The sequence below is a fragment of the Gossypium arboreum genome, chromosome 9 (assembly GCF_025698485.1).
Source record: "Gossypium arboreum isolate Shixiya-1 chromosome 9, ASM2569848v2, whole genome shotgun sequence".
Classification (NCBI taxonomy): domain Eukaryota; kingdom Viridiplantae; phylum Streptophyta; class Magnoliopsida; order Malvales; family Malvaceae; genus Gossypium; species Gossypium arboreum.
In genome coordinates this window covers 10,511,265-10,583,353 of record NC_069078.1, presented here as the reverse complement: position 1 = coordinate 10,583,353, position 72,089 = coordinate 10,511,265, and the positions used below count along the sequence as shown (strand labels likewise).

The following is a 72,089-nucleotide window of genomic DNA, read 5'->3' as shown; positions in this document are numbered from 1 at the left end:
GTATATGAAATGTATAATCTATACAGGTACATTTGTATCATACTAAATCTCTGAATATGAAAAACTCTGACTCTGTGAAATATGTATGTGATCGTGTGATTTCGTGATAGGTTTTAAATATTTATAATTACTCACTCTTGAAACTAACTATTATCGCGATGTAGGCAAGTGTACCTATCGAACAGAAGTATAGTTTTAGCAAGACCGGATTTGTTGAACCCAAAGCAGCTAAAATTTAGTAATGACTATCTTTTTATTATCTAGCCTAAGAATAAAGAGGTTTTGTTTTAATTAACTAATTATCTAAACTAAGAACGCACAGAAAAAAGAATTGGGGAATTGCTTCTGGAAAAAATCGATTGACTTAAGACAATACCTGAGGACAAATCCACCTAGATTGTACTTATTATTCTGGCTATTTATTCATTTAACTTGTTCCGTAGAGATCCCTAAGTTATGTTATTATCCCTATTCAAGACTAATAATGTCTAATCCCTAGATTGAATACCCAAGACTTTTTCTCTAATTAACACTCTAGGGTTGCATTAACTCGATCTATGGATCTCCTTATTAGGTTTCACCCTAATGTGGCAAAATCTTGTCACCCTATATCTAGGCGTGCAATCAACTCCACTTAATTATGATAATTATACTCTTAGATAGGGTTTATTCCTCCTCTGAATAAGAGCTTATCTTGAATCACTATCCTAGGATATCAAAACAAGAATTAAGAACATATAATTAAGAACAAGTTAAATATTTATCATACAATTCAGAAAATAATACCAAGATTCGTCTTAGGTTTCATTCCCCTTAGGTATTTAGGGGATTTAGTTCATAACTAAATAAGAAAACATCTCAAAATAATAAAGAATACAAAACATAAAGAAAACCCAAAACTCCTGAAGGGGAATTGAGGAGAGATCTTCAGTCTTGATACCTAAAACTCCTGAAGGGGAATTGAGGAGAGATCTTCAGTCTTGATGATGAATCCGGCTTCTTGATGAATCAATCGGCTTCCTTGGAGTATTTATAGGCTTTGGAATGCCTAGAAGCCCTCAAAATTAGCCTTTTCTGAACTCAACTTGGGCTCGGTAGGGACATGTCCGTGTTCTATTATTTCAGGCCGTGCTCGAGCCTACCAAATTGACACGGCCGTGTGGTCTGCCCGTGTGAGGAGGTCCAGGCCGTGTTGATTTCTTACTCTGGCCCATTTTCTCCGTTTTTGGCCCGTTTCTCGTTCCTTTCGCTCTCCTATGCTCTCCTAAGTATAAAACATGAAATTAAAGCATTAGGAGCATTGAATTCACCAATTCTAATGAGAAATCATCCATAAAATGCATTAAAGATGGGGTAAAAATATGTATAATTTATGGTTTATCAAATACCCCCACACTTAAGCATTTGCTTGTCCTCAAGCAAAATTCTCAACTCATAATCAAAATAAATTCTTCTCAACTTATAATTTCTATCGATAATATCTCACATTAATCTATAAGTAATCATACATTGAGAATTCAACTAAAAGAACTTAAAAGTTTCAAACATTCAAAGTTGAGCATTTTAATCATGCAAACATAGGTGTCTCTCCTTATTTAAGTAATTACCTTTTGATTCAGAATATCACAGAGTTCCACATCCTCACTAAAGATTCACTCAAATCATTCGAGGTGTTTAAGGATAATAAATGAAGCACTCAATAGTCAATAATGAAAAGTCATTACCATAGGCTTGCATGAAAATCAAATCTCCACCACTATAATTTAAGATGATACATCAATCAAAAGGTCTTTAGAGGGTTGTAATGTGGCTTGGTTAGGGGGTGTGGTCACAAGCTGAAAGAAAGGGTTAGAATCGAGATTGAATTGAAGAGTTACCTAACTAGAAAAAGAAACAGTGCTTCTTCTCAGACTATGGAATTTAACTTCTGAAGTTTACAAACAGAAGATCACTACTAATATATATACATTTTTTAAAGAACAAGTTAAATAAAATGGACTAACTGTTAAGAACAAAACAAAGCTAAGCAATCCATTCAACTCAAATCTCGACAAAAATAGGGATTAATTTAGGGGATTTCAACAATAATGGGTTAAAGATTAATATTAAGGGTAATACAAGAAATGGCTTGTTAGGTTCAAGGGGGTTTACTAGGGGTTAATCATGAAGGTAGGCTTTTCATGGCATGAGTGGGTTAATCCTAAGTGCCTTAATCATTTTGACATATCAAATCAAATGGTGTGGTCTCGACATGCACAATCAAGCAAGTTCTAGAATAACAGTTCAATACTGACACACTCAAAGAAATAATAAAAGTGAGCATGAAAGGATTAATAGATGCTCAAAAGGCTCAATAATCTCACAAAAATCATGGCTTTTTGATGTTTAGACTCGTGAATTCCAATTCAAAGTAATACCTAGAGTTGGGGAAACAACCTATAATTTTAAATTGTTAAAAATCAACTTATTATGCTTGATTCTCTAATGCCTTAAAGTTTAAACAATCAATGCATAAATCCATATGTTTTAATTCAAGATATATCAATCAAAATCATAAATCAATTAAAATTTATCCTAAATATGATATGAGAGCTTTTCAAGAGAACAAGGTAATCATTCAGGGATTTTTCTGATAATGACATAATGCCCCCTCCACTTAAGATGTACATTGCCCTCAATGTACAAAGATAGGTATTATAGAATATAAAAATAAGATAGGGAGAGAAGTGAGACTTCATGTATGATGAATTCCTCGAACTAGAGTTTTGGAGAGTAATCAGTTCGAGAGTGGAGGAGGATACTCCGGTGGTTGTAGAGGTTCATTAGCCCATAAGTCCTGCACCAAAAGAATATTATATCTAGTGGTAGCTATGGTCATGGTCGATCAGGACATGGCAGTCGGGGAGAACCTTTCCCGGTGGAGTTTTAGTTCTATGTGACGATAAGCTTAAGAGCTCTATATAAGCGTGATAAAATCAGAACTTTTAGGGATATTAGGAAGAATAATTACTCAAAAAGAAATAACCGAAATTAATAATTAAAAAATAAAATTTCTAAAATCTAATAAAAATAAAAAGTAGTTTCAATAAAAATTAAAAACATAAAATAATAAATAAATATTTTTAAACATCTTCATCGCTAGATGGTTCGCGAGGTGGGACTGGCGATGAGGTGTGAAGGTGCTGACAAATCTGCTGTAGAGTAGCATCAATGTTGTCAAATCGTTGAAAACACTGCTGCTCGAATCGATTGAGGTGTTCAGAGATGTCAGCACATGAAGCCGCCGCATGAACTGGACGAGAGGGTGGTGGTGGCTGGGTCGGTCGGTCCTCGTGTTGTGGGGGGACATCATTAAGAATGTCCTTGTAGGCCTCCTCCTCGGTAGATTGGGTGAGACGATACTGGGGAGGGTAGGTTCCTCGGCGCCTCTCGATCATCCTTATGCTAAGCATGCTCGAGATACCTTGTGGAGACATCTGGCCGATGAGGGTGAGGGATGATTCTTGGGCCGCGGTGTTGAGGAGCCCGAAGTGTCACGCCAGTCGAGTCACGTAAGGGCCAATAGAGATGACCCCCTTTCGATGCCGCTCCGTCTGGTGCTGAATCACAAGGGTGATGAAATAGGCAAGGTCGATGACGTGCCCTTGTGACATACACCATAAGAAGTAGGCATCATGAATGTTGGCGATGCTCGTGCTCTCTCGCCTCCCTATAATCGTGTGAACCAAAATGGTGTGTAGGTACCTCAGGGATGGTGGGAAAACTGATGCCTTGGAGTGGCTAGGATTGTAGGAGGCCGCGCTAGGGGCGAAAGTGTGCCAGCACTTCGAGGGAGAGAAATGTATGTGGCGACTGAGAGCATGTAGTTCATTCTCCTCCTTGAACTCCTCCATATGTAAGCCTAGTATAGCACCAAACTCTGGGATGCTTAGCTGGTGGATTAATCTGCCTAGGTGAAATTGAACCATGCTGGGATCATCGTAGTTTGTCATTACGGTATGAAGATGGAACGTTGAGCATAGTTCCATCGTGACCTCAAGGTATGTGGGCTCGATAATCCCAAAGAATAGCTCCCAAGGATCGGTGGTTAGGAGTGCTCGAATCGAATTAGCCAATCGAACTCGTTTCTACTGACCTAGTCGATCTGACTGACTGCAATTAAAGGTCAGGCCCGAAGTATTTGGAACAGTTCTTTCTGGGGCCTTCAGGGGAACTGTAGGAGAGGGTGACGAATATTCGCGGTTGGACCCGAGGAAGAGGACGCTCCCTTCCTCTTCTTTGAAGCGGATACGACGGTTTTCTTTCCTCGTGAATGCGACATCAAAAGCCTGTAATATAAAGAATAATAATAATAGGTAAACGAATTCGAAAAAGTAAAAGGCATGAATTTGGAACTAATTATTTTAGCCAATACTATTAATATGAAGCAAACTCAACCACAATAACAGTGAGAATGAGAATAGAAATGTAATGGGTATGAGGTGTTCCTAATAACTTGAGTTAGCACAAAATGTATGATAGCTAACCTAAGAATGCAAATTAAATGATAGAAAAATGAAAAATAGTTTAAACGATATGAAGATCATGTTGATAATAAGCATTAGAAATAAGTAAAATAGAAGTGAAAGGAGTAAACAAACGCTAAGGGAAAGAGATTGAGCGTTAAAAATAAAGTGGGAAGTGACGCATGGGCGTGGCAGGGAGGCCGTGTGAAGTTGCAGCGGCTAGGGTTAGGGTTTTTGAATGGGGAAGAAAGTGAATAGTGCAGGGTATTTATAGATTTTGGGCTACACGGCCAGGGCACACGCCCGTGTTCCCTAATTTTAGCCCGTGTGATCCGCGAATTTCAAATTTGGGTGCGTCTGACATTTAGTACATGCCCATGTTCCTCGGGCGTGCGGGTTCACACGGCTGTATCGCACGACCGTGTCTAGCTTCGTTCGCTTCTCCCAAGCCTGTGTGTACAAGCCCCACGCCCGTTTCAATCTAACAGGTTCGACCACGGGTGGGCGTGTCACACGCCCGTGCTATTTTAACAGGTTCAACCACAAGTCTTCCACACGGACATGTCGCGCGCCCGTGTTGTTTTGGCAGGCTTGACCACGGCCGTGGCGTTTTATCGTAGCCCATGTTGGGGAAATCCTTGCCCTGTTTTCACACGGCCTTAAGCATGCCTGTATGCTTGGCCGTGTCTCTGTGAAAACACCTGTATTCAAGATTTCTATTCGTGAGTTAGAAGTTAAATACCAAAATTTAAAGAAATTAATATTTTTAGTGCTCAGGTTACCTCCCGAGAAGCACTTATTTATAGTCTAAACTCGACTTACCTCTCCAGTGAATGGTCATGGTGGTTTGAGGAGTTTATACTCCTCATTCCTGCTATCAATCTCATCAAAATAAGGTTTTAATCAGGTGTTGTTTACCTTAAAAGTGCCGAGCTTGGGATGACTCACCTCCATCGTACCGAATGGAAAAATACTGAGTACCGTAGGAGAGATTTCCTCATTTGGTGTGGTAGTGACAATGTGGGGATCTGCGGCATCTAATAAGACTTTATCACCAACCTTAAGTTGATTTGGAAGGTATCGGGCTCGTTCTGGTGTAGTTTTTGTTTATTGTGTGTTCTCGATTTATGTGTACGCCATTCATCTAGCTTATCTATTTGCAGCATTCATTCTTCATGAATAGAACCTCTACTATTATTTGAGAGTGGCTCATGTACTTCCTTCAAACTTAGCTCCTGCAAAGTGGGTTGTATCATGTGGCCAGTTTTAATAGGATGGTTTAGACGATCACCTTCAACTTCCGATGTGTTGTCAGAATTGCGAGCTTGAAGGGTGAGTGTTTCGTCCCCTATGCGAAGCGTGAGTTCACCTGTGCCAGCATCAATAATTGTTTTAGTAGTTACTAAAAAGGGCCTTCCTAGGATTAAAGGAGTATTGCTATCCTCCTCTATGTCTAAAACAATAAAGTCAACGAGAAAAATAAATTTATCGATTTTGGCTAGCACATCTTCAATAATACCCCTAGGAAATCTTATAGTTTTATTTGCTAATTGAATGCCCATCCTAGTCTATTGGGGTTTCTTGAGACCTAGTTGCTTGAACATTTTAAAAGGCATGACGTTGATACTAGCCCCTAAACCAGCTAATGCATTATTAACATCTAAACTACCAATTAAGCAAGGAATCGTAAAACTCCCTGGATCTCTAGTTTCTACGGTAGCTTATTTTTCAGAATAGCTGAGCACACTGCGTTTAGCTCTACATGCGATGCCTCGTCCAACTTCCGCTTATTTGCTAAAAGCTCTTTTAAGAATTTCATTACGTTTGGCATCTACGATAGAGCTTCAATAAATGGTAAGTTAATATGTAATTTTTTTAAGAGTTTAAGGAATTTACCAAATTATTCATCTGAGCAGTGTTTCCTTGTCGCGTTGGGGTATGGTACATGAGGTTTATATTTGACATTTACTAATTTGTTTGTATTTTGATCTACCTCACCTTGACCTGTACTTACCACAGTTTCTTGCCACGGTTCTGGTTTAGGCTCCACAAATCCTTCTTCATTTTGAATATTAATTGTGTTGAGCTGTTCCATTAGGTTGGGTTCAGTATTACTTGGGAAACTACCTTATGGTCGTTCAGAGATTAGTTTGGAAAGCTAGCCTATCTGAGTTTCGAGTCCTTGGATCGACGCTTGTTGATTCTTAAATGCTGTCTCGGTGTTCTGGAAATGAGTTTCTGACACCGATATAAACTTTGAGAGCATCTCTTCTAGGTTCGGCTCCTTTTCCTGTTGGTAGGGAGGTTGCTGAAAACCCGAAGGATGTTGTGGTCTTTGATTTCCTTGGCCTCCCCATGAAAAGTTGGGATGGTTCCTCCAACCTGCATTGTAAATGTTACTAAATGGATTGTTTTGAGGTTGAGGATTATTACCCATGTAGTTTAGTTGCTCGTTATCCATGTTATGGGCATAAGGTTGATATTCCGGATGGTTTGTTCCACCGCTACTTACTTCGCACTGCATTACTGGGTGAACCTGTGAAGAAATAAGAAAACCATCAATCTTTTTATTTAAGAGTTCTACCTGATTAGAGAGCATGGTGACCGGATTGATGTTATAAACACCGGCTGTTTTTGTTGGCTTTGTCCTCATGACTTGCCACTGATAGTTATTCAGTGACATCTCCTTAATAAACTCATAGGCATCTTCAGGTGTTTTATTATTGATGGTTCCGCCAGCAGCTGCGTCAACCATTTGTCGAGTCGAAGGATTCAGACCATTGTGGAATGTTTGAACTTGGAGCCAAAACGGTAACCCATGGTGAGGGCACCTTCGTAGTAAGTCCTTGTATCTCTCTCATGCATCGTAGAGGGTTTCTAAATCCATCTGCACAAAAGAAGAGATATCATTACGTAATTTAGCCGTTTTAGCCGGTGAAAAATATTTTAGTAAGAATTTTTCGATCATTTGTTCCCAAGTAGTGATTGACCCTCGTGTTAACAAGTTCAACCACTGTTTAGCTTTGTTCCTCAATGAAAAGGGAAACAACCGAAGACGTATGGCATCATCAGAAATGCCATTAATTTTAAATGTATCGCATAGTTCTAAGACGTATGACATCATCCTGCAAACCATCAAACTGAACAAATTGTTGTATCATTTGAATAGTGTTAGGTTTTAATTCAAAAGTATTTGCAGCTACAGCAGGTCTAACTATGCTCGATTCAGTTCCTGTTAAAGAAGGTTTAGCATAATCATACATAGTGCGTGGAGCAGGATTTGATTAACCGCAATTGCAGGAGGTAGCTAATTGCCTTGGTTTTCAGCCATCTCTTCTGTTGGGGGTTGAGTATTGTCTTCTTGCTTGTTCTCAGTGTATCTTAAGCTTTGCGTTATTTCTATTTGGTTTCTACGAACTGTACGATCGATTTCTTCGTAAAAAAGTAATGGTCCTGACGGATTCATCATCAAGACTGAAGATCTCTTTGGTTTCTTCCTAGACTTGTTATTTTGGCTCCGAATCGGACGATTTATTCATTCAACTTGTTCTGTATAGATCTCTAAGTTATGTTATTATTCCTATTCAAGACTAATAATGTCTAATCCCTAGATTGAATAACCGAGACTTTTCTCTAATTAACACTCTAGGGTTGCATTAACTCGATCTATGGATCCCCTTATTAGGTTTCACCCTAAGTCGGCAAAATCTTGTCACCCTATATCTAGGCGCGTAATTAACTCCACTTAATTATGATAAATGTACTCTTAGATAGGGTCTATTCCTCCTCTGAATAAGAGCTTATCTTGAATCAGTATCCTGGGATATCAAAACAAGAATTAAGAACACATAATTAAGAACAAGTTAAATATTTATCATATAATTCAAAAAATAATAACAAGATTCATCTTAAGTTTCATTCCCCTTAGGTATTTAGGGGATTTGGTTCATAACTAAATAAGAAAACATCTCAGAATAATAAAGAATACAAAACATAAAGAAAACTCAGAACTCCTGAAGGGGAATTGAGGAGAGATCTTCAGTCTTGATGATAAATTCAGTTTCTGAGATGAATCAATCGGCTTCCTTGGAGTAATTCCTTACTCCCTATTCTATGTGTCCCCCTTTTCTTCCTTCTCTGGGGTATATTTATAGGCTTTGGAATGCCTAGAAGCCCTCAAAATTAGCCTTTTCGGAATTGAACTCAACTTGGGCTCGGCAGGGACACGCCCGTGGCACACGCCCGTGTTCGATTACTTCAGGCTATGCTCGAGCCTGCCAAATTGACATGGCTGTGTGGTCTGCCCGTGTGAGGAGGTCCAGGCCGTGTTGATTTCGTACTTTGGCCTATTTTCTCTATTTTTGGCCCGTTTCTCATTCCTTTCGCTCTCCTATGCTCTCCTAAGTATAAAACATGAAATTAAAGCATTAGGAGCATCGAATTCACCAATTCTAATGAGAAATCATCCATAAAATGCATTAAACATGGGGTAAAAATATGTATAATTTATGGTTTATCAGTATGGAAGTGTAAATGAAGCATGACATATATGCAACAAAGGAGCATGGTTAAGTATGAATTATTCTATGAAATGGTTATGAATCTTATGGTTGAATTATACTTATACGCTTTAGTAGTTAGACCAATTGTATTTGGCTTACTAAGCTCTTTGTAGCTTATTCTGTGTGATTACTATCTGTTTTACAGTTGTCGTAGCTACTGAAGGCTCGGGGATAGTCAAGGATCGTCACCACACTATCGATCTCATTTTGGTATTTTTGAAGGTGTAAATATTTTAAAGTATGGCATGTATAGGCTAGAATATCCATGTATTAAGTTTTGAATTGTATATATGTTAAGCTATGAGAGTTGGTTAGAAAATGGTATGTTTGTGTTAAGATTTGGTATAATTTTGAATGGGTTGTTGAATGATGATGAAATAGTTGTAATAAAGCATGTTTTGAGTATGAAATTGGCTAAAAATTTGTTGTATGAATGTTGCTTAGCATTGCTTGTAGGATTGACCCTTAAATGGGTGGCAAATTGGCTTAAATCAAGCTTGCATTATGCCACACGGTCAGAGGCCACGGGTGTGCCTGGTGGCCGTGTTAGTTTGGCAGTAACCTCTTAAAATTTGCACGGTTAGGGACCACGGGCGTGCCTTATGGCCGTGGGCTTAAGTCAGTAGCTAGCTATGTATCACACGGTCATGGCACACGGCCGTGTCTGTTGGCCGTGTGAAAAAGTCAGTAGAGGACCTCTTTTTGGCATGGTTGGATCATATGGGCGTGGCTTATGCCCGTGTAAGTCACACGACCTAGTCACACGGGCGTGTGGCTTTGATAGCTTTGAAATATTTGATTAAGTTCTAAAAATTTTGAATGAGTTTAGTTTAATCCCGATCTTTCCTAAATGTATATTTTAGGTCTCGTAGACTATATTAAAGGTTGAATTGTGAATGAATATCTATGTATTGATATTATATGATATCAGTGATTCTGTATTGTTCTGTAATGTTCTGTTTGTCCGATAACGCCCCTTACCTATTCCAGAGACGGTTATAGGATAGGGGTGTTACATTTTATTGGTATTAGAGCTATGGTTTAGTCGATTCTAGGACTGCCATAGCATATGTAAGTCTAGCTATACATTCCATATATATGAATCTATGATAGTGTGATGACTCCTGACATTGAAATGTGCTTTTGTATAGTAAATGGATCCCAATAGAGCCATAGCTGATGATGTTGAAAGCAATGCACATGTCCCCACGCAAGGGACAGTGCAAGATGATTCACAACCGACTATGAGTAGCTGTGATAGCGAGGCTAAGCAAGCCTTTTATCAGATGATGAATAAATGGTTTACCCAATACATTAGAACCAATTTGACTGTACAACAACCTCCACCCCTAGTTAATCCTTCTTAAATTCCTGTTATGACTTTCGTGAATCCAGTTCAGTCAAGTAGACCACCAGCTGGTAAGATTAGAAAGTATGGGGCTGAAAAGTTCCTAGTTTCCTCGAATGATGATGCTGAAAGAGCAGAATTCTGGTTGGAAAATACAATAAGAGTGTTTGATGAAATGTCTCTGTGTCCTAAGGAGTGTGTAAAATGTACCGTTTCACTTCTAAGAGATACGGGATACCGTTGGTGGAAAACTTTAATATCTGTGGTTCCGAGTGAGCGGATTACTTGGAATTTCTTCCAAGCTGAATTTCAGAAGAAATATATCAATCAGAGATTCATTGATCGGAAACGCAAAGAGTTTCTCGAGCTTAAACAGGGTCGTATGTAAACACTGTGGTAAAACACTGTGTTGGAAATATTCGATCTGAGAAACCTGAATGTAAACACTATGGTAAAAGACATCCGGGAAATTGTAGATTGAATGACCGAGCCTGTTTCTGATGTGGATCCCTGGATCATTTTGTAAGAGATTGTTCTGAACCCACTGAGCAAGAAAATGTATAGAATCCGAGATCGAGTAACACCTCAGCTAGAGGTAGACCTTCCAGAAATGCAAGAAATGCAAGTAGTGGTCAAAGAGCTACAGGGGATAGCATTGTTAGATCTGAGGCTAGAACACCTGCCAGAGCCTATGCTATTAGAGCTCGTGAGGAAGCCTCGTCTCCAAATGTGATTATTGGTACTTTTACTCTCTATGATACTTCTGTGATTGCATTGATAGACCCTGGATCAACACATTCTTATATTTGTATAAATTTAGTGTAGAGTAAGACTTTGCCTGTAGAGTCTACTGAATTCGTAATTAGAGTATCGAACCCCTTAGGCAAAAGTGTCTTGGTTGAAGAAGTTTGTAAGAATTGTCCGTTAATGATTCGAGGTATCTGTTTTCCTGCTGATCTGATGCTTTTACTTTTCGATTAATTTGACATAATTCTGGGAATGGATTGGTTAACTCTGCATGATGCTATTGTGAATTGCAAACGAAAAGTCATTGATTTAAGGTGTAAGAATGATGAAATAATCCAAATTGAGTCTAGTGATCAGAATGGACTATCAGCTGTGGTATCTGTAATGAAAATACAAAAATATGTGAAGAAAGGTTGTGAATCTTACTTATCTTATGTGTTAGATTCGAAAGTGAATGATATGAAAGTTGAATCAGTGCCTGTTGTCTGTGAATTCTCTGATGTATTTCCTGAAGAACTACCTGGTTTGCCTCCGATTCAAGAAGTCGAGTTTGGCATTGAATTACTACCTGGTACTACTCCGATTTCAATAGCTCCATATAGAATGGCTCCAACTGAGTTAAAGGAATTAAAATCTCAGTTACAAGAATTGACCGATTAAAGATTTGCTAGACCGAGCTTTTCACCTTGGGGTGCTCCTGTTCTGTTTGTGAAAAGGAAAGATGGCACAATGAGAATGTGTATTGATTACCGCCAACTTAATAAAGTGATCGTAAAGAACAAATACCCTCTGCCTAGAATTGATGATTTATTCGATCAGTTGAAAGGTGCGGCTGTGTTTTCAAAGATAGATTTGAGGTTGGGTTACTATCAGTTGCGGGTAAGGGACTCTGACATTTCAAAAACCGCTTTCAGAATGAGGTACGACCATTATGAATTTTTAGTTATGCCTTTCGGATTGACTAATGCACCTACCATCTTTATGGATTTGATGAAAAGAATTTTTAGACTGTATTTAGATCAATTTGTTGTAGTTTTTATTGATGACATATTGATTTATTCACGTGATGAATCTGAGCATGCCGAACATCTGAAAATAGTGCTACAAACTTTGCGAGATAAACAGTTGTATGAAAAGTTTAGTAAATGTGAATTCTGGAGTTGGTTTTCTAGGTCATATTGTATCAGCTCTCGGTATCCGAGTTGATCCGAGCAAGATTTTAGCTATTCTGGATTGGAAGCCTCCGAGGAATGTATCTGAAGTCCGCAGTTTTTTGGGACTTGCCAGTTACTACAGACGATTTGCAAAAGATTTCTCTGTGATAGCAACTCCGTTGACAAAATTGCTTTAGAAAGATGTGAAGTTTGAATGGTCTGAGAAATGTCAGAAAAGTTTTAAGCGATTAAAAGCTCTATTAACTGAAGCTCCGGTATTGGTACATGATCGCAGTGATTCGTAACAAGTAATAAATATTTATAATGAAGATCAAACCTAGACTAACTATTATCACGACGAAAAGGCAAGCGAGACCGGGATATCGTACCTAAAGGAGCCAAAAGTACTAGTAGTAAGTATCTTTTTATTATCTAGCCTAGGAATAAAAGGGTTTGTTTTAATTAACTAATTATTTAAACTAAGAACGCATAGAGAAAAGAATTGGGGAATTGATTTTGGGAAAATTGATTGACTTGAGACAATACCTAAGGAAAAATCCACCTAGACTTTACTTGTTATTCTGGCTCCGAATCGGACGATTTATTCATTCAACTTGTTCCGTAGAGATCTCTAAGTTATATTATTATCCCTATTCAAGACTAATAACGTCCAATCCCTAGATTGAATAGCCGAGACTTTTCTCTAATTAACGCTCTAGGGTTGCATTAACTCGATCTATGGATCCCCTTATTAGGTTTCACCTTAATCTGGCAAAATCTTGTCACCCTATTTCTAGGCGCGAAATCAACTCCGCTTAATTATGGAAAATGTACTCTTAGACAGGGTCTATTCCTCCTCTGAATAAGAGCATGTCTTGAATCAATATCCTGGGATATCAAAACAAGAATTAAGAACACATAATTAAGAACAAGTTAAATATTTATCATATGATTCAGAAAATAATAACAAGATTCATCTTAGGTTTCATTCCCCTTAGGTATTTAGGGGATTTAGTTCATAACTCAATAAGAAAACATCTCAGAAGAATAAAAATAACAAAACATAAAGAAAACTCTAAAACCCCTAAAGGAATTCTGAGAGAGATCTTCAGTCTTGGAATAGCTCTGGCTTTTGAGATGGATCGTCTGGCTTCCTTCAAGTAATTCTCGGCGTGTGGTTTTGTGTTCCAGAAAAATTCTGGAGAGCCCCCTTTCTAGGTCATACTTAGGGTGTTTATATAGGCTTTTGATTGGCTTTCTTCCCCCCTAAGTATCCTTTTTCTGTGACATGGTTGCCAGGCCATGTGCGATCCGTTAAATTGCCACAGCCGTGTAGGCTCAATGGCCAGGCCTTGTGAGTCATGTAAACCTTGGTCGACACCCTCGAAAGGCATGGGCGTGTGAGCTGCCCGTGTGGCAAGGCTTAGGCCGTGTGGGTCTTCTCGATTTGGTCCGTTTTGTCCCTTTTTTTAGCTCATTTTTGGCTCCTTTTGATTCTTGGTGCTCTCTTGGGTACAAAACATGAAACAACCAGATTAAAAGCACCAAAATCCACAAATCTAGTAGTAAACATCCATAAATATGCTAAGTATTTGGGGTAAAAACCTGTATCATTTTGCGTTTATCAAATTCCCCCACACTTAAGCATTTGCTTGTCCTCAAGCAAAATTCTCACTTACTGCTAGAATTCATTCTTTTCAATCACATAATCAGTATTGATAATGTTACAAACTATTCCACAGAAATTTATACAGTAAGAATTTAACTATAGGGGCATTAAAAGCCTCAAACAATCTAAATCGGATATCTCGATAATAATATTATAGGTAAGCTCCTTCCTTTAAGTAATTAACTTAAGTCCTAAATACACAAGAGATGACATCCTCACTAAAGATTCACTCAAATCACTCAAAGTGTTTAAGGGTTAAGATTAAGCACTTGATTGTCTAACATGAAAAGTTATTACCATAGGCTTGCCTGAAAATCAAATCTCCACCACTTGTAAATGATATGTTACACTAATCAAAAGGTCTTTGTATGGTTGTAATGGGGTTTAGGTTATAGGTATGGATAGAGGTCGAAGAACATGGGTTAGAATCGAGATAATTTCAATATGTTACCCCACTATCAAAAACTTAATTACTGAATCACAAACAAATAGCTAGAACAATTTTACATGAGTTCATGACAACTTTAGCTTGCTGAAAATTACACACATTTTTTTAAGAACAAATCAAGTTAATACAATATGGAAATCAGACTTCATGATTCAGTAACAAAAAATGGTGAACATAGTGAGGTAACAATATTAAATTCAATCTCGATAAAAAGGGTCAAAATAAGTAAGAAGATTTTAACAATAATGGGTTAATGGGTTAATGATGAGGGTTAATCAAAGAAAAAGGTTAATAGGTTCAAAAGGGGTTCACTAAGGGTTTAATTATGTGGGAAGGCTTTTTATGGAGTCAATGGGTTAAATCCTAAGTGCCTTTATCATCTCAATATATCAAATCATACGTGTGGTCTTGACATGTATAATCGAAGCAAGTTCTAGAATAACAGTTCAATGTTGACACACTCAAACCACAAAAGAAGTGAGCAAGAAAGAAAGCTATATGCTCAAAAGGCTAAAAAATCTCACCAAAAATTTGGATTTTTGATGTCATTCCTGTATACTTAGAATTTCAAGATAATACCTCAATTTAGGAAAATAATCTAAAAATTTTAGTTCTCAAAATATCAACTTATCATGCTCGATTCTTTAATGTCCTATAATCAAATAATCATGCATAATTCCCATGGTCTAATTCATGACATACCAACAATAGTTATAGATCAATTAGAATTCATTCTATCAATATTATGAGAAAATCACTTAAGCACAAGACAAAATTCAAGGATTTGAGAATAATGCAAAAAGTTAGGTTCCATGTTCACCCCCCACACTTAAGATATACATTGCCCTCAATATACAAAGATAGGCTAGTCAACATAAAGAAAATCATAAGATGGAAAGAAGTGAAATTCCCTGTTAGAAGGATGCGGAGCTTGATTCTGAGGTTGGAGTGTTTGGGGAAAATGGTAGCGGCCACTGTTCTTGGATAGATGAAGAAATTGGGTCGTTGAACATGGCACTCGTTAGGTATTGTTCCCTATTTGTTTCCTCATTGCGTAAAATATTCCTAGCAGCTTTGCTTGGAAGTCTATAGAATCATGAAGAGCTTATGAAGAGTTGGTGTGGAAGAGAGTGTAGTGGGATTACTTGTTGTGGGCGGTGACTTTACTAGTGCTCTCTCTCCTCCCGGTCAATGTGTGAGCCAATATGGCATGGAGATAGCGGAGGGAAGGGGGGAGAGCTGAGGCCTTCGGGCGGCTGGGGTCGTAGTTGGAAGAGAGTGGTGCCAAAGCCTTCCAGCACAAGGAGGGGGAGATATGGATATTGCGTGGTAGTGCATTCATGTCCTCCTCTTCCATAAACTCATCGGCGTAAAGTCCTAGAGCAACTCCAAACTTTGGGACACTCATCGCACGAACTAGACTGCCTAATCAGAAGTGAATAGTTCTTGGGTCATCATTATTCGTCATCACCACCTGTAAATGAAAAGTAGAGCATAATTCTAAGGTTAGCTCTAAATAATCGTTCCCTTGGGTCTGTAGACAGGAGGGTACAGATGACATCAGCGAGCTGGACTTGTTCGACGGCAACCCAGTTAATGCAACGACCTGTGGTGATAGGTCGTGCGCGTAGTATTTGAAATAGCTCCTCCTGTGAAGCTTGTGGAAATTTAAGGAACGGGTGCCGAACTTCGGATGTAGCTCTTATCGAGGAAGAACCTGGTCCCCTACGTCTCTTTGAGGATGAGATTGCGGCCTTCTTTCCTCTCGATGACGACATAATTTACCTGAAAATATATGAGCATTGATAGAATCCAAGATACATCAGTAGTTAAGCAATAGGCCTAAAACTAGTATATGCTATTTAGTGTTTTAAATAAGTCAAATATAGAAAATTCTAAAGCAAATTCTTAACTTGTCTAAAACATATTTGTAATAGTAACAATATTTATGTAAACTATGAAAAATACTAATGTAACAACACAAATTGGAAAAACAAGGTTAAGAAACTGAACCAGGGCTGTTATAAGGCGATGCACGGGCGTGTGATGGCGAGTACAGGCGTGTAACGCGGAGAGGAAACCATGTGGTGGGAAAAATAGAGGGTATAGGGAGGGAAAAAATGGGGATTAATGCAAGTGGAGTGACTTTGAGGGTGGTTTGGGGGTTAGGGAAGTGAGAATCTAGGGAATGGTGGCCGAAATAGGGAGTAAGGGTTGAGGGAGGGTAGATTTCGGCTAGGGTTTTGAAAGAAGGAAGAAGATGAACATGGGTTTGTTTATATAGGGGAGGGGCACACGGCCTAGGGCCACGCCCTTGTGCTGTGAGGGTAGCCCGTGTTTTTCAAATTTTTCAAATGTGGTCGTGCCCGGCTACTATCACACGCCCATGTGTCTTGGACGTGTGTGGCACACGGCCATGTCGCACTGACGTGCCTAGCATTGTTTGCTTCTCCCACGCCCGTGTGTTATGGTATCACGCCAGTGTATTGTTGTCCATAGTTTAATGGCACGGGCGTGTCGCACACCCGTGTCAAAGAAATAGAATCGAGCCTTGTCCCTGGCACGCCCGTAGTTTTCTGTCCCACGCCTGTGTTCTTCCTATAAAGTTCACCTACGGCCATGTCGCATGGCTGTGGGATTTATCGCACCTTGTGTTTTGGGAAATCATGTCCTGCTTAAAAACGGTCGTATCGCACGACCATGTCTCTTCCCCTATTTGGCCACGACTTTTGGGACGTTCGTGTGTCCAGCCGTGTGTTGAAAAACTTTGGAATTCAAAGATAAAGTTAATGATTCGAAGTGTTAGAAATTAATTAAAAATAAAGAAATCAAAATATGTTAGTGCTCGGGTTGCCTCTTTTGAATGATCATGGTGGTTTGAGGAGTTCATACTCCTCATTCCTGTTGTCAGTTTTAAAATAAGGTTTTAAACGAGTGTTGTTTACCTTAAAAGTGTCGAACTTGGGATGACTCACCTCCATTATACCAAATGGATAAATACTGAGTACCGTAAGAGGGATTTCCTCATTTAGTGTGGTAGTGACAATGTAAGGATCAACGGCATTTAGTAAGACTTGATCGCCAAGCTGAAGTTGATTAGGAGAGGTATCGGGCTTGTTTTTGTGTAGTTTCAGTTTATCATGTGTTCTCAATTTGTGTTCTCTCCATTCATCTAGCTCTTCTGTAACACCCCGAGCCCGAGACCATCGCCGGTGTCGGACACGAGGGGTTAACGAGACAAATCCTCTTAAAGTACCGACCAATTTGGCATTTCCAGACAATTTTGGAAAACTGCGTCCTGTCACCTTAAAAATCATATCTCGAGTTTCAAAACTTGGAAACTGATTCCGTAAATTTTCCCTGAATTTAGACTCATATATCCATCCATGGATTTATTTCTAGAATTTTTGGTCAGGCCAATTGGTATAGTTTATTAGTTAAAGTCACCCATGTTACAGGGGTCGACTATACTGACCTTCGTGCGTTACAACTTGAATATCTATCTGTACAGGGCTTTAATACTGGTGCTGTTTGTTTCTAATGAAACTAAACTCAAAATGGAATCTTCACATATAAGGCATAACTTCTAATTATTTCTGGATAATTTATAGTAAATTTTTAAAGTCGCGACAGGGGACCCAGAAACTGTTCTGGCCCTGTCTCACGAGAACTTTAATATCTCTCGATATACCGTTCATATGATCATTTCGTTACTTTCATATGAAAATAGACTCGTCAAGGTTCGTTTACATAACTTATTAACTATTTAATACCATTCCTACAAATTTTGATGATTTTTCAAAACCACACCGCTGCTGCTGCCAGCATCTGTTTTCAAGGTAACCTTTACCTATCTTGTGGTTTCCATGGGCCAACTATAATTTTGACAAGCATAGGTCCACATATGATCATACTTAGCCATTCCAATGGCTGATTATGTGACCAACACTCTCATTCCGAACCATAATCACATCATGAAACCAAATATAATTACAAGCACAAATGGTCAAATTCATAATCCACTTTTACGAACCATTTTCGCATGGCCGTACACATATACATCACAAAGTACTTAAAAACAACCGAGGTAGTCCTATACATGCCATATCCAAAGTTCAACTAAAAGAGTACCAAAGGGGTTTGATAGTGTGGATGACTTCACTTCAATGATCCCGAATCCGATCGCTAGCGAGCAAAATCTATAAAACAGAGAGCCAAAGCAGCAGGGGTAAGCATGTTTATGCTTAGTAAATCTCAAGCAATGAAATCGGCTTTAACTAAAGCATTACATTCACATAGCCAAATGAATCATTTCATTAATACACATTCACATAATCATACTTACTTCACACTTCATCAACATATATATTCACAAGATATCAACCAATTCAAGAGCTGAAATTTCGTTAGTCGATTGACGAATATTATTCAAACGTATCGATTTTTCCATTGCACATGTAAACATACCTTATCCTTTGGGCTTTTAGAGCGTACTAATTAAATTTATTACAGCAACCAACGCTCACCTTCAACCCAAGCTTCTTCGGATACAACCGGATATAACCACACGCACGAATGCCTTGGTCTTAGCAGGATATAACGACTCGCACAAATGCCTTGGTATTAGCCCGGATATAACAACTTGCACGAATGCCTTGGTCTTAGCGGATAAAGTCACTAGCACAATTGTCTTCGGGTCTTAACCCGGATATCATTCAATTGCTCATGCACACATACATCAAAAATCATTACACATTCATGTTTCATTTTCGTTACTAAGGCTCAAACACAAATATAATCACTAGCATAATTGCCTTGGGACTTAGCCCGGTACCATTCAAATACTCATACACACGTATATCAGTAATCATTACACATCCATAATTTCATTTCACATAATTCAAGTAGGGTCATTACTTGAAGACTTACATTGGATGTTGTCGAGCGATTTTGACGGCTATTCGATCACTTTTTCCTTTCCCTTATCCAACTGTGGTCCTCTAAGCTCTTGAGCTAATTCACACAAATTTAACTTATTAAAATCTCATTATGATAGCTTATGGCCGAATATGACAAGGAGTTTAAATGGTCATATGGCCATCCTTTAGCTCAAATACACAATGGTCATGCACAATTTTAAGCACAACAAGCAATTCAATACAATTCATTCAAACATCAAAGTGAAGCTCAAGGTACTTAGCCCTTATACACATTAGACATTAGAGTCACATGTGTACGAAATCACGAATCGAATTCAACACATTAGTTAGTACCCTCCTTAGCCGAAATTTCCAAGCCAAGAATAGGCATCAATATGCTTGCCTCTAACCGAATGCATGCACACCAACCCCCCTTCATGTGGCGAATATGCATGTCCATGTTGAGGCCAATTATGCACTAATACCACACAAAAACAGCATGCATTTTACTAACTAACGCATTACATATTGTAGCTCAATACACATCTCTCATGTACTTCATAACCGAAACATCATCACAAGCAAATATATACCTTGAAATAGTATATATGTCATGCCAATACATCATGTGCAAACATATATACATATAGGTGCAAGGGCCGAATCATAAGGATGACTATGACTAACTCATATATTTTCATTATGGCCGAATGCTCCTTCTACCCCATTTACCTTCACCAAGCATGAACTTCATCATCCAACTTACAAGCTTACAATGTCATGAAGTTTAACCTCATGGTATCTATCAAACTCTCACTCAAAAGTGTTAAAAAAATATTCAATAATCATCAATCCATCATCACATGCACCATTACAAAGCTTCACTTTTAGCATGCAAATGATATCAACACAACCTCACCTTAGCCGAATATCATCTCTATGACATAGTAAGGATTTGAACCATGGCTAGTTAGAACTCAAGCTAACTACAAAAATATACATGAATCTCATGGCAAAACATTTTACTTACCTTAATCTAGGTACAAGTATGGCCAAACCTCCTCCTAAACCTCTTCCAAACCAACATGAAACAAGAATTCCTTCCTTCTTCCTTAGAATTTTCAGCCCAAAGGAAATGAAAAATGATGAACAAAAATTCTTCTTTCTTTCTCCACAACTCACGGTAATGGGCATCCATGAGACCATTTTTCTTTTCTTTTTTTTTTTTCCATTTCTTTATTACCCATGCTCATTAATTTATTTTTTTCACCCATGATGCACCAACAAAACATGTCTATGACATGTTTTGCCCATATTCTTTGTCATGGCGGCCATCACTTGTAAAAGAGGATATTTGACATGCAAGGCCATTGTTTTGCATGCATGCTTTAATTAGTCATCACACATTTCCCTATCCTACTTTCAAAGTTTACTACTAGGTCCTTTCTAGTGAAATTCACATTTATAACTCTAAATTAAAGCATCAAGAATGTCACACATGAGTTAACACATATTATAAGCATCAAAATAAATATCAAATTATTTTTATGCCTCGGTTTTGTGGTCCCGAAACCACATTCCGACTAGGGTCGTTTTAAGGTTGTCACAACTCTCCCCCACTTAAGAAATTTTCGTCCCCGAAAATCTTACCGGTAAATAGATTTGGATATCGCTCTTTCATAGAGTTCTCGGGTTCCCAAGTAGCTTCTTCTATCCCGTGTTTGAGCCATAGCACTTTCACTAGCGGAACCCTTTTGTTTCGCAACTCTTTCACTTCACGAGCTAGGATACGAATCGGTTCTTCTTCATAACTCATATCGGCTTGAATTTCAACCTCTGATGGACTAATTACGTGCGATGGATCAGATCTATAGCGTCGAAGCATCGAGACATGAAAGACGTCGTGAATCTTTTCGAGTTCAGGGGGCAAAATCAAACGATATGCAACTGGACCGACTCGCTCGGATATCTCATATGGCCCAATGAACCTCGGGCTCAACTTGCCCTTACGGCTGAATCTGAGTATCTTTTTCCAAGGCGAAACCTTGAGAAACACTTTATCTTCCACCTGATACTCGATGTCTTTATGTTTCAGATCCGCGTACGACTTCTGACGGTCAGAGGCTATCTTCAGACTTTTACGGATTACTTTCACTTTCTGTTCAGTATCTCTAATCAAATCCACCCCGAAAATTTTGCTTTCACCGAGCTCAGTCCAAAACAATGGTGTACGGCATTTACGACCGTACAAAGCCTCGTAGGTGCCATCTTAATACTTGATTGAAAACTATTGTTGTAGCGAATTCAATCAAAGGCAAATACCGTTCCATGAACCACGAACTCGAGGATGCAACATCTCAACATATCCTCAAGTATTTGAATTATCCGCTCGGATTGACCATCGGTTTGGGGGTGAAAGGCGGTCTTTGAAATGCAACTTGGTACCCAAAGCTTCTTGCAACCTCTTCCAAAATCGTAAGGTAAATCTCGGATCTCTATCCGACACGATGGAAATAGGCACCCGTGTAATCTCACAATCGAGAAGCGTACAATTGGCTAGTTTGTCCATTGAAAAATCCGTGCGTCGGGGGACAAAGTGAGCCGAATTAGTCAATCTATCTATCACGACCCAAATCGCATCCTTCTTACTCACTGACAATGGCAGTCCGGATACAAAGTCCATGGTGACTCGATCCCATTTCCACTCGGGAATCGTGATCGGCTGAAGTAATCCTGAAGGCACTTGATGTTCCGCTTTCACTTGTTGACATATTAAACATCTCGAAACAAAGTCGGAGATGTCTCGTTTCATACCATGCCACCAAAACCGATGTTTCAAATCGTTGTACATCTTCGTACTCCCCGGGTGGATAGCCATTCGGCTACAATGGGCTTCATTCAGAATTATCGACATAAGTTCCGAATTCTTTGGAACACACAGACGACCCCTGAACCTCAAACAATCGTCATCATCGATCTGAAACTCCGATTCCTTGTTCGGAACACACTCAGCCCGTTTTGCAACCAACTCATCGTCGACTTTTTGAGCTTCACAAATTTGATGTATCGGATCTTCAGACCATATTTAGATCGGTTCGTAGTCGTGTTCATTGATGACATCTTGGTCTATTCAAGAAATGAGACGAACATCTTTGAACACACGAGGTTAGTCTTTGCAAATTTTACGGGATAAGCAATTATATGCTAAGTTGACAAGTGTGAGTTACGGTTAAGAGGTTAGCTTCTTGGGGCATGTGGTATGCGCATCGAATTGAGTCGACCGAACAAAATTCAGCCATATAGCTGGAAGCCTCAGAAATATTACAGGGTTGAGACTTTTGGGGCTTCTGGGTTATTACAAGCGATTTGTAAAGGTTTCTCAACGATAGTCACGCCAATGTGAAGCTACTCCAAAGGATGGTAAGTTGAATGGATGGAGAAATGTCGAGAAAAGTTTCGATCAGCGAAAACTTATTTGGTGAAGCCCCAATTCTAGTGCAACCGAATCGGGCAAAGAGTTTATCGTTTATAGTGGCGCATCCTACTTGGGTTAGGTTGCGTATTGATGCAAGAAAGGTCGAGTTGTGGCCTATCGTCGAGACAATTAAAAGCCACATGAAGGGGTGTTACAATTTTATTGGTATCGAGATAAAATTGTAACACGACTATGAACCGATCTAAATATGGTCTCAAGATCCGATTCATCAAATCCATAAATACCGCAGGGCATTTGTAAGCCCAAACGGCATCACTAGGAACTCGTAGTGACCATATCTCGCTCAAGGCGGTCTTGGGTATGTCCGAATCTCGAATTCATGGCGATAATAGCCCGATCTCAAATCTATTTTCGAGAACACCGAGGCTCCCTTGGTTGATCGAACAAATCGTCGATCTGTGATAGCGGATATTTTTCTTTATCGTCGCTTTATTAAGTCGGCGATAGTCGACCTACGACCTCATGGTTCCATCCTTCTTTTCGAAACAACACCGGCGCACCCAAGGTGAAAAACTTCGGACGAGCAAAACCTCTATCCACCAATTCTTGCAATCGAGCTTTCAACTCCTTTAATTCCGTTGGTTCCATACGATACGGAGCTATCGAAATTGAGTGGTACCGGTACCAATTCGATGCCAAACTCTATTTCGAGCAATTGGTAAACCCGCAATTCTTGAGGAAAACATCCGGGTATTCACAAACCAGCGCACAGATTCGGGTTTCTTTTACGACTCCTTGTCATCGAGCACATACGCAAGGTACACTTCGCACCCTTTTCTTACATATTTACGGGCCAACATTGCGATATTACAGTGGCAACCCTTTAAGTCCGTAGACTCAACTCGAATTATCTCGTTATTCGCGCACCTCAAATCGATAGTCTTGCTTTTGCAATTTACAACCGCATCGTGCATGGTCAACCAATCCAAACCAAGAATAACATCGAATTAAATCGAGCGGAAAAGCATCAAGTCCGCCGGAAAACAAGAACCTCGAATACTAGGGGACTTTTCTTACACACTTTGTTAACAAGCACGTAATGACCCAAGGGTTTGACACCGAATTACAAACTCGATAGACTCAATAGGCAAAGTCTTCTTTGGATGCTAAGGTTTCACATATATAAGAATGAGTAGAACCGGGGTCAATCAAAGCAATCACATTAGTATCGAAAAGAGTGAAAGTACCGGTAATGACATCCGTGAGGCGGCATCCTCGGCGTGCACGTATGGCATAAGTCCTAGCAGAGCACGAGCCTCGATCGATGGTAGCATCTCGGATCCTCTCGACCGCCACTAACATTGCCCATATTTCTAGGTGGCCTACCTCGAGTTGTGGTAGCACCCGAGTTCCCACGTTGATTTGCGTTTTGTTCAGATAATCTCGGGCAATCTTTAATAAAGTGGTCGGCTGACCCGCACTTGTAACAGGAGTGGTCATGGGATCTACAACTCCCCGAGTGCCATTTACCACAATCTCGACACTCCATTCGGTTTCGACGATCATTCCCAACACCGGAGACCGAAGTGCCTCGTATACCACGAGGGTCGATCACGATCTCGTCTAAAAGGCGGCGCCTCTAGACCGGCTCACATCTTCTCGAAATCTCTTGATGCTGTTGAAGAGACTTTCCCAAGGACCTTTTCAAATTCTCCGGTTCCCACATCAACTTTTGATTCTCCTTTCTAAGCTCTTGACTTTACAAGCTCGCTCAACAAGTACTACGAACTCTCGTATTTCGAGAATGCCAACAAACATCCTTATATCATCATTCAACCCATCCTCGAAGCGTTTACACATAATAGCTTGGACGAAACACATTCCCGGCGTATCTCTTGAGTCTAACAAATTTTCGCTCGTAGTCGATGAATCGGACATAGAGCCTTGCTTAAGATCAAGAAATTCCTTTCGTTTTTGGTCGATGAATCTCTGACTAATATACTTCTTTCGGAACTTGGTTTGGAAGAACTCCCAAGTTACTTGCTCTCTAGGCACAACCGAAGTCAGAGTACTCCACCAATAGTAGGCGGAATCGCGTAGCAAGGAGATAGTACACTTTAAGCATTCATCGGGTGTACAAGATAGCTCATCGAGCACCCGGATAGTGTTGTCCAACCAAAGTTCAGCTTGCTCGGCATCGTCGCTATACGTAGCTTTAAATTCAGTAGCCCCATGTTTACGAATTTTGTCGACTGGGGGCTTGCTTGACCTTACTTGGTCAGTTACCGGAGGTATTGTAGGTGCGGGGGTTGCATTAGTCGGGAATGGAGGTTGTGGAATAGCCGTGTTAGTTCGAATGTATTGGTTGAACCAATCATTCATCACACTATAAAAGGCTTGCTTAGCCTCATCATTTGGATTGCTAGCCATAGGTTGAGAGTCCGCCGGTGCTGTCCCTTACGCGGGAGCAGGCGTCACACTCTCCACATCATCAGCTATTGCTCGGTTGGGATCGGGATCCATTGCTATAAACAAACACAAATTCAAATTGTCAGAAATCACCACACTATCAATTCATCACTTAATGGCATGTACAGCTAGACCCCAAACATATCACGGTAGTCCTAGAATCGACTAAACCGTAGCTCTGATACCAATAAAATTGTAACACCCGAGCCCGAGACCATCGCCGTTAGTCGGACACGAGGGTTAACGAGACAAATCCTCTTAAAGTACCGACCAATTTGGCATTTCCAGACAGGCTGGAAAACTGCGTCACTGTCACCTTAAAAATCATATCTCGAGTTTCAAAACTCAGAAACTGATTCTGTAAATTTTCCCTGAATTTAGACTCATATATCCATCCATGGATTTATTTCTAGAATTTTTGGTCAGGCCAATTGGTACATTTTATTAGTTAAAGTCACCCATGTTACAGGGGTTGACTACACTGACCTTCGTGCGTTACAACTTGAATATCTCTCTGTACATGGATTTAATACTGGTGCCGTTTGCTTCTAATGAAACTAGACTCAAAATGGAATCTTAACATATAAGGAATAACTTCTAATTCTTTCTGGATAATTTATAGTAAATTTTTAAAATCGCAACAGGGGACCCAGAAACTGTTCTGGCCCTGTCTCACGAGAACTTTAATATCTCTTGATATACTGTTCATATGATCGTTTCGTTACTTTCATATGAAAATAGACTCGTCAAGGTTCATTTACATAACTTATTCACTATTTAATACCATTCCTACAAATTTTGGTGATTTTTCAAAACCACACCACTGCTGCTGCCAGCATCTGTTTTCAAGGTAACCTTTACCTATCTTGTGGTTTCCATGGGCCAACTATAATTTTGACAAGCATAGGTCCACATATGATCATACTTAGCCATTCCAATGGCTGATTATGTGACCAACACTCTCATTACGAACCATAATCACATCATGAAACCAAATATAATTACAAGCACAAATGGTCAAATTCATAATCCACTTTTACGAACCATTTTCGCATGGCCGTACACATATACATCACAAAGTACTTAAAAACAACCGTGGGTAGTCCTATACATGCCATATCCAAAGTTCAACTAAAAGAGTACCAAAGGGGGTTTGATAGTGTGGATGACTTCACTTCAATGATCCCGAATCTGATCGCTAGCGAGCAAAATCTATAAAACAGAGAGCCAAAGCAACGGGGTAAGCATGTTTATGCTTAGTAAATCTCAAGCAATGAAATCGGCTTTAACTAAAGCATTACATTCACATAGCCAAATGAATCATTTCATTAATACACATTCACATAATCATACTTACTTCACACTTCATCAACATATACATTCACAAGATATCAACCAATTCAAGAGCTGAAATTTCGTTAGTCGATTGACGAATATTATTCAAACGTATCGACTTTTCCATTGCACATGTAAACATACCTTATCCTTTGGGCTTTTCGAGCATACTAATTAAATTTATTACAGCAACCAACGCTCACCTTCAACCCAAGCTTCTTGGATACAACCGGATATAACCACACGCATACGAATGCCTTGGTCTTAGCGGATATAACGACTCGCACAAATGCCTTGGTATTAGCCCGGATATAACAACTTGCACGAATGCCTTCGGGTCTTAGCCCGGATAAAGTCACTAGCACAATTGCCTTCGAGTCTTAACCCGGATATCATTCAATTGCTCATGCACACATACATCAAAAATCATTACACATTCATGTTTCATTTTCGTTACTAAGGCTCAAACACAAATATAATCACTAGCATAATTGCCTTCGGGACTTAGCCCGGGTACCATTCAAATACTCATACACACGTATATCAGTAATCATTACACATCCATAATTTCATTTCACATAATTCAAGTAGGTCATTACTTGAAGACTTACATTGGATGTTGTCGAGCGATTTCGACGGCTATTCGATCACTTTTTCCTTTCCCTTATCCAACTGTGGTCCTCTAAGCTCTTGAGCTAATTCACACAAATTTAACTTATTAAAATCTCATTATGATAGCTTATGGCCAAATATGACAAGGAGTTTAAATGGTCATATGGCCATCCTTTAGCTCAAATACACAATGGTCATGCACAATTTTTAAGCACAACAAGCAATTCAATACAATTCATTCAAACATCAAAGTGAAGCTCAAGGTACTTAGCCCTTATACACATTAGACATTAGAGTCACATGCGTACGAAATCACGAATCGAATTCAACACATTAGTTAGTACCCTCCTTAGCCGAAATTTCCAAGCCAAGAATAGGCATCAATATGCTTGCCTCTAACCGAATGCATGCACACCAACCCCCCCTTCATGTGGCCGAATATGCATGTCCATGTTGAGGCCAATTATGCACTTAATACCACACAAAAACAGCATGCATTTTACTAACTAACGCATTACATATTGTAGCTCAATACACATCTCTCATGTACTTCATAACCGAAACATCATCACAAGCAAATATATACCTTGAAATAGTATATATGTCATGCCAATACATCATGTGCAAACATATATACATATAGGTGCAAGGGCCGAATCATAAGGATGACTATGATTAACTCATACATTTTCATTATGGCCGAATGCTCCTTCTACCCCATTTACCTTCACCAAGCATGAACTTCATCATCCAACTTACAAGCTTACAATGTCATGAAGTTTAACCTCATGGTATCTATCAAACTCTCACTCAAAAGTGTTAAAAAAAATATTCAATAATCATCTGTGACAGCCCAAAATTGACCCTAGTCGGAATGTGGTTTCGGGACCACAAAACCGAGGCATAAAAATAATTAAAAATTTATTTTGATGCCTATGATATGTGTTAAATTGTGTATGACATTTTGATGTTTCAATTTAGAATTATAAATGTGAATTTCACTAGAAAGGACCTAGTAGTAAACTTTGAAAGTATGATGGGGAAATGTGTGATGACTAGTTGAGCATGCATGCAAAAATAAGGGATTTGCATGTCAAATTTCCCCAAAGATGGTATAGTGGCCGGCCATGACAAGGGAATATGGGCAAGGAAAACATGTTATGACATGTTTTGTTAATGCATGATGTGATAAATGATAAAAAATTAAGCATGTAGGAAGAGAAACAAAAATCAAAATTTGCTCATCCTTCCCCCCTTTTGCCGTGAGTGAAAGAGAAGCAAAGAAAAAATTTTGTTCACCTATTTTTCTCTTCTTTGGCCGAAAATACTAAGGAAGAAGGAAGGATTTTGCTTCATTTTCTTTGTTTAGAAGAGATCTAGAAGGAAATTTGGCTAAACTTGCAACAAGAGTAAGGTATGTATGAGGTTGTGTTGGGAGTTTCATGCATGTTTTGGTTGCTAATTTGATGTGCATGTTAGCCATGGCTCAAATCTTTGTTATGCCATGGAAATGGCATTTGGCCAAAGTTGTTATGGTGATAAAGCCATTGCATGCTAAGTGTGAAGCTTGATGATGATGCATGCAATGATGGATTGTCTACTCTTGAGTAAGATTTTGAGTTTTCTTTTTTGTTTAACCATGATTGAAGTTGAAAAGGGGCATGATTGTCATATTCGGCCATGATGCATTCATGAGCATGGTTCATGCTTCTTGCATGTTAGTTAAAATTTGTGTTTTGGATGGCTATGGACACCTTGAAATTCGCCATGCTCATATATGTATATATATGTTTGCACATGATGTTTTGGTTATGAACTAAGTGATGAATATATTGGTTTAAAGAAGAAGATGTGGAAGAATGCTTGTGAAATTGCAAGCACAATTGACCTAGCACACATATAAGTGCTTGATGCTATATTATAAGTTTTGGGCCACAATGTGCAAAGCATTAATTAGTAAATTGCATGCTGTTTTTGTGAGGTATTAAGTGCAAAATTGACCTCAACATGTACATGAATATTCGGCCTTGGGTAGCCTATTGAAGGCCTTAGCATTTCCTTGATGCTCGAATAAATTGTATTGAATTGCTTGATGTAGTATAAAATGTGCATGACCATTGTGTATTCAAGCTAAAGGGTGGCCATATGACCATTTAAACTCCTTGTCTTATTCGCCATAAGCTAGCACAATGAGGTTTTAATAAATTGAATTTGTTTGAATTAGCTCAAGAGCTTAGAGGGCCACAATTGGACAAGGGGAAGGAGAAAGTGATCGAATAGCCGAAAAAGCCGTTCGACAACATCCGAGGTAAGTCCTCAAGAAGTGACCCTACTTGAATTGTGTGAAATAAAGTATGGATGTGTATTGATTATTGATTATGTGTGCATGAGTATTTGAATTCTACCCGGGCTAAGTCCCGGCGAATATGCTTGTGACTATAATTGCGTTTGAGCCTTAGTAACGAAAATGAATTATGTATGTCCAATGATAATTGATGTATGTGTTCATGGGAAATTGAATGATATCCGGGCTAAATCCCGAAGACAATTATGCTGGAAATTATATCCGGGTTAAGACCCGAAGGCAATTGTGCTAGTGGCTACATCCGGGCTAAGACCCGAAGGCATTCGTGCGAGACATTCTATCCGGGCTAAGACCCGAAGGCATTTGTGCACATGGTTATATCCGGTTATATTCCGAAGAATCTTGGGCTGGAGGTGAGTGTTGGTTGCTGTAATAAATTCAATGAGTACACTCAAAAAGCCCAAAGAATGAGGTACGTTTATATGTGCATTGGAAAGTCGACATGTTTGAGCAACATTCGCTCAATCGACTAATGAATTTCAGTTATTGAATTGATTGATACTTTGTGAAATTATATAATGATGAAGTGTGAAGTAAGAATGTGTATTAATGAAATGATGCATTTGGTTATGTGAATGTATTGCTGTAATTAGAGTTGATTATATTCCTTGAGACTTACTAAGCATAAAAATGCTTACCCGTTGCTTTGGCTCTCGGTTTTCTAGATTTCGCTCAAGCAATCGGATTTGGGATCGTTGAAGTCGAAGTCATCCACACTATCAAGCCTCCATTTTGGTATAAATTTTGGTTGAACTTGAGATGGCATGTATAGGACTACCCTTGTTGGTTAAATATGTTGTGATGTATATATGTACGGCCATGCGAAAATGGCTCGAAAAAGGAAGCATGAACTTAGACTATTTGTGGTTTGTATGTATATATTGGTGTCATGATGTGGCTATGGATTGGAAATGGGAATGTTGGTCACATGATCAGCCATTGGCATGGTTAAAATGATCATATATGAACCTATGTATGGCAAGATTAGTTGGTTCATGGAGACTACCAAATAGGTAAGACCTACCTTAAAAACAGATGCTGCCAGCTGCAGTGACGTGAATGTGAAAAATCACCAAAATTTGTAGGAATGGTATTAAATAGTGAATAAGCTATGTAAATGAACCTTGATGAGTCTATTTTCATATGGAAGAAACGAAATGGTCATAGGAGTTACATGTTAAGAGATATTAAGGCTATTGTGAGACAGGGACAGAACGGTTTCTGGGTCCCCTGTCGCAACTTTAAAAATTTACTATAAATTATACAGAAATAATTAGGAGTCATGCCTTATATGTACAGATTCCATTTTGAGTCTAGTTTCATTTGGAACAAACGGCACCAGTGTTAAATCCCTGTACAGAGAGATATTCAAGTTATAACGCGCGAAGGTCAGAGCAGTCGATCCCTGTAACATGGGTGACTTTAACTAATAAACTGTACCAATTGGCCCGACCAAAAATTCTAGAAATAAATCCATGGATGGATATATGAGTCTAAATTCAGGGAAAATTTACGAAACCAGTTTCCGAGTTTTGAAACTCGAGATATGATTTTTAAGGCGACAGTGACACAGTTTTCCAGCCTGACTGGAAATGTCAAATTGGTGGGCAAAACATGTGAACTTGGCTTGTTAACCCCTCGTGTCCGACACCGGCGATGGTCTCGGGTTCGGGGTGTTACATCATCAATCCATCATCACATGCACCATTACAAAGCTTCACTTTTAGCATGCAAATGATATCAACACAACCTCACCTTAGCCGAATATCATCTCTATGACATAGTAAGGATTTGAACCATGGCTAGTTAGAACTCAAGCTAACTACAAAAATATACATGAATCTCATGGCAAAACATCAAACTTACCTTAATCTAGGTACAAGTATGGCCAAACCTCCTCCTAAACCTCTTCCAAACCAACATGATACAAGAATTCCTTCCTTCTTCCTTAGAATTTTCAGCCCAAAGGAAATGAAAATGATGAACAAAATTCTTCTTTCTTTCTCCACAACTCACGGCAATGGGCATCCATGAGACCATTTTTCTTTTCTTTTTTTTTTTCCATTTCTTTATTACCCATGCTCATTAATTTATTTTTTTCACCCATGATGCACCAACAAAACATGTCTATGACATGTTTTGCCCATATTTCTTTGTCATGGCTGGCCATCACTTGTAAAAAGAGGGATATTTGACATGCAAGGCCATTGTTTTGCATGCATGCTTTAATTAGTCATCACACATTTCCCTATCCTACTTTCAAAGTTTACTACTAGGTCTTTTCTAGTGAAATTCACATTTATAACTCTAAATTAAAGCATCAAGAATGTCACACATGAGTTAACACATATTACAAGCATCAAAATAAATATCAAATTATTTTTATGCCTCGGTTTTGTGGTCCCGAAACCACATTCCGACTAGGGTCGTTTTAAGGCTGTCACATCTTCTATCCGTAGTCTTCATTCTTCATGGACGTCTTTGTTCTCTCCATGATAGTAGCGCACTCTCTCTGTTGTCTTTGTTCGAGGAGGTTCCTGCAAGGACAATTGAATATTAGTTTTATCATCGACAATTTTTGTAGCATTATCCTGAGTCTTAGGGGTTTTGACTGAGTCGAATGCTTAGAGTGTTACTGCGTCGTCACCTGCAGGAAGTGTTAGCTCCCCTATGCCTACATTAATAATGGTTCTGGCAGTTTCTAAAAAGGGTCGTCCTAAAATTAAAGGTACCTCGTTATCCTCATCCATATCTAAGACAACAAAGTCTACTGGGTAAATAAATTTATCAATTTTAACGAGAACATCTTCAATAATACCCTTAGGAAATCTAACTGTTTTGTCAGCCAATTGTATGCTCGTCCTAGTCTATTTGGGTTTACCGAGACCTAGTCGTTTAAACATTTTATAGGGCATAACATTTATACTTGCCCCTAGATAAGCTAAAGCATTATTCACAGATAAACTACCAATTAAGCAAGGAATTGTAAAACTCCCTAGATCTTGCAATTTGTTAGGTAGTTTATTCTTTAGAATAGCTGAGCAGACTGTATTAAGTTCCACATGCGATGTAGTGTCTAATTTCCTTTTATTGCTCAGAAGTTCCTTTAAGAATTTTGCTGAGTTGGGCATCTGCGAAAGAACTTCAAAAAAGGGTAAGTTAGTATGTAATTTCTTTAAGAGTTTAACAAACTTACCGAATTGTTCTTCTATTCTGTCTTTTGTCATCGCTTTAGGATATGGCACACGAGGTTCATGATTCGTACTTACCTATTTGGGATCATTATCGTTTACCTCTTCTTGTCCTTTGTTCATCGCGTTGTTTTGCTGTATTTCTGGCTCGGGTATAATGAGTCCGTCCTTATTTTAAGCTCTAATTGCATTGAGGTGTTCCCTTGGATTAGGTTCAGTATTACTTGGTAGGCTACCTTGTGGTCTTTCGGAGATTAGTTTGGACAGCTGGCCTATCTGAGTTTCGAGTCCTTGGATCGATGCTTGTTGATTCTTAAGTGCAGTCTCAGTATTTTGAAAACGGGTTTCTGACACCGAGATGAATTTAGAGAGTATTTCTTCAAGGTGCAACTTCTTCTCTTAGTGATAAGGTGGCTGTTGAAAACCCTGAGGATTTTGTGGCTTTTGATTCCCTTGACCTTTCTATGAAAATTTTGGGTGGTTCCTCCAACCTGCATTATAGGTTTTACTGTATGGGTTATTTTGAGATCTAAAGTTATTATTACCCATATAGTTGACTTGTTCTTCTTCAGTTGTAGGATTGAAGGATTGGTATTTTGTATGCACACCTCCTCCGCTTGAGTCACACCTCATTACTGGATGTACCTGCATAGAACCAAGAAAACTATCAATCTTTTTATTGAGAAGTTCTACCTGATTAAAAGGCATGGTGACTGAATCGATGTTATAAATGCCGGCTGTTTTTTTGGCTTATGCCACTGATAGTTGTTCAGTGACATCTCCTCTATGAATTCGTAGGCATCTTCTGGTGTTTTATTGTTGATAGTTCCGCCAGCAGCAGTGTCAATCATTTTTCTTGTCAAGGGATTCACACTATTGTAGAACGTTTGAACTTGCAACCATAGAGGTAACCCATGGTGAGGGCACCTTCTCAATAGATCTTTGTATCTCTCCCATGCATCGTAAAGTGTTTCTAAGTCCATCTGCACAAAAGAAGAGATATCATTTCGTAATTTAGCCATTTTAGCTGGCGAAAAATATTTTAGTAAAAATTTCTCGGTCATTTGCTCCCAAGTAGTGATAGACCCTCGTGGTAATGAGTTTAACCACTATTTAGCTTTGTTTCTCAGTGAGAAAGGAAATAACCGAAGACGGATGGCATCATCAGAAATGCCATTGATTTTGAATGTATCGCAAAATTCTATGAAATTTGCTAAATGAGTGTTGGGATCTTCATCCTGCAAGCCATCAAACTGAACAAAATGCTGTATCATCTGAATAGTGTTAGGTTTTAATTCAAAATTATTCACAGCAATAGCAGGTCTAACTATACTTGATTCAGTTCCTGTTAAAGAGAGTTTAGCATAGTCATACATAGTACGTGGAGCAGGATTTTGATTAGCTGCAATTGTAGGAGGCAACTGATTGTCTTGGTTTTCAGCCATCTCGTCAGTTGGAGGTTGAGTATTGTCTTCTTGATCGTTTTCTGTGTATTGTAAACTACACCTTCTTTCTCTTTGATTTTTACGAACTGTTCGATTGATTTCTTCGTCAAAAAGTAAAGGTCCTGACAGGTTTCTTCTAGTCACAAACTATAAAAACCTGCCAAGGGAAAGAAAAAGCAAATTAATAAATAAGAAAAGAAAATAAAATTGCAAGAAAAATAAATGGCTAAAGTAATAAAAATTTAGTGTTCCTAATATTTCAGTTCCCCGACAATGGTGCCAAAAACTTGATCGCAGTGATTCGTAACAAGTAATAAATATTTATAATAAAGATCAAACCTAGACTAACTATTATCACGACAAAAAGGCAAGCGCATCTATCGAACAATAGTATAGTAATGGCAAGACCGGGATATCGTACCCAAGGGAACCAAAAGTACTAGTAATAACTATCTTTTTATTATCTAGCCTAGGAATAAAAGGGTTTTGTTTTAATTAACTAATTATTTAAACTAAGAATGCACAGAGAAAAGAATTGGGGAATTGTTTTTGGGAAAATCGATTGACTTGAAACAATACCTAAGGAAAAAACCACCTAGACTTTACTTGTTATTCTGGCTCCAAATTGGACGATTTATTCATTCAACTTGTTCCGTAGAGATCCCTATGTTATGTCATTATCCCTATTCAAGACTAATAACGTCTAATCCCTAGATTGAATAATCGAGACTTTTCTCTAATTAACGCTCTAAGGTTGCATTAACTCGATCTATGGATCCCCTTATTAGGTTTCACCCTAATCCGGCAAAATCTTGTCACCCTATTTCTGGGCGTGCAATCAACTCCGCTTGATTATGGCAAATGTACTCTTAGACAGGATCTATTCCTCCTCTGAATAAGAGCGTGTCTTGAATCAATATCCTAGGATATCAAAACAAGAATTAAGAACACATAATTAAGAACAAGTTAAATATTTATCATACGATTCAGAAAATAATATCAAGATTCGTCTTAGGTTTCACTCCCCTTAGGTATTTAGGGGATTTAGTTCATAACTCAATAAGAAAACATCTCAGAAGAATAAAAATAACAAAATATAAAGAAAAATGTAAAACCCTTGAAGGAATTCTAAGAGAGATCTTCAGTCTTGGAGTAGCTCCAGCTTTTGAGGTGGATTGTCTGGCTTTCTTCAAGTAATTCTCGGTGTGCGGTTCTGTGTTCCAGAAAAGTTTTGGAAAGCCCCCTTTCTAGGTCATACTTAGGGTGTTTATATAGGCTTTTGATTGGCTTTCTTCCCCCCTAAGTATCCTTTTTTTGTGTAGAATACAACTCCTTGAAAAAGGGACACGCCCGTGTGCCACGACAGTGTGACGTGGTTGCCAGGCCGTGTGCAATCCATTAAATTGCCACGGTCGTGTGGGCTCAATGGCCTGGCTGTGTGAGTCGTGTAAACCTTGGTCGACACCCTCGAAAGGCACGGGCGTGTGAGCTGCCCGTGTGGCAAGGCTTAGGCCGTGTGGGTCTTCTCAATTTGGTCTGTTTTGTCCCTTTTTTTAGCTCATTTTTGGCTCCTTTTGACTCTTGGTGCTCTCATGGGTACAAAACATGAAATAACTGGATTAAAAGCACCAAAATCCATAAATCTAGTAGTAAACATCCATAAATATGCTAAGTATTTGGGGTAAAAACATGTATCATTTGGTGTTTATCAGTACAACCTGAGTCGGGTAAAGAATTCATTGTTTACAGTGATACTTCGTTGAATGGACTCTATTGTGTTTTAATGTAAGAAGGAAAAAATGTTGCTTATGCTTCGAGACAGTTGAAGCCGCATGAGAATAACTATCCAACACACGACCTTGAGTTAGCTTCCATTGTGTTTGCTTTGAAGATCTAGCGTCACTATCTGTTTGGTGAGAAATGTCACGTGTTTTCTTATCATAAGAGTCTGAAGCATTTAATGACGCAAAAATTTTTGAATTTACGACGGAGAAGATGGTTAGAATTGTTAAAAGACTATGAACTTGTGATTGATTATCACCCAGGAAAAGCTAATGTGGTTGCTGATGCTTTGAGTCAAAAATCATTATTTGCAATGAATGCTCGTTTAGTTCTGTCTGATGATTGTTCAGTTTTAGTTGAATTAAAAGGGAGACCTTTGTTTCTACAACAGATTATCGAAGCTCAGAAGGTTGATAATGAGATTATGGCTAAATGAACTCAGTGTAATTCTGAATCTGATTCTGAATTCCGGATAGATGTTGATGACTGTCTGAGGTTCAGAAATAAACTTTGTGTTTTGAGAAATCCAGATTTGATTCAAATGATTTTGAGTGAAGCCCACAATAGTAGATTTTCTGTACATCCGGGAAGTACGAAAATGTATAATGATTTGAAACAACTATATTGGTGGCCGGGAATGAAAAGCGATATTTCTGACTTTGTTTCGAGATGTTTGATCTGTCAGCAAGTTAAAGCTGAGCATCAGGTGCCATTTGGGTTATTACAACCAATTCTGATTTTGGAGTGGAAATGGGATCGGGTGACCATGGATTTGTTTCGGGTTTGCCTCTGTCCCTGAAAAAGAAAGACGCAATTTGGGTTGTAGTTGATCGTTTGACGAAATTAGCTCATTTTATTCCAATTCGGTTTAATTATTCGCTTGATAAGTTAGCTGAGTTGTATATTTCTGATATTGTTAGATTGCATGGTGTGCCATTGTCAATAGTGTCTGATAGAGACCCGAGATTTACATCACAATTCTGGAAGAAGTTGTAAGATGCTCTGGGAACTAAATTGCATTTTACCATTGCTTTTCATCCGCAAACAGATGGCCAGTCTGAATGGATTATTCAGATTCTTGAGGATATGTTGAGATGTTGCATTCTCAAGTTTGAAGGTACGTGGGAACAATATCTACGTTTGATTGAATTTGCTTATAATAACAGTTTTCAATCGAGCATCAAAATGGCACCGTACGAAGCTTTATACGGTAGAAAGTGTAGAACTCCGTTATACTGGCCTGAGCTCAGTAAGAATAAGATTTACGGTATTGATTTGATAAAAGAAACATAACAGAAAGTGAAAGTAATCCAAGATAGTCTGAAAGCTGCCTGTGATCGTTAGAAATCTTATTCAGATTTAAAACAAAAAGATATTGAATTTGAGGTCGGTGATAAAGTGTTTTTGAAAGTATCTCCGTGGAAAAAACTGTTCCGATTTGGTAAAAAGGGGAAGTTGAGTCCGAGGTTTATTGGACCGTATGAAATCACCGAGCAAATTGGCCCAGTTGCTTATAGATTGAGGCTACCATCTGAGTTAGAAAAGATTTATAATGTATTTCATGTATCGATACTTCGACGGTATAGATCTGATCCGTCTTATGTAATTTCACCGTCTGAGATTGAAATTCAGTCTAATATGACTTATGAAGAAAAGCCAATTCGAATCTTAGCTCGAGAGATCAAAGAATTACGTAATAAGAGAATCCCGTTAGTCAAAGTACTGTGGCATAGACACGGAGTAGAAGAGGCTACATGGGAGCCTGAAGAATGATTGAGACAACAATATCCGAATCTGTTTAACGGTAAGATTTTTGGGGATGAAAATCCTTAAGGGGGAGAATTGTAACAGTTTGGTTTTGACCCTAGTCGAAATAGTGGTTTCGGGACCACAAATTCGAGTTTGAAAAATATTTTAATATTATTTTCTGTGTCTGTGATATGTGAATTTATACCTGCGAAATTTCTGTGATTTAATTTGTCTGTTTCTATGCTTAATTATGAAAAATGATTAAATCGCATAAAGTGTAAAGTTGAGTGCTAGATGTTAAAGCACCTAATTGGTTTGGATTTTAAAATAATGGTCATTGCATGTCAAATTTACCATTTGTATGAATGGTGGACAATGATAGACATTAGTAGGTAGATTTTCATGTGTTATTACTAAGGACAAAATGGTAAAATGTGAAATTATAGTAATTAAAATAAAACAAAAGCATGAAAATGAATCATTTGGTGTTTTTCATTGCCGAAAATCCTAATAAAAGGAAAGAGAAAAGCTTTGCTAGGGTTCAACCATTAAAGGACTTGATTAAGGTATGAGTTTTGGTCAGTTTTTGATAATTTCTACGTTTCTGTGATCGTTGCTTCGTGTTCTTCAAAGCCCATATCTGAATTTCTATTTCTGTTAAAGATTTCATGAAATGGTATTGTTGATATCATGAGTTTTGTAATGTTTTTGGATGAATTATGAAGGTTTAGTAGATGATTTATAAGCTTTGTCTTTGAATTTTGATGAAATAGAGCTATTTGGGATAATTTGTGAAAATAAGGTTTTGAAGGACTAAATTGAGAATTAAATGTGTTATTTGGGCTTGTATGGAAGCCATGTATATTTGGCCAAGCTATAGTCTTGGTGAATTTTGCATATTTGTGATTTTGTGAGAAATAGACTAAATTGTCAAAGTGTGATAATATAAGGGCTAAAATAAAATAAATATGTGTATATGGATTAAATTGAATGAAATGAATGATTGAATGGTTGAATTTGTATTGTATTAGATCAAGAACAAAGAAAATCAGACTTAGATCGAGGGAAGTCCAAAATAGTTGAATAGTCGACTCGTTCTGTCCGAAATCCGTATGAGGTAAGTCAAATTACAATTAAGTGTTAATTGAAATAATTCTACTTATATAAACTGTACATTGTATTGGATGGCGATGAGAGCCTGATGAATGAATTTCGAGTAAATTCTGTTAAAAGGATAGTATCTGAAAAACTCAGTATGTTTTTAAACAAAGTTGACATTTGCTTGAGACATCGTGAAAGACCGTGTCTAGACACAGGCCTCGATTGTGATTTATGTATAAGACCTTGTCTGGGACATTGGCATCATATCTGATTTCGTGTAAGACCCTGTTTGGGACAGAGGCATCGATATTGAATTACATATAAGACCACGTCCGGGACGTCGGCATTGTACTTGTTTATGAGCATTTGTAATCGTTTATGACTCGTCTGATGTTGGCGTATGAAATCTAAGATTGAGTATATGAAATGTATAATCTATGTAGGTACGTTTGTATCGTACTAAATCTCTGAATATGAAAAACTCTGACTCTGTGAAATATGTATGGAATTGTAAATGAAGCATGACATATATGCAACAAAGGTGCATGGTTAAGTATGAATTATTCTAGGAAATGGTTATGAATCTGATGGTTGAATTATACTTATACGCTTTAATAGTTAGACCAATTCTATTTGGCTTACTAAGCTCTTTGTAGCTTACTCTGTGTGATTACTGTCTGTTTTACAATTGTCGTAGCTACTAAAGGCTCGGGGATAGTCTAGGATCTTCACCACACTATCGATCTCATTTTGGTATTTTTGAAAGTGTAAATATTTTAAAGTGTGGCATGTATAGGCTAAAATATCCATGTATTAAGTTTTGAATTGTATATATGTTAAGCCATGAGAGTTGGTTAGAAAATGGTATGTTTGTGTTAGGATTTGGTATGGTTTTGAATGGGTTGTTGAATGATGATGATATAGTTGTAATAAAACATGTTTTGAGTATGAAATTGGCTGAAAATTTTTTGTATGAATGTTTCTTAGCATTGCTTGTAGGATTGACCCTTAAAGGGGTGGCAAATTGGCTTAAATCAAGCCTGCATTATGCCACACGGTCAGAGGCCACGGGCGTGCCTGGTGGCTGTGTTAGTTTGGAAGTAACCTCTTAAAATTTGCACGGTTAGGGAACACAGGCGTGCCTTATGGCCGTGGGCTTAAGTCAGTAGCTAGCTATGTATCACACAGTCATGGCACAAGGCCGTGTCCATTGGCCGTGAGAAAAAGTCAGTATAGGACCTCTATTTGGCACGGTTGGATCACACGGGCCTGGCTTATGCCCGTGTAAGTCACACGACCTAGTCACACGGGCGTGTGGCTTTGACAGCTTTGAAATATTTGATTAAGTTCTGAAAATTCTAAATGAGTTCAGTTTAATTCCGATCTTTCCTAAATGTATGTTTTAGGTCTCGTAGACTATATTAAAGGTTGAATTGTGAATGAATATCTATATATTGATATTATATGATATCAGTGATTCTGTATTGTTCTGTAATGCTCTGTCTATCTGGTGACGGCCCTTACCTATTCCAGAGACGGTTACGGGATAGGGGTGTTACAGGATTCCCCTAAAAATATGGTTACATAAGACTTATGCCTGTTTCTGACTCACATGAATTATTTTAAAATAAAAAATAAATAAATCCTGCATGGAGTTGATAGTCCATAATCTAATTACATTCCAAATAAAAAATTAAATTAAATTAAAACCACTTTAATTTCTAGGAATCACAACTTTGAAAAAATTACTTTGTCATAAAAAATACATTCATTCCCATATATATCCCTCAACTTGTTGATAATTACAAGAATATCACATCTTATAAAAAATTAATCACATATGAAGGAAAGAAAATTTCAGTATCAGTTTATACTATAATCATAGATCAACTTGGCTATTATATCGATTTTTGGAATACATCTAAGCCTGTAACACACTAAAATTTTTGTTTTTGAATTGTTAAATCATGTCAAGAGAATAGATCTGGTTCAATGGTTAAGTGTTGTGTTTGTGTGTGAGAGGTCTTGTGTTTAAATCATTTCCATTGAATTTTTATTAATTTTTGTTATAATCCCTATCTCTGAATATCTAGCTTATCTATTATTTTTTTCTCAATTATCTATTAATTTTTGATCAAATCTCATGCGTGCAAAGTGAAAATATTTTTGTTATTCTCTATTTGTGCTGCCCATGTGGTCAAAATTTTAGTTAAATTCAAATTCTGGGAAATCTGATTGGATTTAGATAAATAGAGATTTTATTTTTTAAAAAAATATTTGGAAAATCTCCTAATTTTTCTCCTATCAACCGTTTATCTCTCCACTCTCCTTCTACTCTTCAAAATTTTTCTTTTCACATTATCTTTTCTCTGATTTTCTTTCTTTTCTTATTTTTTTATTCCAAATTTACTCTTCTTTCTTGTTCTTTACTTTTTACCGTCCCAATTTTGGTGGTGGGCATTCTTCTTTGTGCTGGGTTGGTTGTGTGTGGTGAAAGTATCGGATAGGGGTACAATATTTCTATTAGTGTTATAGTAATTCTTGTCATTAAGGTTATTTGGTGTTGTATTAATTTTTTAAGCGATTAATTGTTCTTAGTCTGATGATCTTAATGTGTTGATTAAGAGAATATTGTGAGACGTGTGTTTTACCTTCGACGAATTAAGTGTGCTTGGAAAATCTCTGCATTAAAGGGTAATTATTTTGGGGGTTATTTTTGGTGGTTAGGGCCAAATACACTATTGCTTTGGCTAAATTTTTTGGGAGCAATTTAACCTGTTCTTGTTTTTGTTAGTAATTCACAAAGTGGGTGTTGTTTTTAGGAGTTGGAATTGTTGCTGTTGTGTCGGCATCGAAAAGCAGTAAGGTGTGTGACTCAAACTCATAAAAACCACGAACGGTGTGAAGTTGAAAAATCCCCTATAAACGCTACATGCTTGTGGTCCAGACCGTGTGGGCCACATGAACGTGTGGACCCATTTTCAGTAAAACCAAATTAGGGTTGTATATGATGTGCTATTCGAGGTTAGCCACCTTGTAGGGTTTGATATGTGATATGTATAATCTATATATATGAAATCTAATATTTTTCTTATGTTACTTCTAAAAGCATGTTAGCATGTTAGCATGTTTTGATGTGTAAAACATGTGAGTTGTTTGCATCTAGATATCTGGTTAGTGATTGCATGTTGATAAACCATAAAAGTAATAAATTTTAATCCCATACTTAACATATTTTTGGATGGTTTATCATATAATTTAGTGAATTAGATGCTTCTAATCCTTTAATTTCATGTTTTATACTCAGGAGAGCATAGGGGAAAATGGGCAAAAAAGGGACAAAACAGGCTGATTGAAGGACCCACAAGGCGAAGAAAAATTCCACACGGGTGGAGCACACGCCCGTGTGAACCACACGGGATGGACACACGCTCATGTGGCATCCCGTGTCGATATCACTCCCTGCTTCCCAAATACGAGGAAAAAGCCAAATTTTAGGGTTTCTGAGCATTCTAAAGTCTATATTAACACACTAGAAGAGGACCTAAGGGGGACACACAGAGCATAAAGCAGAAATTACTCGAAGGAAGTTGTTGGAATCATCTCAGAAGCAGATCCACCTCAAGATTGAAGATCTCCATTCAAATATCTCTTGAAGTTTATTTGGGTTTTTTATGTCTTGTTGTTTTTGTAAATTTGAGATGTTTTCCTTTTACATTATGAACTAAACTCCCTAAATACCTAGTGAGGATGAAACCTACAATGGATCTTATTATTTAGTTATCTGAATTACATGATAAATACTTGTTCTTGTTCTTGATTATGTGTTCTTAATCCTTGTTTTAATATTTTCAGGATATTATTCCAAGTTTGATGTATTTATTCAATGGAGCAAAAGTCCCTGTTTAAGAGTAGATCTAGCATAATTAAGCGGAGTTGCATGCAATCCTAGAAATAGGACAACATAAATCTGCCGGATTAGAGTCAAATCTAATAGGGGAACCCATAAATCGACTTAATGCGACGATAGGGGTTTTAATTAGAAAGAGATTTCAATTAATCAGCCTAGAGTCAGTTGTTCTTATTCTTGAAAGAGATATTAACATAATTTATGGATTTCTATGGATCAAGAAAAGTGAATAAATAGTTTGATTCAGAGTCAGAATAATAAGTGAAGTCTAGGTAGATTCTTTCCTAGGTATTGTCCTCCTTATAAGTTTTCTTCAAGTATTTTTCCCAATTTGCTCTCTGTCACGTTCATTAGTTAATTAGTTTAGTTAATTTTAGATTAAAACAAATCACTTTTATTTTAGGCTAAATAATAGAAAGATAGTTAATACTAGTACTTTTAGTTTTTGTGGATACGATATTCTGGACTCACCATAACTATATTACCATTCGATAGGTGCGCTTGCCTTAGTCGTGATCGTAGTCTAGTTTAGTGGTTCATAAAATGATCATCAAGTTCTTGGCACCGTTGCCTGGGACATTAAGATATTAGGACTGCTTAATTTTTATTACTTTAGCCATTTTTATTTTTATTGCAATTTTTTTATTTTAATTACTAATCTCTCTTTTGTTTGCTTCTGCCAGGTTCTTATAGTTTATGACTAGAAAAAACCTATCAAGACCTCTACTTTTTTACAGTGAAATTGAAAGTACAGCCCTCAGAAATAGTAGAGAAATAAGGCAAAGTCTAATGTATATAGAGGAAGAGTACAAGGACGATACCAATACTACCGGGGAGATAACTGAAAATCATAATAATCCGCTACCTCCTATGGTTGCAGCAATTCCTGTAAATCAGAATTCTACTCCTCGTACTATGTACAATTATACTAAGCCCAATCTTACTAGGGGTGAATCGAGTATTGTTCGACCTACCGTTGCTGCAAACAATTTTGAGCTGAAGCCAAATACAATTCAGATGATCCAGCAGTTTATTCAGTTCGATGGTTTGCAAGATAAGGATCCAAATACTCATTTGGCCAACTTTCTGGAATATTGTGGCACTTTCAAGATCAATGGAATTTTTGGCGATGCCATTTGCCTAAGGCTATTTCCTTTCTTGTTAATAAACAAGGCTAAGCAGTGATTGAACTCCCTACCGCGAGGTTCAATCATTACTTGGGAACAAATGATCGAGAGGTTTCTACTAAAGTACTTTCCACCGATTAAGATAGCCAAACTAAGGAACGATATCTCTTCCTTTGTGCAGATGGATTTAGAGACTTTATACAACGCATGGGAGAGGTATAAGGACTTACTAAGAAGGTGCCCTCACCATGGGTTACCTTTATGGCTACACGTTCAAAATTTTCAAAACGGTTTGAACCCCTGAACTAGTAAAATGGTCGACGCAGCTACCGGTGGAACCATAAATAACAAAACTCCTGAGGAGGCTTATGAGTTTATAGAGGAGATGTCACTGAATAACTACCAGTGGCAAGTCATAAGAATAAAGTCGACGAAATCAGCTGGTGTTTTCAACCTAGATGCAGTCACCATGCTATCAAACCAGGTAGAACTCTTGAATAAAAATATTGACAGTCTATACATTTCTACGCAGGTACATTCGGTGATACAGTGTGACACGAGTGGAGGTGGAATAGGCAATTCAGAATATTTACCCTTTGGCCAAAGCATGGATACTGAGCAAATAAATTATATGGGTAATAATCCTCGACCTCAAAATAATCCTTACAGTAACACTTACAATGCAGGTTGGAGGAACCACCCAAATTTCTCATGGGGAGGCCAAAGAAATCAAAGACCACCACCCCTTCCAGGCTTCCACCAACAACCTTACCAGCAAGAGAAAAAGTCGAACCTTGAAGAGATGATGATGAAGTTTATTTCAGTGGCAGAAACTCATTTTCAAAACACTGAAACTGCACTTAAAAATCAATGTAAGGGCTCAAGAATCAATTAGGGTAGCTGGCTAAGATGATTTCAGAGAGACCACATGGGAGCCTGCCTAGTAACACTGAACCCAACCCAAAAGAGCACATGAAAGCAGTTACCCTAAGGAGTGGGAAAGTGTTAACTGAATCTGAAAAAATCTACCACAAGAATCTGATAGGAAGAAGGATAAGGAGGTAAAACCCGAAATAAGTGAAAAACTGGTGCTAAGGGAATATAAACCACCAATCTCATATCCAGCAAAGTTGAAGAAAGATCGCATGGATGCACAATTTGGTAAATTTCTTGAACTTTTTAAATAGTTTCATATTAACTTACCTTTTTTTGAAGCTATTTCACAGATGCCTACATATGTAAAATTTTTGAAAGAGCTTTTAACAAATAAAAGGAAGTTTGAAGAGCTGTCTACAATAGAACTCAACGAGGAGTGCTAAGCCATACTCCAAAATAAACTGCCAACCAAATTGAAAGATCCAGGAAGTTTTACTATTCCCTGCTTAATTGGTAGTTTAAATGTTGAGAAGGCACTAGCTGATTTAGGCGCTAGCATTAATTTGATGCCTTAAAAAATGTTCAAGCAACTTGGCCTTGGGGAACCAAAACCTACTAGGATGAGTATTCAACTAGCTGTTAGATCTGTTAAATATCCTAGGGGGATTATTGAAGATGGACTCGTAAAAGTAGATAAATTCATTTTCCCTGTTGATTTTGTTGCGCTTGACATGGATGAGGATGTTGAGGTGCCTTTAATTTTAGGTCGCCCATTTTTAGCCACTGCTAGGGCTGTTATTGATGTGGGTGACGTTAAACTTGTGCTTAGGGTAGTTGACGAAGAGATTATTTTTAATATTTATGATGCCATGAGATTTTCTAGAGAACAAGATAACTCCTGCTATTTTTTTGATTCTATTGATCATGCTACTCAAGATTCTTTATAGGAAATCGTTCATGAGGACACGTTGGAACCGTGTCTTGCCCAAGGAGAGGAGGTAAATGACAATGATTCTGTGTTAGGTAAGACAAAAGCTGAATTAAATTCTAACGAGTCTTCACTGATACAGAAGAATTATGAGGGTAACAATGAATTAAAATTAAAACCCTCTGTTGAAGAATCTCCTAAATTGGAATTGAACCAATTACCAAATCACCTAGAATATGCGTTTCTTGGAAATAATTCCACATTAGCAGTGATTATTGCTTCAGATTTACAGCCAACAGAAAAGGACGAGTTACTTCAAGTGTTGAAGGAGCATAAACGAGCTATAGCTTGGAAGATTTTTGGCATAAGAGTGATCAGTCCTTCTTTTTGCATACATAAAATTTTAATGAAAGATGAATATAAACCTTGTGTTCAAGCACAAAGACGAATAAATCCTAACATGAAAGAAGTCATAAAAGCTGAGGTAATTAAACTTCTAGGTGCTGGAGTTATTTATCCTATTTTTGATAGTTCTTGGGTGAGTCCTGTGCAGGTTGTCCCTAAGAAAGGAGGCATGACTGTTGTGGCCAATAAGAAGAATGAATTGATCCCAACACGCACAGTTATGGGATGGAGAGTTTCTATTGACTATAGGAAGTTGAACGATGCCACGAGAAAAGATCACTTTCCCTTACCATTCATTGATCAGATGTTGGAAAGATTATCTGGGCATATGTATTATTGCTTCCTAGATGGACTCTCTGGTTCCTTCCAAATCCCAATAGCTCCTGAGGACCAAGAGAAAAATACATTTACATGTCCATACGGTACGTTTTCTTATCGGCGAATGCCTTTTGGATTATGTAATGCTCCTGCTACTTTTCAGCGATACATGTTGGCCATTTTTGATGAACTTGTAGAAGACATTATGGAGGTATTTATGGATGACTTCTTGGTATTCAGTAACTTTTTCCATTTTTTCCTTAAAAATTTAAATTGAGTTCTAATGAGATGTGAGGAAACGAACCTTGTGCTGAATTGGGAAAAATGTCACTTCATAGTTCGTGAAGGGATTGTGTTAGGTCACAAAATTTCTAGTAAAGGGATCGAGGTTGACAAAGCAAAAATTGAAACTATTGAGAAATTACCTCCCCCTAGTTTAGTTAAGGCTATTCGAAGCTTTTTAGGACATGCTGGATTTTATAGAAGGTTTATTAAGGATTTTTCTAAAATAGCTAAGCTTTTAACGAATTTACTAGAAAATGATGTGCCTTTCGATTTCAATCAGGAATGTTTAGAAGCATTTAATACTCTGAAAGATAAATTAATTAATGCTCATATTGTAGTTGCACCTGATTGGAATTTACCCTTTGAACTAATGTGTGATGTGAGTGATTTTGCAGTAGGTGCGGTTCTTGGACAGTGAAGAGACAAGCATTTTCAACCGATCTATTATGCTAGTAAGACATTGACAGCCGCACAAGAAAATTATACACTGACCATATTTAATATTGGCTATGGTTTTTGGATTCAATAAATTTAGACCATATTTAATATTAGCTAAAGTTTTCGTATACACTGACCATTCAGCCTTCGATATCTCTTTTCTAAATTAGATGAAAAACCTCGACTAATAAGATGGATTTTATTGTTGTAGGAATTCAATTTAGAAATTCAAGATAAAAAGGGAGTAGAAAATCTTGCAGAAGATCATCTGTCTAGATTAGAAAACCCATATCTTAAGGAGCTTGATGAACATGAGATAAATGACTCGTTTCCTGAAGAACAACTCCTGGTTATAACTGACTCTGAAAGCCCTTGGTTAGCAAGTATCGTGAATTATCTAGTTGCTAACATCATTCCAAAAAGGTTAACACATCATCAAAAGAAGCGAATCTTTACTGATGTGAAAAATTATTTTTGGGAAGATCGTTTTCTTTTTCGTGTATACACAAATCAAGTAATTTGGAGATGTGTTGCAAAATCAGAAACGAGTAAGATCCTGAGACACTGTCACTCAGGCCCAACAGGAGGACATTAAGTGGAACTAAGATAGTACATAAAGTGCTCGAATCAAGTTTTTATTGGCCCACATTGTTCAAAGACGCTAACAGGCACGTTCTTGTGATAAATGCCAGAGAATAGGTAATATCTCTAAACGTGATAAATGCCACATTGTTCACATATATGCTTTCATGTGAAATATTTGATATTTGGGGTATCGATTTTATGGGCCCATTCCCTACTTCATATGGAAATAAATACATCCTAGTAGCTGTAGATTATATGTCGAAATGGGTAAAAGCTTAAGCTTTACCTACTAATGATGCTAGAGTGGTAGTTAGATTTCTCAAAAAGCTCTTTTCTCGATTCAAAACACCTAGAGCGATCATTAGTGATAGGGGTACACATTTTTGTAATGTTGAATTTGATAAAGTACTTAAGAAATATGGAGTGCATCATAGGATAGCTACCCCTTATCACCCTCAAACCAGTGGATAAGTCTAAGTCGCCAATCGAGAACTTAAACGCATCCTAGAGAAAACCGTAGAATCAAATAGGAAGGATTGGGCGACAAAAGTAGATGACGCTTTATGGGCATATAGAACTACTTTTAAAACTCCCATAGGAACCTCTCCTTACAAACTCGTTTATGGGAAAAGTTGTCATCTACCATTCAAATTAGAACATAAAGCATTTTGGGCTATAAAATTCTTAAACTTTGATCTCAAACTGGCAGGTGAGAAGAGATGGATGCAGCTGAACGAGTTAGATGAATGGTGAGCAAACGCTTATGAGAACTCGTGATTATACAAAGAAGCGGCAAAGCGACGCCACAACGCTCGTTTAAAGTAGCCCAAACAATTCAAAGTCGGAGATCTTGTCCTCTTAAATAATTCAAGGCTCAAATTGTTTCCCAGAAAGCTGAAATCAAGATGGTCAGGTCCATTCGTAGTGCAAACCATTTTCCCATACGGTACGATAGAGGTAACTCACCCATAATTTGGCACATTCAAGGTAAACGGTCATTGACTTAAACTTTATAATGGTGAGGATTTCAAAAACGATAGAAAAGAGCTTCAGCTCCTCGAACCTTCGTAACCATGCGCACAAGGTGAGTCTAGCTTAGACTTTAAATAAGTGCTTCTCGGGAGGCAACCCGAGTACTAACCCTACTAATTTTCTTATTTTTTTACACCATATTATGCAGGTATTTTAACCCACACGACCAGGACATACGGGCGTATCCTAGGCCGTGTGACTTCACACGGGGATAATAATGAGTTACACGGCCATACGATGTGGCCATGTGACACACACGACCTGGACAAACGGGCGTGTCCTCGGCCATGTGAATTTTGGGACTTAGTTTTTAAAATTTGAAAAATCTGACAGTAAGCTACACGGCCTCGTGACACGGCCATGTGGACTACACGGTATGGACACACGGGTGTGTCCTTGGCCGTGTTGACCCTAAAGCTAAATTTTTCCAACTGTCAACAGAGTCACGACCTAAAAGAGGCTACACGGGCATGCGACACGGCTGTGTGGACCATACGGCCTAGGACACACAGACGTGTCCTAGGCCGTGTAAAAATTGGAGCTAAATTTTTAAATTTTAAACAAGTCAGAGAGCTCCACGGGTGAGGCATACAGCCTTGTGTTCGAACACGCGGGCGTGTAGGAGACCACACGGGCATGTGGGAGACCACACGGGCGTGGGAGAAGCGAGCAACATAGCACACAGCCGTGCGATACGATCGTGTACACCACAAGGCCTGGACACACGAGCGTGTCCAATATAGTGTGTTGGGTGGGCTAATAATTTCCTTGACAAACACGAGCTGGATCTCGAGCCACACGGGCGTGTGGCCCAACACGGACTGTTACACGACTGTGTCCCCATAAAACCCCCAAACCCTAACTTTCCTTCATCTCTTTTTGTCTTCTTCCTCCCAAAGTTCCAAGAGCCCTAGCTGTCACCGTAACCTACCCTCTGGCCACCATCAACCACAACCATCTGTTTCCCCCTCGCCCTTCATCGTACTTCCCTCCCCTATCTTCTTCTCTTTTCTCTTCTTTTCTTTTCTTTTCCTTCATCGTACTGCCCTCCCCTATCTTCTTCTCTTTTCTTTTCTTTTCTCTTTTCCCCGATCTTCTTCTTCATACCTTCTTCCCCTTTTCCCCTTTCCACCTCAGCCCCCTCACCCAAACCCACCCGATCCACCACCGTCCGTGTCCACTCCGGTCACCCCTATCAGTTTTTATTCTATTTCCCTTTTCTTTCATTCGTTTATTATTACTCTTATTATTTCTTTATTAACTCTTTCTTATGGTTTTATTTTACTTTGTTTATTTTCATTATCTTTATTACTGGATTATTGCTTATTATCATTTATTACAACTAATCCTATTATTTTTGCTAAATTTTCCTCCTGTTCATTCAATCGCTGTTTTTGGACTGATTCTTGCTTTAGTTATTGGACTATTTTAGTTGATTCTTGATGCTGGTTGCTTTTATCTTCTTTCAACAGTATTATGCCTATAGTTTGTCTTACTTGGTTTTCTGTTTTCTTGCTATTCTTCTTCATTCACTTTTTGTTGATCATTATTAGTATTAATTATTCATTTCTGAAGGTAGTATTTCACTTAGTAATATCATTAGTAGTGTAGTCAAAATTGTTGAGCTCCACTTGATGTCTATATTAAGATTAGTTCGTCCATTTGATTTATTTCATCATTTATGGCAGATATCATGACGAACACTCAAGGCAAATCCAAAGTCACCGTCTCCGCTTCGAAAAAGTAGAAAGGCCCCGGTGGGACCACCTCACCGAGCGTATCTACCCAGACTCGCCACCCTTATCTTCAATTTTTAGTGGGCCCCCAAGAGGAACTATACTAGCTTTATCGAGTACGACCTCTATATGTGGGTCGTTGCATTGATTGGGCCGCGCTAGAGCAGGTTCGTTTGGCTGATGATGTGCGGACGATTATTACGACAGCATGGTGGGATAGGTTCTTCACCATCATCGAGCCCACCTACTCATGGCTTGATAAACCATAAATTATACATATTTTTACCCCAAGCTTGAAATACTTATGAATGATTTTTTCCTTGGTTTTAGTGAATTTGATGCTCCTAATCCTTTAATTTCATGTTTTTATACTCAAGAGAGCTTAGGATAACAAAAAGAGCGAGAAACAGGCCAAAACAGACAAATTGGGCTTAAAATAGTGTTACACACGACCTAGGCACTTCCACATGGGCAGTCCACACGCCCGTGTCTCGTGGTCATGTTAACATTAATCCAAGTCAGAATTGCATATGGTTTGAGCACTTGTACACGGGCGTGGCACATGGCCGTGTCCCTGTCAAGCCCAAGTCTAGTTCTACTCGAAAAAGGTAACTTTTGAGGGTTTGGAAGCATTTTAAAGCCTATATAAACACCCTAGAAGAGGATTAGAGGGGAGACACAGAGTTGGAGGCAGAAAATACTCGCGAATCGCCATCAGAATCACCTCGGAGCCAGGATCTACATTAAGATTGAAGATTTCCATCCAATTTCCTAGAAGATCTTGGGGTTCTTTATGTTTTGTTGTTTTCCAAACTTTGAGATGTTTTCTATTATTATTATGAACTAAACCCCCTAAATACCCAAGGGAGATGAAACCTAAGATGAATCTTATTACTCTTTGATTTATATGATAAATATTTTTTCTTATTCTTAATTGTGAGTTTTAACCCCTACTTTAATATTCCAGGATATTAATTCAGGTTCTTGCTGTGCTTATTCAGTGGAGCAAAAGTCCCTGTTTAAGGGTAGATCATTCATAATTAAGCGGAGTTGCATGCAATCCTAGAGATAGGACGACATAAATCTGCCGAATTAGAGTCAAATCTAATAAAGGAATCCATAGATCGAGTTAATGCGACAATAGGGGTTTTAATTAGAAAGAGATTTTAATTAATCAACCTAGAGTCAATTGTTTTTAGTCTCAAAAGGGATAATAACATAAATCAGGGATTTCTACGGAAAAAGTTAAGTGAATAAATCATCTAAGTCAAAGGTAATAAGTGAAGTCTAGGTGGATTCTTTCTTGGGTATTGTCTTCTTCATTGGTTTTTTCTAAAGTATTTTCCAACTTTCATCTCTGTCGTAATCTTAGTTAAATTAGAAAACTAGTTTAGTTTAAAAGCATCTTTTAATTCTTAGGCTAGATCATAAAAAGATAGTAATTACTAGTACTTTTAATCCTTGTGGATACGATATTTCCGGTCTCACCATAAGTATACTACTGTTCGATAGGTACGCTTGCCTTAAGTCAAATTTTTAGTTAGTTTCACGACCATCAAGTTTTTGGCACCGTTGTCGGGGACTAAGATATTAGGAACGCTTAATTTTTATTACTTTAGCGGTTTTTTATTTTTTATTGCAATTTAATTCTATTTTTGCTTAAATTACTAAATTTTCTTTTATTTACTTCTGGCAGGTTTTTATAGTTTATGACTAGAAGAAACCCATCAGGACCTCTACTTTTTGATAGTGAGATCGAAAGCACAGCTCACAGAAATCAAAGAGAAATAAGGTGAAGCTAATAATCAAAATAATCCATTACCTCCTGTGGCTGTTGCAAACCCAGTAAATCAGGATCCTGCTCCTCATACTATGTATGATTATATTAAACCTACATTAACAGGAACTGAATCGTGTATAGTTAGGCTGCTGTTGCTGCAAATAATTTTGAGCTAAAACCTAACATGATTCAAATGATACAACAGTTTGTTCAGTTTGATGGTTTGCAGGACGAGGATCCAAACACTCATTTAGCAAATTTCTATAATTTTGCGACACTTTTAAGATCAATGGCATTTCTGATGATGCCATTCGCCTTCGGTTGTTCCTATTCTCATTAAGGGACAAAGCTAAACAGTGGTTAAACTCGTTACCACGAGGGTCAATCACAACTTGGGAACAAATGACCGAAAAATTTTTACTAAAATATTTTCCGCCGGCTAAAACAGCTAAATTAAGGAATGGCATTTCTTCTTTTATGCAGATGATTTAGAAACACTTTATGATGCATAGGAGAGATACAATGACCTGTTGAAAAGGTGCCCTTACCTTGGGTTACCCCTATGGCTACAGGTTCAGACTTTTTACAATGGTGTGAAGCCCTCAGCAAGGCAACTTATTGACACAGCCGCCGGTGAAACATTAAACAACAAAACACCTGAAGAGGCTTACGAATTTATTGAAGAGATGTCACTGAATAACTATCAGTGGCAAGTCATGAGAACGAAGCCGATGAAAGCTGCTGGTGTTTTCAACCTCGATGCGGTTACTATGCTATCTAACCAGGTAGAACTTTTAAATAAAAAGATTGATGGCTTGTATGGTTCTACTCAGGTACATCTAGTGATGAGGTGTGATTCAAATGGATGAGGATTACACACAGATTATCCAACCTTCAACCGTAGCACCAAGGAGGAAAAAGTTTAATATATGGGTAATAATAATTCTAGATCTTAAAATAACCCATATAGTAACACTTATAATGCAGGTTGAAGGAACCATCCCAATTTCTCATGGGGTGGGAAAAGAAATCAAAGGCCACAACATCCCCTAGGTTTTCAACAACCACCTTACCAACAGGAAAAGAAGCTGAACCTTGAGGAGATGCTAACGAAATTCATCTCTATGTTAGAAACTCATTTTTAGAATACTGAGACAACCCTTAAAAATCAACAAGTGTTGATTCAAGGGCTCGAAACTCAAATAGAACAACTTTCTAGGTTAATTTCAAGCAACCACAAGGTAGATTGCCGAGTAATACTGAAACTAACCCAAGGGAGGAACTTAATGCGATTACTGTTCGAGATGAAGAAGAGTTAGTTGAACTTGAACCAAAACCGAAGCAAGAACTTGTGGTAAGTAAAGGTAAGGATGAGGTGGACCACATTGAGCAAAAATCGGCAAGTAAAAAATATAAATCTCATGTGCCATACCCCATCGCGACAAGGAAATACCACTAGGATGAACAATTTGGTAAATTCCTTAAATTATTAAAGAAATTACATATTAACTTATCGTTTATTGAAGCTCTTTCGCAGATGTCAAACGCAGTTAAATTTTTAAAGGAGCTTTTAGCAAATAAGTGGAAGTTGGATGAGGCGTCGCATGTAGAGTTGAACGCAGTTTGTTCAGTCATTCTACAGAATAAGCTACCTAACAAATTGAAAGATCCATGGAGTTTTACGATCCCTTGTTTAATTGGTAGTCTAAATATTAACAATGCTTTGGCTGATTTAGGGGCAAGTATTAATGTCATGCCTTATAAAGTGTTTAAACAACTAGGTCTTGGGAAACCCAAACAAACTAGGATGAGCATTCAATTAGCAGATAAGACAATCAGATTTCCTAGGGGTATTATTGAAGACGTACTTGTTAAAATTGATAAATTTATATTCCCAATTGATTTTGTTGTTCTAGACATGGAAGAGGACAATGACGTGACTTTAATTTTAGGAAGATTCTTTTTAGCAACTGTTAGAACTATCATTGATGTTGGCACAGGTGAATTGATACTTCATGTAGGTGATGGCACGATTAAACTTTAAGCTCATGATTCTGCTAAACTATCTAGTAATCGAGACGATTATTTAAGTTCTATTAACCTAAATAATGTCGCAACTAAACCTCCATTGCAGGACTCCCCTAGGAAGATGTGATGGAGCTCCAGTATAATCTATGCAACAAAAATAGAACGACTCATGAAGAACGAAGGCTTTAGATCGATGAACTAGACGAATGGCGAACACATGTCAAGGAGAAACCAAAAGCACACGATAAATCAAAGCGACACCTCGATAAGCGTAGGAATGAAACATCAAAATTTAAGGCTGGAGATAAAGTATTTTTAGATGAAAAGGACCCCCGAATTGCTACCTCGGAGCTTAATACAAACGGAGTGACTCCCTTCACGGTACTGATTGTTTTCCCATACAGTACAGTCGAGGTAAATCATTCTCAATTTGGCACTTTCAAGGTGAATATTACTCGACTTAAACTTTATGAGGATAATAGAATTAATAGCAGAAGTGAAGAGTTTCAACTCCTCAGTCCACTGTAATCATGCGAATGAGAGGTAAGTCAAGCTTAGACTCTAAATAAGTGCTTCTCGGGAGGCAACCCGAGCACTAACACCACTAACTAGTTTATTTTAGCTATTTTTAATGTTTTTGTGCAGGTACAGTGGCCCACACGACTTGGACACATGGGCGTGTCCTTGGCCGTATGGAAACAGGGCTAAAAATTCCCCAAGTATCGAGCCACACGGCCATGTGAAGCACACGGCCTGGACACACGGGCGTGTCCAAGGTCGTGTGAAAACTAGAGCTAAGCTTTCTGTAACACCCCCTACCCGTATTCGTTGTCGGAATAGGGTACGAGGCATTACCGGAGTTTACTGAACATTTTAAGATAATTTTGATTCATTTATTATTCATATTTTGAAATAATCATAACGTCTCTCTATTGGGCCCTCTAAGCCCAAAACATGCATTAGAAACCAACTGGAATAAAATCGTTCATAAAAAAAATTTCGCAAAATCTTAAATTATATTTTCATCTAAGTACTTACCATTTCAATGCTCCTTATAATTAAACATGTTACCATTCAATCAATAGCTTGGCACTTGTCTAAGCGTCAAACAACAACATTGTTAGTATACTTTCACATATTTCATATAAATTCAACATTGATATACCTATTTTCTCAACATATCACACTTGAGTTTAATAATAGTCTCAACTTACATAATTTCCTTGTATCAACATATCAAAGATAATTATATATGTATATGTCACAAAATATATTATTCTCTTCTTGTTTCTTCATAAGCATATATCATTCATTTCGTTATATCAATATTTCATGCACCATCATTTCCTTATATCTTGTATATATTTATTTCGGTAATAGTTCATATTAAACTTAACATAAATTAAATTCCATGTACCTATACTTATTTCATTTATCTATCTTCTTAATTATTTCATACAACTATTTTGTACATATATTTCCATATGACCAATTCCTGTAAACATTTCACACAACCATTTCATATAACCATTCCATCTGATACATATCACCTAAATATCGATTGTTCAATAGATATCTTGGCGTTTCTCTTCCTCGATCTTATTTATCTTAGACATGATGTCATAGTATCTTTCAACTATGGTTTTACTCGTTTTTACGTCATGTTGCCATGGTATCTTTCAACCATGGTCTTATTCATTTTCCGTCATGTTGCGGGGTATCTTTCAACCATGGTCTTACTCATTTCATGTCAGGTTGCCATGGTATCTTTCAACCATGGTCTTATTCATTTCATATCACGTTGCCATGGTATCTTTCAACCATGGTCTTATACATTTCATATCACGTTGCCATGGTATCTTTCAACTATGGTCTTACACATTTCATATCAGGTTGCCATGGTATCTTTCAACCATGGTCTTACACATTCCATATCAGAGAGCACACTCCCGCGAACCTCATCCTTATAGTGGGATTACCAGTCCAGGCTAAATCCCCTGTAATATAAACTCATAGAGTATTTTCGGGATTACCAGTCCAGGCTAAATCCCCTGCAACGACAATTACTCTAATAAGCTTGGATCTGAATTACTAGTCCAGGCTAATTTCAGACCCTAATTCGGATTACCCGTCCGGGTTAAATCCATTTTCCACATATTCTTCGGGAGGGCTATATCAAGATAGGATCACCCATCCCGGCTAGATCCTTTTTACCGTCAATTCCTTTTCAGAGATCCATCGAATTTTCCTTCCATTTAACCGAGATTTTTTTTCCCTTTTTTTTTCAAATATATCAATGTTTCATAAATTTCCATATAATGAACATTCAAATCATATTCATATAAAAAAAAAAACATGCATTTCAAGCATTTAAGAATATAATTCAAGTTACACGAACTTACTTGGCAAAATTGCAGAAATATCAAGATTAAGGGGCATTTTGGTAATTTACCATTTTCCCAATTTTCACCCGATCTTAAATTGAAAATTTCATTCAATTTATTAATTTAGATAAAAAAATTCATTCCTTCAATTTGGTCATTTTGACATTTTACAAAATTAACCCTGAAGTTTTACTTTTATTCAATTTAGTCCTTAAGCCTAAAACATGCAAATTAGCCATGCTAGCTGGATATTCATATATATTTTCCTCCTCCTCCTCTCCATTCCACATCCTTAATGTATATAACACACTTGTAAGTAACATTATCTATAATATTTATTATTTACTTTTATGAATATTCAAGTTGTCCATCTGTATCATAGTCACTAAATTATTTATATCTGGAGCTATATAACTCCAAATTAAGATCCGATAATTTTACCTGAAACTAGACTCATATATCTTCTTACCATAAAATTTTAAGAATTTTTGGTTTAGCCAATAAGTACAGTTTATTCTTTAAATTTACCCTAGTTCTGCTGTCAAAGTTCCGACTCTTCTTCACTAAAAATGAATTATATCCTCGTACAAGATTCAAATGATGTTTTCATTTGTTTCTATGGAAAATAGGCTTATTAAGAATTCTAAACATATAAATTTAAGCACCTAATTATTTTTCTCCAATGTTTTATGATTTTCCAAAGTCAAAACAGGGGAACCCAAAATCATTCTGACCTTGTCTCATAAAATTTATTATATCTCATGATTCACAATTCTATTGCTTACATCGTTTCTTTTATAAGAAACTAGACTCAATAAGCTTTAATTTCATATTTTATTCATCCTATAATTCGATTTATACAATTTTTGGCGGTTTTTCAAAGTTACACTACTGCTGCTGTCCAAAATAGTTTTAGTGAAAAATGTTGATTTCCATTTTGCCCCAAATTTCACAGTTTATACAATTCAGTCCTTGCTCAATTAACCCCTCAATTGAGCTAATTTTTCTCAATTAATAATTTATTCTCTCATTTTAAACTTCTTCATAACCCCTAAAAATCAGAACTTTAGCATTAGACATTAATTCCAAACTCTTTCTTAATTAGGTCCTAAAATGAATTTCCATCAATTTTACTTGATAAAATCATCATATACCAAAAGTAAAGCTTCAATTCTATGATTATTCATCATATTATTTCAGCACTCATCCATAAAAACTTTAAAAATTAGCCATGGAATCAAAAACTAATGAAATAGTAAGTTAAACCCAATTGTAAAATTCCAAAAACATAGAAATTTCAAGGAGAAAGCAAGAATTAAACTTACATGAAGCTAGAGCATGAAAACCAGCTTGAACCCCCTTCCATGGCTGTTTTTCAGCTGATGAATATGAAGAGAAATGAAGAGAATTCTAGATATTCCAATTTAGTCCCATTTTATTTAGCTAATTTTGGCAATTTTCCAATTTTGCCCTTATTTCACCCATTTCTGATTTTTCTCATTATTGCCACCAAAATATCTCCTTTGGGCTTATTTTAACTTTAGGTCCTTCCTCATTTGACAATTGAGATATTTAATCCTTTTAGCAACTTTTACACATTTTCTAATTTAATCCTTTTTATTTAATTGACCACCCAAACATCAAAATTTTCTAACGAAATTTTAATACTACCTTATTGACATTCCGTAAATATTTATAAAAAAATTTATGCTCAATTTATAACATCGAGATCTCGATACCTCTTTTTCTCAATTTCTTGACCAAATAAATCTTTATAAAACACAATTTACTATTCCAAAAATCTTTTAAAAACTACATTTGGCTCGTAAATATTAAATAATATAATCTACGAGTTCATTTGTCGGATTTGATAGTCTCGAACCACTATTTTCGACATCGTTGAAATTCAGGCTATTACACTTTCAAATATTAAATAAGTCAGGGAGCCACACGGGCAACGCACACGACCGTGTGTTCGGACTCACGAGTGTGTGGGGTGCCACACGGGTATGGGAGAAGCGAACAACACTATACATGACCGTGCGATACGATCATGTGAACCACAGGGACTGCCACACGAGCGTGTCCCCAGACCGTGTGACGATTACATATTCAAATTTCACGATAAACACGGGCTGGACAAGATTCACACGGCCGTGTCCTTTTTAAACCCCCCAAACCCTAACTTTTTTCTTCTTCTTCTTCACCAACCCTTTCCCCCCTTAGCCTCCACAGCACTTTCCCCACCCCGACGCCCATTTCCAGCCTCCAGCACCACCGGCCGAACCCCCCTTCCCCTATCTCCACCTTTCTCTTTCTTTCTTTCCCCCTCCTTTCTTCCCTTCCCTTTCTTTTCTTTTTCCTTTCCACCCACTTCCACCAGCGTGCCGCACGGCCTGACTTTCCAAGCTCGTGTCTCGCCCCTGTTCTCCACCATCAGTGCCACCAGCTCCGACCACGGTCCTCTGACGACCGGCCACCACCATCGTCAGTCACACTCTCTTTTCCAAATCTTCCATCATTTTCATTATTTATTTTTATTTTTACACTTGTTTTTGTTATCATTGTCATTATTATTATTAGAAGTATCATGCCATGCCTTTTATTCATCTTTTTGTTCTTACTTTAGCCTTATTTTTTTATGCCATTGAGTTCATGTTTATGTTGCTGGTTAGTTTAGGATCATTCCATTAAGTCTGCTACTTTCTTAGAAGCCCCATATTTAGTTTATCATATTAGTCAATATAAGTTGAAAGTTTAATTAGCAGCTACTTAATTCTTTTAATATAGTTAGACCCATAATTTGTCTACATCGTTCTTCGTTTGCAATTTTGTTGCCTAGATGTGTTCTTATTTAGATTCTGTTACTCTTGCAGGCATATAATGAAAAACTCACGAGGTAAAAAGACTGCAGTTCCCGCATTGAAAAAGTAGAAGGGTCCTGGCGCAACCTCCTCGAGCGCCTCGGCCGAAGCTCGCCACCCTCTACTTCGGTTCTCGTCAGGCCTACAGGACGACCTGTTTTAGCTTCTACGAGTACGACCATTGGGAGTGGGCCGATGTATTGACTGGACCGCTTTGGAGTAGGTCTAACTTGATCACTTCGTTCGATTCTATCTCGATACTGCGCCATGGGATCGGTTCTTTTCAATCATCGAACCCATATATTCAGAGCTAACATTGGAGTTCTACATTACTTTCCACCTACAGCACGTGATGAACACACATGACGAGGCTGGTACTATCATTTTCTGACTTGGTGGACTTGTCAGGCATATGAGTGTACCTGAATTTGGAGCTGCTTTGGGCCTCTACACGGAGGAGTTCATGGCTTCAGAAAATTTCCTACATCTTCATCGTCACATATACTATTTGCCATCTTACTGTTAGACCGACCTTATGGTGAGCACGGTTCTCTACGATGCAAGTCGCTCGAAGGCGACTTCTCTCCCTCCAGCACTATGCTACATTCATGCAATCTTGGCTCATACTTGGAGGAGAAAGAGCACCGAAGTAGTTAGCACCACAGACGCATATTTCCTATGGAGCATGGTGACTGTCCATGTATTTGACTTGGCATATTTTATCGCCCTCGCCTTTCGCCACCAGACTGATTGCCATAAGAGGGGCCCCATCTGCCTTGGCCTTTATGTGACTCGCCTCGCTCGACACTTTGGCCTTTTCGACACTCTAGAGATGCCATCGACACTCACATTAGTTGGTCAGATGTCTTCGCAGGGAATTTCCAGTATGATCCACATACGGATGATAGAGCGACGCCGTGGAATCGACCCATCTCAGTATAGACTCATCTGGTCAGCTGACCAGGATGAGCCAGAGGACATTACTGACGATGTCCCTCCCTCTCACGAGGACCCACCCTCACCACCACCACCGCGTCACCAACCTCCTGCTGCTAATTTGACAGTCTTATCCGAGAGATTCACTCGCTTTGAGCAGTAGTGCTTCTAGTGATTCGACAGCATCGACGCCACTCTCCGACAGATTTGTCACCACCTCCATATTTCTTCTCCAGCGCCATCGGCTCATGACTCTGATGATGAGGACCTTTGAGTCCCTTTTATTATTTTTATTTTTAATTTTATTTCCTTTATTTATTTTTGATGACTTATGTTTTATATTTTTAAACCCTATTTATCTTTATGATTATTATTGAATTATCCCTTAATTCTCTTCCACAGTGGTGTTTATTTTCTTATTAGTACCTTAGAATCATGCATTTTATTTGGATTTCTCTACAATTCTTGCTCTCGCTACTCTAAGGATCTCATCCAAATATTCAGGGCAGTTTCACTTCTCTCCCTCTCTTCTGAAATTATGCTTATATTTTTATTAACTATCTTTCTATATTGAGGACAATGTACATCTTAAGTGTGGCGAGGTTATCCATGTGATTATCAGAAAATCCCTGAATTTTTATCTTGTTCTCAAATAATTTTCTCATATCATTATTGGAGTAAATTTTGATTGATCTATGATTTTTGTTGATATGTTTTGAATTAAATCATAAGTAACTGTGCATTGATTGTTTAAACTTTAAGACATTAGGGAATCAATCATGATGAGTTGACTTTTGAGAAATAAAATTGCTAGGCTGTTTCCCTGAATTGAGGTATTATCTTAAAGTTTTGATTTTACAAGGATTGAAATCAAATACCCATAATTTTCATGAGATTTTGAGCCTTTTAGAGCAAATATCTTTCTTGCTCACTAATTTTATTGGTTATGAGGGTGTCAACATTGATTTGCTATTCTAGAACTTGCATTGATTATAAATGATAAAGGTACTTAGGTTTTAACCCATTTACCCCATAAAAAACCTACCCTCATAATTAACCTTTAGTGAACCCCTTTTAGCTTAACAAACCTTTTTTTAAATTTACCCTAAATTTTAACCCTTATATCATACTTTTTGATTCGTTGAGAATTTTTCCTAATTTATTGAATCCTTTTTTGTCAAGATTTGATTTGGTTAATTGCCTAACTTTTTTCTTTCATTCGAATCATTTAATTCTCTCTTATACTTGTATTTGTTCTTATTCTTAAAAAAACAAACAAATATACGTACATACATATTGGTAGTAATTCTTTGTTTTTGAGCTTAAGTATTTAATTCCATTTTCTGAAATAAAGCTCATGTTTATTCAATTGATGTTAGTTATTTTTCCAGTTACGTAATTTATCAAGATAATCTTGATTCTAACCGTTTCTTTTTCAACCTTTATCCACACCTTAACCCAAAGCCCCGTTACAACCCTTAAAAGACCTTTTGATTTGTGTATCATCTCATTTATAGTGGTGGAGATTTAATTTTCATACAAGCCTATGGTAATAAATTTTCATGTTTGACTAATGAGTGTTTAATCATTGAACCTTAAACACATTGAGTGATTTGAGTGAACCTTTAGTGAGGATGTTAATAAATGTCAATTTGGAATTAAAGATAATTACTTAGTTAAAAGGGGATGCCTATAATTTTATGATTGAAATGTTTAACTTTGACTATTTGAAACTTTAATGTTCTTTTTGTTAAATTTTCAATGTGTGACTGCTTGTGGATTATTTTGAAACATTATTGATGAGAATTATAAGTTAGAAGAAGTTGTTTTGATTGTGAGTTGAAGATTTTTCTTGAGGACAAACAAATGCTTAAGTGTGGGGCTATTGATAAATCGTAAATTATATATATTTTTACCCCATGCTTGGCATACTTATGAATGAATTTTTTCCTTGGTTTTAGTGAATTTGATGCTCCTAATACTTTAATTTCATGTTTATATACTCAGGAGAGCTTAGGATAACAAAAAGACTGAGAAACAGGAAAAAACGGACAAATTGGGCTTAAAACAGTGTTACACACGGCCTAGGCACTTCCACATAGGTGAACCACACGCCCGTGTGAGGCACACAGGCAGTCCACACACTCCTGTGTCGTAGCCGTGTCGACATTAATCCAAGTCAGAATTGTACATGGTTTGAGCACTTGCACACTGGCGTGGCACACGGCCATTGGTCGCAGTGATTCGTAACAAGTAATAAATTTTAATAATGAAGATCAAACCTAGACTAACTATTATCACAACGAAAAGACAAGCGCACCTATCAAACAATAGTATAGTAATGGCAAGACCAGGATATCATACCTAAAGGAGCCAAAAGTACTAGTAATAACTATCTTTTATTATCTAGCCTAGGAATAAAAAGTTTTGTTTTAATTAACTAATTATTTAAACTAAGAACGCACAGAGAAAAGAATTGGGGAATTGCTTTTGGGAAAATCGATTGACTTGAGACAATACCTAAGGAAAAATCCACCTAGACTTTACTTGTTATTCTAGCTCTGAATCGGACGATTTATTCATTCAACTTGTTCCGTAGAGATCCCTAAGTTATGTTATTATCCCTATTCAAGACTAATAACGTCTAATCCCTAGATTAAATAACCAAAATTTTTCTCTAATTAACGCTCTAGGGTTGCATTAACTCGATCTATGGATCGCCTTATTAGGTTTCACCCTAATCCGGCAAAATTTTGTCACCCTATTTCTAGGCACGCAATCAACTCCGCTTAATTATGGCCAATGTACTCTTAGACAGGGTCTATTCCTCCTCTGAATAAGAGCGTGTCTTGAATCAATATCCTGGGATATCAAAATAAGAATTAAGAAAACATAATTAAGAACAAGTTAAATATTTATCATACAATTCAGAAATTAATAACAACATTCATCTTAGGTTTCATTCCCCTTAGGTATTTAGGGGATTTAGTTCATAACTAAATAAGAAAACATCTCAAAAGAATAAAGAATACAAAACATAAAGAAAACCCAAAACTCCTGAAGGAAAATTGAGGAGAGATATTCAGTCTTGATGATGAATCCGACTTCTGAGATGGATCAATCGGCTTCCTTGGGTTAATTCCTTACCCTTCTTCTCTGTCTCCATTTTTCTCCTCCTATAGTGCGTATTTATAGGCTTTGGAATGGGTAGAAACCCACAAAGTGGCCTTTCCCGAATTGGACTTAACTTGGGCTCAGCAGGAACACGTCCGTGTGACATGACCGTGTGACGTGATTGCTAGACCGTGTTCGCTCCATTAAATTACACACGACCGTGTGGATCAATGACCAGGCCGTGGGAATCGTGAAAGCCTTGGTCGACACCCTCGAAAGACACGGGCGTGTGAGCTACCGTGTGGCAAGGCTTAAGCCGTGTCATCTTCTCGATTTGGTCTGTTTTGTCCCTTTTTGGCTCGTTTTTGGTTCCTTTTGACTCTTGGTGCTCTCCTGAGTACAAAACATGAAATTAAAGCATTAGGAGCATCGATTCAACAATTCTAATGAGAAATCATCTATAAAATGCATTAAACATGGGGTAAAACTATGTATAATTTACGGTTTATCAAATACCCCCACATTGAAGCATTTGCTTGTCCTCAAGCAAAATTCTCAACTCATAATCAGAATGAATCCTTCTCAACTTATAATCTCAATCAATAATATCTCAAATTAATCCATAGGTAATCATACATTGAGAATTTAACTAAAAGAACATAAAAGTTTCAATCATTCCAAGTTGTGCATTTTATCCCGAAAATATAAATCTCTTCCCTCATCTAAGTAATTACCTTTAATTCAGAATATCATAGAGTTTTACATCCTCACTAAAGATTCACTCAAATCACTCGAGGTGTTTTAAGGATAATAAAGGAAGCACTCAATAGTTAATAATGGAAAGTCATTACCATAGGCTTGTATGAAAATCAAATCTCCACTGCTTTAATTTTAAGATGATACATCAATCAAAAGGTCTTTAGAGGGGTGTAATGAGGCTTGGTTAGGGGGTGTGGTCACAAGCTGAAAGAAAGTGTTAGAATCGAGATTGAATTGAAAAGTTTCCTAACTAGAAAAAGAATTAATCTTCACCTGCGTACAATAGAGCTTCTCTCAGAATATGAAATTACAGATATGCATACATAGTTGTGTTTTTCTTTTTCTTTTTTTTTTTTAAGAAAAAGTTAAATAATGTAGGCTAAATATCAAGAACAAAACATAGCTAGACAATTAATTCAACTCAAATCTCGACAAAAATAGGGATTAATTTAGAGGATTTCAACAATAATGGGTTAAAGGTTAATATTAAGGGTAATACAAGAATTGGTTTGTTGGGCTCAAGGGGTTTTACTAGGGGTTAATCGTGGAGGTAGGCTTTTCATGGCATGAGTGGGTTAATCCTAAGTGCCTTAATCATTTTGATATATCAAATCAAATGGTGTGGTCTCGACATGCATAATCAAGCAAGTTTTAAAATAACAGTTCAATACTGACGCACTCAAAGCAATAATAAAAGTGAGCATGAAAGGATGAATAGATGCTCAAAAGGCTCAAAAATCCCACAAAAAAATATGGCTTTTTGATGTTTAGACTCGTGAATTCTAATTCAAAGTAATACCTCGACTTGGGGAAACAACCTATAACTTAATTTCTTAAAAATCAACTTATCATGCTTGATTCTCTAATGTCTTAAAGTTTAAAAAAATCAATGCATAAATCCCTATGTTTTAATTCAAAATATATCAATCAGAATCATAAATCAATTAAAATTCATCCTAAATATGATATGAGAGTTTTTCATGAGAACAAGGTGATTATTCAGGGATTTTTCTGATAGTGAAATAAATACCCTCCACACTTAAGATGTACATTGCCCTCAATGTACAAAGATAGATGTTAGAGAATAAAAATAAGATAGGGAGAGAAGTGAAACTTCCTGTATGATGAATTCCTTAAACTAGAGTTTTAGAGAGTGATTGGTTCAAGAGTGGAGGAGGATACTCCAGCGGTTGTAGAGGTTCATTAGGCCATAAGTCCTGCGCCAAAAGAATATTATACCTACTGGTAGCTATGGTCGTGGTCGAATAGGACATGGAAGTCATGGAGAACCTTTCCCGGTGGAGCTTTAGTTCCTATGTGATGATGATATCAAGAGCTCTATATAATTGGGATAAAATCAGGAAATTTTTAGGGGATATTAGGAAGGATAAGTACTCAAAAAGAAATAGACGAAATTAATAAGTAAAAATAGACGAAATTAATAAGTCTAATAAAAATAATAGAAAGAGTTTCAATCATTAGTAAAAACATAAAATAATAAATAAATATTTCTAGATCTCTTCATTGCTGTATGGTTCGCGAGGTGGGACTAGCGATGAAATAGGAAGGTGCTGACAAATCTGCTGTAGAGTAGCATCAATGTTGTCAAATCATTGAAAACACTGAAGCTTGAATCGGGTGAGGTGCTCAAAGATGTCAGCATATGAAGCTGCCACATGAACTGGACGAGAGGGTAGTGGTGGCTGAGAATAGGGATCAGGGAGTGGAGAAGGGGAGATTTCGGCTAGGTTTGTTTTTTAAAGGAAGAAAAAAATGAACAGTGATTTGCTTACATAGGGGAGGGCCATAAGGCCTAGGGCCACGCTCGTGTTCGTATGAGGGTGAGCCCGTGTGTTTCGAATTTTTCAATTTTAGGTCGTGATTGACTATTCTCTCACGCCCGTGTTAAGGTACCACGCCCGTGTATTGTTGCCCACGGCTTAGCGGCATGGGCATGTCTTATGCCTGTGTCGAAGAAACAAAATCAAGCCTTGTCCCTGGCAGCCCGTGGGTTTCCATTCCCATGCCCTGTTCCTCTATCAAGTTCACCCACGGCCATGTCGCATGGCCATGGGGATTTATCGCATCCCGTGTTTTGGGGAAATCATTTACCCTATTTTTGCATGGCCGTATCGCACGACCGTGTTTCTCTCCGTGTTTGGCACACGACCTTACGCAAAGCTCTGTGGTGCTGGGAACCTGTGTTTCAAATACTCTGTTAGTGACCTAAATGTTTAAAACTTGAATTTAAAATAATTTAAAATGGTTAGTACTAGGGTTGCCTCCCGAGAAGTGCTTGTTTATAGTCTAAGCTCGACTGTTACCTTGTTAGTATACTCAGGGCAGTTTGTGGAGTCGTAGCTCCTCTCCATTGACTTTAAAATCCTCACCATTATAAAGTTTGAGACGTTGTCTAATTACTTTGAAAGTACCATATGATGGGTGACTTACCTCTATCTTGCCATATGGATGAACAGATTGAATTACGAAAGGTCCTAACCATCGTGATTTTAGTTTCCCGGGAAACAATTTGAGTGTTGAGTTGTATAGTAAGACAAGATCTCCTACTTCAAATTGTTTCTGTTGCTTTAAACGAATGTCATGGCACCGCTTTGTTGCTTCCTTGTATAGGCGTGAATTTTTGTATGCATTGGCTCACCATTCATTTAGCTCGTTCAGCTGCATCAACCTGTTTTTTCCTGCAAGTTTGGGATCAAGGTTTAGAAATTTAATAGCCCAAAAAGCTTTATGCTCTAGTTCGAATGGGAGATGACAAATTTTTCCATAAACTAGTCTGTAAAGTGATGTCCCTATAGGAGTCTTAAAAAGCGGTTCTGTAAGCCCATAAGGCATCGTCTATTTTTGTTGCCCAGTCTTTTCTGTTTGATTCTACCATTTTTTCAAGGATCCATTTGAGTTCTTGGTTTGCTACTTCAGCTTGTCCATTAGTTTAAGGATGGTATGGGGTGGCCGTTCTATGATGAACTCCGTATTTCTTAAGGTTTTTTCAAATTGGTATTACAAAAATGAGTGCCCCTGTCGCTGATAATTGCTCTAGGTGTTCTGAATCTCGAAAAGAGTTTTTTAAGGAAACGTACTACCACTCTAGCATCATTAGTAGGTAGAGCTTGACCTTCTACCCATTTGGACATGTAGTCAACTGCTACTAAGATATATTTATTTCCAAATGAACTAGGGAATGGGCCTATGAAATCGATACCCCACGCGTCAAATATTTCACAAGAAAGCATATAGTTTTAAGGCATTTCATCACGTTTAGATATGTTACCTGTCCGTTGGCATTTGTCACATAAAGTAACATACCTGCTGGTGCCTTTGAATAACGAAGGCTAATAAAAACCGATTCAAGTATTTTGTGTGCGGTCTTTGTTCCACTATAGTGTCCTCCAGTTGGCCCTGAGTGGCAATGTTCCAATATTTTTGATATTTTTGATCCTGTAATGCATCTTCTATGACTTGATCTGCACATCTGCGAAACAAAAATGGATCGTCCCAAAAGTAGTTTTTTACATCATTAAAGAATCACTTCTTTTTCTGGTGTGTTAACCCTTTTAGGATAATGTTAGCAGCTAAAAAATTTGCGGTGTCTACAAACCAAGGTACCTCAGAGTTAGATATAGCGAAAAATTGTTCATCAGGGAACGAATCATTAATTTCCATGTCATCTAGTTCTCTGGTATTGGTTTTCTCGAGCCTGGACAGATGATCAGCCGCTAGATTTTCAGCTCATTTCTTGTCCTGAATTTCTAAGTCAAATTCCTGCAAAAGGAGAATCCATCGGATGAGTCGAGGTTTTGCATCAGTTTTAGTTAAAAGATAGCGAAGGGCAGAATGATCAGTGCAAACAATAACTTTAGACAATATAAGATATGATCAAAATTTATCAGAAGTAAAAACCACAACTAGCAACTCTTTTTTCGTAGTAGTATAGTTTTCTTGTGCAGCCGTTAAGGTTTTGCTGGCGTAATAGATAGGTTGAAAATGCTTGTCTCTTCATTTGTCCCAATTACTACACCTACTGCAAAATCACTCGTATCACACATTAATTCAAATGGCAAGTTCCAATCAGATGCAATTATAATTGGAGCATTAATTAATATCCTTTAAAGTATTAAATGCTTCTAAAAATTCCTGATTGAAGTTAAAAGGTATATCTTTTTCTAGCAATTTAGTTAAAGGCTTAGCTATTTTAGAAAAATCCTTAATGAATCTTCAGAAAACCAAAGATGTCCTAAAAAGCTTCTAATAGCCTTAATCGAACTAGGAGGTGGTAATTTCTCGATTGTTTCTACTTTAGATTTATCCACCTCAATCCCTTTACTAGAAATTTTATGCCCTAGTACAATACCTTCTTGAACCATGAAGTGACATTTCTCCCAGTTAAGCACAAGGTTTGTTTCTTCACATCTTATTAAAACTCGTTTTAAATTTTTAAGGCAGAGATGGAAAGAGTTATCGAATACTGAAAAATCATCCATGAAGACTTCCATGATATCTTCCACGAGTTCGTCGAATATAGCTATTATACAGCACTGAAAAGTAGTAGGGGCATTACATAATTCAAAAGGCATTCTAAGATAAGCGAATGTACCATATAGGCATGTGAATGTCGTCTTTTCTTAATCTTCAGGAGCTATTGGGATTTGGAAGTAACCAGAGAGTCCGTCTAAAAAGCAGTAATACATGTGCCCGGATAATCTTTCTAACATTTGGTCAATGAATGGCAAGAGGAAGTGATCTTTTGTTGTGGCGTCATTCAGTTTCCTGTAGTCTATGCAAACTCTCCATCCTGTAACCGTTCTTGTTGGGATTAGCTCATTCTTCTCGTTGGTCACAACCGTCATGCCTCCTTTCTTAGGGACAACCTGCACTGGACTTACCCAAGAACTGTCAGAAATAGGATAAATAATTCAGCATCTAGAAGTTTAATTACCTTGGCTTTTACAATTTCCTTCATGTTGGGGTTCAGGCATCTTTGAGCTTGTACACATGGTTTGTATTCATCTTCCATTAAAATTTTGTGGGTGCAAAAAGAAGGGCTGATTCCTTTAATGTCAGAAATTTTCCATGCTATGGCCTTCTTATGTTCTTTTAATACTTGGATTAATTCCTCTTTCTCCTTGGTTTGCGAATTAGAAGCAAGAATAACTGGTAATGTAGAATTATTTCCAAGGAATGCATATTCTAAATGATTTGGTAATTGTTTAAGTTCCAGTTTGGGAGGCTCCTCAATCGAGGGTTTTTGCCTAAGTTCATCATTGATCTTAATACCCTCATATTCTACTTGTTCTGATGGATGGTTATTAGGTTCCTTACCTATCTCCTCGTCTTGAGCTGGACACGGTTCTGTCATCTCCTCTTGTATAGTTTCCTGAAAAGAGTCTTGAGTAATATGATCAATAGAGTCAACGAAATAACATGAATCATCTTGTTCCATAGAGAATCTTATAGCATCATAAATTTTAAAGATAATTTCCTCGTCACCTACTCTAAGGACCAATTTACCGTCACCCATGTCAATCACGGCTCTAGCAGTGGCTAGGAATGGGCGTCCTAAAATTAAGAGTACTTCCACATCTTCATCCATGTCAAGTACAACAAAATCAACAGGGAATATAAATTTATCTACTTTTACGAGTACGTCTTCTATAATACCCCTAGGATATTTAACAGATCTATCGGCTAATTGAATACTCATCCTAGTGGGTTTAGGTTCCCTAAGACCAAGCTGTTTGAACATTTTATAGGGCATCAAATTAATACTAGTGCCTAAATCAGCTAGTGCTTTTTCAATATTCAGATTACCAATTAAGCAAGGGATAGTAAAACTTCTTAGATCTTTTAGTTTGGTTGGTAGCTTATTTTGAAATATGGCGGAGCACTCCTCGTTGAGTCCTATCGTAGATAAGTCCTCAAACTTCCTTTTATTTGTTAAAAGCTCGTTCAAAAATTTTGCATACGTAGGCATCTGCGAGATAGCTTCAACAAAAGGTAAGTTGATATGTAATTACTTAAAAAGTTCAAGAAACTTACAAAATTGTGTGTCAATGCGGTCTTTTTTTAATTTTGTTGGATATGGAACCGGTGGTGTATATTCCTCCGGCACTGGTTTGTCACTATTTTCGGGTTTTTCTTCCCTCATTTCGCTTTCCACGGCTTCTTGTGCTAACTTCTTTTCAGATTCCGCTAACACTTTCCCACTCCTTAGTGTAACCGCTTTGATATGCTTTCTTGATTTGGTATTACTAAATAATTTTTTTGGTGGTCTTTCCGAGATTAGTTTAGAAAGCTAGCTTATCTGAGTTTCTAGTCCTTGGATCGATGCTTGTTGATTCTTAAGTGCTGTCTCCGTATTTTGGAAATGTGTTTCTGACAGTGATATAAATTTTGAGAGCATCTCCTCAAGGTTCGGTTTCTTCTCTTGTTGATAAGGTGGCTATTGAAAACCCTGAGGATTTTGTAGCTTTTGATTTCCTTGACCACCCCAGGAGAAATTTGGGTGGTTTCTCCAACCTGCATTATAAGTATTACTGTATAGGTTATTTTGAGATCTAAAGTTATTATTAACCATATAGTTGACTTGTTCTTCTTCAGTTGTAGGATTGAAGGATTGGTATTCTGTATGCACACCTCCTCTACTTGAGTCACACCTCATTACTGGATGTACCTGCGTAGAACCAAGAAAACTATCAATCTTTTTATTGAGAAGTTCTACCTGATTAGAGAGCATAGTGACTGAATCGATGTTATAAACACCAGCTATTTTTGTTGGCATAGTCCTCATGACTTGCCACTGATAGTTATTCAGTGACATTTCTTCAATGAATTCATAAGCCTCTTTAGGTGTGTTGTTGTTGATGGTTCTGCCAACAACTGCATCAACCATTTGCCGAGTCGAGGGATTCAGACCATTACGAAATGTTTGTACTTGAAGCCAAAGTGGCAACCCATGGTGAGGGCACCTTCTCAGTAAGTCCTTGTATCTTTCCCATGCATCGTAAAATGTTTCTAAATCCATCTGCACAAAAGAAGAGATATCATTACGTAATTTAGCCGTTTTAGCTGGTGGAAAATATTTTAGTAAAAATTTCTCGGTCATTTGCTCCCAAGTAGTGATAGACCCTCGTGGTAACGAGTTCAATCATTGTTTAGCTTTGTTTCTCAGTGAGAAGGGAAATAACTGAATACAGATGGCATAATCAGAAACGCCATTAATTTTGAATGTATCACAAAATTCCAGGAAATTTGCTAACTGAGTGTTGGGATCTTCATCTTGCAAGCCATCAAACTGAACAAACTGCTGTATCATCTAAATAGTGTTAGGTTTTAATTCAAAATTATTTGCAGTAATAGCAGGTCTAACTATACTTGATTCAGTTCCTGTTCATTTTCTGAGTATTGTCTTCTTGTTCGTTTTCTGTATATTGTAAACTACGCCTTATTTCTCTTTGATTTCTACGAACTGTTCGATCGATTTCTTCTTCAAAAAAGTAATGGTCCTGACAGGTTTCTTCTAGTCATAAACTATAAAAACCTACCAAGAGAAAGAAAAAGTAAATTAATAAATAGTAAAATTAAATTAAATTAAATTAAATTAAATCGCAAGAAAAATAAATGGCTAAATTAATAAAAATTTAGTGTTCCTAATATTTCAGATCCCCGGCAACGGCGCCAAAAACTTGATCACAGTAATAAATTTTTATAATAAAGATCAAACCTAGACTAA

The 72,089-nt window shown here is 37.6% G+C and overlaps 5 non-coding genes across 5 annotated transcripts; 3 read left to right on the top strand and 2 right to left on the bottom strand.

Annotated features, from left to right (window-relative positions):
• The first annotated feature begins 7,318 nt into the window (after window positions 1-7,318).
• Window positions 7,319-7,425, top strand: LOC128281028 (small nucleolar RNA R71). Its single transcript, XR_008271245.1, has one exon. It is a non-coding gene; the product is annotated as a small nucleolar RNA R71 (small nucleolar RNA).
• A 26,244-nt stretch (window positions 7,426-33,669) lies between these two features.
• Window positions 33,670-33,776, top strand: LOC128281170 (small nucleolar RNA R71). Its single transcript, XR_008271382.1, has one exon. It is a non-coding gene; the product is annotated as a small nucleolar RNA R71 (small nucleolar RNA).
• Window positions 33,777-44,022: 10,246 nt separating this feature from the next.
• On the bottom strand, window positions 44,023-44,129 carry LOC128281020 (small nucleolar RNA R71). Its single transcript, XR_008271237.1, has one exon. It is a non-coding gene; the product is annotated as a small nucleolar RNA R71 (small nucleolar RNA).
• An 8,578-nt stretch (window positions 44,130-52,707) lies between these two features.
• On the bottom strand, window positions 52,708-52,813 carry LOC128281285 (small nucleolar RNA R71). The gene has a single exon (XR_008271498.1). It is a non-coding gene; the product is annotated as a small nucleolar RNA R71 (small nucleolar RNA).
• An 18,494-nt stretch (window positions 52,814-71,307) lies between these two features.
• LOC128281091 (small nucleolar RNA R71) lies at window positions 71,308-71,414 on the top strand. The gene has a single exon (XR_008271306.1). It is a non-coding gene; the product is annotated as a small nucleolar RNA R71 (small nucleolar RNA).
• The last annotated feature ends 675 nt before the right edge of the window (window positions 71,415-72,089 follow it).